At 47.3% G+C, this 72,089-nt stretch overlaps 1 protein-coding gene and 1 long non-coding RNA gene across 2 annotated transcripts; both read right to left on the bottom strand.

Moving 5' to 3' along the window:
* Positions 1-37,508: 37,508 nt before the first annotated feature.
* Positions 37,509-47,591, bottom strand: LOC122372712. The gene is made up of 3 exons (XR_006254917.1): positions 47,491-47,591; positions 45,355-45,565; positions 37,509-37,917 (listed from the first exon to the last, which is right to left on the bottom strand). It is a non-coding gene; the product is annotated as an uncharacterized LOC122372712 (long non-coding RNA).
* Positions 47,592-49,744: 2,153 nt separating this feature from the next.
* LOC122372713 lies at positions 49,745-63,216 on the bottom strand. Its single transcript, XM_043350239.1, has 2 exons — positions 63,088-63,216; positions 49,745-50,902 (listed from the first exon to the last, which is right to left on the bottom strand). The coding sequence occupies exons 1-2, from the start codon at positions 63,214-63,216 to the stop codon at positions 49,745-49,747; spliced, it is 1,287 nt and encodes a 428-aa protein (XP_043206174.1).
* Between the last annotated feature and the right edge of the window lie 8,873 nt (positions 63,217-72,089).

Here is a 72,089-nt window from a genome sequence, read left to right as displayed (position 1 = left end):
CTACTACCCCTACTACTACCTCTACTACTACCCCTACCACTACCCCTACCACTACCCTTACTACTACCCCTACCACTACCCCTACCACTACCCCTAATACTACCACTACCCCTACATATACTACTACCACTACATCTACCACTACCACTGGGTCCTATGGGGTCACAGACTATCAGATAATCTAATAAACTAAAAAAGAGTTCCTAGCCCTTCTCCCACTCGTGTCATTCCATTATTCTTAATTGTATTTGGTTGAAATGGCGCCTAGTGACAAATGTGGCGCACTGCGACAAAAGTGGTGCATTTGTAATTGTCCTTTTGCCATGCATCCTTCCACCGAATTGCAGCTTTATCGGACAATATTTGACAAAGCTGTGCAATTTGCGGCAAAAATGGCGCCTCTCGACAAATGTGGCGCACTACGGCAAACGCGGTGCATTCGGTTAAGCGCATTGAAAACTGTCTTTATTTACCGAAAATCAACACCTTCATTCGCCTCTGTTTATCAAAATAAATAACTTTGCCAATCTGCAAATGAGAGGCACCCGCCGCCGATCGTCATGCATTTTATTGTCAAAGGCGATTGAACCCGGCTGCCAACGCCTTGAAGCAAGCTTGAGAGCCGAGCAAAATTTGGAGAAAATGCACCTTTTTCCAGCGCGTGCCACGTGCGAACCATCCACCCCCCGGGACTCGAAACACGACACTGCACGTGCGCGTGACGTCATCAACACCCTGCGAAAATTTCAGCCCCCTCGACCGTACCGTTTGGCCTGCGCACGGCGTCAAAGCACCCCTCTGCACGGTGCAAACACACAGACAGAGTTTCATTTCACAAATAGTATAGTAGATGCCTTGAAGACCGAGCAAATTTGGAGAAAATGCACCTTTTTCCAGCGCGTGCCACGTGCGAATCATCCACCCCCCGGGACTCAAACCTCGACACTGCACGTGCCCGTGACGTCATCAACACCCTGCGAAAATTTCAGCCCAATCGACCGCACCGTTTGACCTGTGCACGGCGTCAAAGCACCCCTCTGCACGGTGCAAACAGAAACACATACATACAGAATTTCATTTCACAAATAGTATAGTAGATTTTGCACCGTTAACGAGTTAACGACCAAATAACATTTCAACGGGAAACGGCGGTGTCTTTCGATTTGGTTGAAAACCGGTATACAGGGCCTCCTCGATGCGCTGATTTCGAAAATGTGCCTCTTCGGGCTGGTATTTTGCACCGTTAACGAGTTAACGATCCGTTAACATTTCAGCAGCATATATCGATTTCAGCAGCAAATTTTCGGGGTCTTTTGATTTGGCTGAAAATCGGTATACAGGGCCTCCTCAATGCGCTGATTCCGAAAATGTACCTCCTTGGGTTGGTATTTTGGACCGTTAACGAGTTAACGGCCAATTAACATTTTAACGGGAAACGGCGGGGTCTTTCGATTTGGCTGAAAATCGGTGTACAGGGCCTTCTCGATGCGCTGATTCCGAAAATGTGCTTCTTTGGGGTGGTATTTTGCACCGTTAACGAGTTAACGACCAATTAACATTTTAACAGGAAACGGCGGGGTCTTTCGATTTGCCTGAAAATCGGTATACAGGGCCTCCTTGATGCGCTGATTCCGAAAATGTGTCTCTTTGGGGTGGTATTTTGCACCGTCAACGAGCTAACGACCAAATAACATTTTAACGGGAAACGGCGGGGTCTCTCGATTTGGCTGAAAACCGATATACAGGGCCTCCTCGATGTGCGGATTCCGAAAATGTACCTCTTTGGGGTGGTATTTTGCACCGTTACCGAGTTAACGACCAATTAACATTTTAATGGGAAACAGTGGGGTCTTTCGATTTAGCTGAAAATCGGTATACAGGGCCTCCTCGATGCGCTCATTCCGAAAATGTACCTCTTTGGGGTGGTATTTTGCACCGTTAACGAGTAAACAGCTAATCAACATGTTAACGGGAAACGACGGGGTATTTCGATTTGGCTGAAAATCGGTATACAGGGCCCCCTCCATGCTCTGATTCCGAAAATGTCCCTCTTTGGGGTGGTATTTTGCACCGTTAACGAGTTAACGACCAATTAACATTTTAACGGTAAACGGCGGGGTCTTTCGATTTGCCTGAAAATCGTTATACAGGGCCTCCTTGATGCGCTGATTCCGAAAATGTAACTCTTTGGGGTGGTATTTTGCACTGTTAACGACTTAACGACCAAATAACATTTTAACGGGAAACAGCGGGTTCTCTCGATTTGGCTGAAAACCGATATACAGGGCCTCCTCGATGCGCGGATTCCGATAGTGTACCTCTTTGGGGTGGTATTTTGCACCGTTAACGAGTTAACGGCCAGTTAACATTTTTAACGGGAAACAGCGGGTACTTTCGATTTGGCTGAAAATCGGTGAACAGGGCCTCCTCGATGTCCTGATTCCGTAAATATGCCTCTTTGGGGTGGTATTTTGCACCGTTAACGATTTAACGACCAATTAACATTTCAACGGGAAACGGCGGGGTCTTTCGATTTGCCTGAAAATCGGTATACAGGGCCTCCTCGATGCGCTAATTCCGAAAATGTACCTCTTTGGGATGGTATTTTGCACCGTTAACGAGGTAACGACCAATTAACATTTTAACGGGAACGGCGGGGTCTTTCAATTTGTCTGAAAATCGGTATACATGGCCTCCTCGATGCGCCGATTTCGAAAATGTACCTCTTTTGGGTGGTATTTTGCACCGTTAACGAGTTAACGGCCAATTAACATTTTAACGGGAGACGGCGGGGTCTTTCGATTTGGCTGAAAATCGGTGTACAGAGCCTCCTCGATGCACTGATTCCGAAAATGTACCCCTTTGGGGTGGTATTTTGCACCGTTAACGAGTTAACGGCCAATTAACATTTTAACGGGAAACGGCGGGGTCTTTCAATTTGGTTGAAAAACGGTGTACAGGGCCTTCTCGATGCACTGATTCCGAAAATGTACGTCTTTGGGGTGGTATTTTGCACCGTTAACGAGTTAACGGCCAATTAACATTTTAACGGGAAACGGCGGGGTCTTTCGATTTGGCTGAAAATCGCTGTACAGAGCCTCCTCGATGCGCTGATTCCAAAAATGTACCTCTTTGGGTGGTATTTTGCACCGTTAACGAGTTAACGGCCAATTAACATTTTAACGGGAATTGGCTGGGTCTTTCAATTTGGCTGAAAAACGGTGTACAGGGCCTTCTCAATGTGCGGATTCCGAAAATGTACCTCTTTGGGTTGGTATTTTGCACCGTTAACGAGTTAACGGCCAATTAACATTTTAACGGGAAACGGCGGGGTCTTTCGATTTGGCTGAAAATCGGTGTACAGGGCCTTCTCGATGCGCTGATTCCGAAAATGTGCTTCTTTGGGGTGGTGTTTTGCAGCGTTAACGAGTTAACGTTCCGTTAACATTTAAGCAGCATATATCGATTTAAGCAGCAAATTTTTGGGTCTCTCGATTTGGCTGAAAATCGGTATACAGGGCCTCCTCGTTGCGCTGATTCCGAAAATGTACCTCTTTGGGGTGGTATTTTGGACCGTTAACGAGTTAACGGCCAATGAACATTTTAACGGGAAACGGCGGGGTCTTTCGATTTGACTGAAAATCGGATGTCTCTATGACATGGGACACGGGCGTAGGAACGTCATGAAAAGTGGGTGGGCCACCCTGTCAAGGGGCCTCCTTTTCCAGGGGGCCTCCTATTTTCAGGGGCCTCCAACTTTCGCCTCGTCCTGCTGGCTGCTTTCAAGTATGACCTCCAAATCTAGCTTCTGAGATCGGGCAGATGTAGGTACCCAGGGGCGTAACCGCTTAAGCGAACAGTGCGGAAAGTCCGCACCATTTTTAACCCTCGCATGTGTGCGGCGTTTGCCAGCTTCTAATGTGTAGGGGGGGGTCGGTTGGACCCCCCCCCTTGCCGTTTGGCCCCTGATCGAGCTAGAGCTTCGCGGAAAAAACGAGCGTGTTGCCCGTGACGAGAGGAAGCTGATGATACCCAATTTTAAGGTCCTAGGTCATTGTTTGACCTTCCAGGTCAGGTCAATGACCCAAAGTCGGGAAAATCGGGACCTGTTAGGAAGTCGTATAGTGTGGCTGCTATGGGGTTTTTCGGGGTGCTGATCATGAATATCGTGTTAGTTTTGATCACAGATGATGTCTTTAAGCATTTAGACCAGGTCAGGTCAGGTCAGGTCAGGTCAACCAGTAGGCGTCGTGACGGGTATTCGTAGTACGTGTCAACCGCCTTTGACAGCTTCGTAACATGTTACGAAGGCACCAAAACTACTTCGTAAATGTTCAAATGGTTGCTAAATTCGAATTCAGCTCCAAAAACTAGCCTAGAAACATGTACAGCTCGAAAAAAATGAACCGAGGTCACCCGAGGTCACCAAAGGTCAATGACCTGACCTGACCTTCAGATGACCTTGACACCCACCCTAATGCATGGAAGCAACAGCAAATCACATGTTTGAACGTTTGAAACCACGAAAAGCTTGCAAACGCGCGGCTAATGCGAGCCGACATACGCAGAATCGCGATTCCGGCCAAACATGGTCTCGGAGAAGAGGTCACAGGTCAAAGGTCATTGGGGTCAGGGTCATGAAATTTTCAGGGTAGGTGTAAAATTGATCAATGTGAGCGTACTGAAAGTTTCGTCTTGATCGGCCGCTTTTTACGCGAGTTATTCGCGAAAAACCATGGGGGGAGGGTACATCCGACCCCCCCCCTACACATGCGAGGGTTAAAACTTATTCCCCTCCGATTTTTTTAAAGAATCTATATGCCGCAAACGGCGCATGACCCCTGAAAGCCCTTACACAAATGTCTTCCTCGTTTCCCAGGTGCCCCCATTAGCTTCATAGGCGCCCCCTTTGGCATATAAGCGCCCTATGTACATATAGTCATCAGAGACATCCCTATATGTCCCACAGTCGCCCCGTTGTCGTATACAATGTGCGCTTATTATAGGCGTCTCTCTTTCATGGACACTTGAAGGCGTCTCTCTTTACCATGCCGGCGCACCTGTTTCTTATGAATGCACCCCCATGGCATTGATCAATTGCAGTCTGCAGACCTCTATTGCATGTGGACGCCCATATATGTAGGCCGCAGAGGCGCCCCTCTTTCGCATTAAGGCGCCCCTATGGGCTTCATAGGCGCCCCTCTATTGCACGTAGGTGCCCTTCTGTCTCAGAACCGCTCCCCTTTGGCATGCAGACGCCCATCTTTAGTACGGAGGAGCCGCTGTGGTTCTTAGAGACGGCATGGTGCTCCCAGACGCAGATGGGGCTCTCGGAGTCGACAGTGTGGGACCTTCAGTCGCTGATGGGTGCCCGCCAGATGTGGACCCTCGGAGACGCCGGTATGGGGCCCTCAGAGATAACATAACATAACATGTATTCCATGTAACAGCAGGCCACTTGGGCCCAACGAGGTTACAGGTAGATGAACAACACTATGTAAAACACGGTACAATTACACCATTTCATCGAACACTAGCCACGCTGTTTATAATACAAGTCTAACTCATTTTTAAAATTACTTAAGGAGGAACTATTGATAACTCTAGGAGGTAAACCGTTCCAAGCTTCTATGACCCTACTGGTAAAAAAGGACTGTCTTAACTTGGTTGTGGAAAATTTCTTTACTAGTTTGCACCCATTTCCTCTCGTGGAATTTGTATTGAGTGTAAACATCTTCCCAAAATCTAACTTATCAATCCCTTTGTATATTTTAAAAAGTTCAATCAAATCCCCTCTTATCCTGCGGTAATGAAGTGAAAACATATTTAAGGAAGCCAGGCGTTCTCTGTAGCTCATTTCACCCAGCCCACGAACCATCTTTGTTGCCCTCCTCTGCACACGCTCCAAAAGTTTTACATCCTTTTTTAGAGACGAGTGGCATGCTTGTGCACAGTATTCAAGATGAGGCCGAACTAATGAACAATAAAGTCTTTTCATCACTTCTTTACTTTTATATGATACATTTTTATTTATAACCCCCAACATTTTTAAAGCCTTTTTTCGAGCTTGCACATAATGGCCACTGAACTTCAGATCATTTGTCACCAAAACACCCAAGTCCTTTTCTTCCCTCACAGTTGCCAACTTAGTTCCATTCAAATAATATGTATCGTTACTTTTTACTCCCAGATGAAGAACTTTGCATTTATCAGCAATAAATTCCATCTGCCATTCCTTGCTCCATTTTAAAATAGCATCTAAGTCTGCCTGTAGTGCTCTTCTATCGTCATCTGAAGTAATATTTTTAGCTATCTTGATATCATCCGCGAATTTCCATTTACTTGTTAAGTCAGAGTTTATAAGATCTACAAAAATAATGAAAAGCAATGGTGCTAAAACAGTTCCCTGAGGCACACCAGCCGGTATGTGACCCTTAGAGACACCGGTGTGGAACCCTCAGATACTTCAGTGTGAAGCCCTTACAATTGCTGGTGTGGAGCTATGAATGCGCTGGCTTAAATCCCTCAGAGGCCGGTACATGGACATTAGAGCTCAGTGAGAGCGTGTGTGGTGCCTTCAGTGGCCTTGTGGAGCCGTTAGACATCAACATGGTGCTCTCAGGAGCCGGTGAGTCCTCAGAGTCACCGGTGTGGGGCCTTCAGAGCTCCGAGATACTGGTGTGGGGCCCTCAGAGGTGTCGGTGTGAGTCCTTAAGATGTACCTACCTATAGAGCCTTGAGATGCACAGGTGTGGAGGCACACAGAGGCGCCGGTGTGGGGCCCCCAGAGCCACCGATATACCTATGTAGGGCCCTAAGAGACACTAGTATGACCCTCAAAGGCGCCGCTGTGCGGCGCTCATAAACACTAGTGTGGAGCCATCACAGGCGGATGGAGCCGTTAGAGGCCGGAAAGGGCCCTTAGATGCCTACAAGGAGCCTTCAAAGCCGGCGTGGCACCCTTATGGGAATAAGCGTGTCTACTTAGGAGCCTTTTTGGATTATTCTCTGGGATAATAATATATAACTCACAAGTCCATATATTTCGGATGATGTTGCTCACCCTTGGTCACTGGACAAAATAAAAACAATTACATATTTGAAAAACCACACACCAAAATTATTCCCTAGACGGGTTACATTTTTCAAAAATATATCACTTGCCAAAAAACTGACACGGTCTTTTAGCTTGCATGTTCCTCTACATAACAAGTAGTGCAACCAATCTTCTATATGGATACCTACTACCTATACTTGTGTCTACAGAGATACATCGGACACAATAGATCACTTTGCACAACCGGGTGTACATATGTTTAGTTCCTATGGATGACATCTTATGCTCATGTCGACCTATTTCTAAGGGTGAAATCCCATATTGGACTAAGGCCAAATTTTCCTACATCTCTGTTCATGTATGGATCTTTTTCTTTTATTTCTATTGCTTCGTGCACGATTCTCTTTTTCCAGTTATTCTCACATGCCAAAGTTTTGCCTTCCATGGGGTGCATGTTTCTACCGCACTGCCTAGTGTGCCGAGCGGGTGCCGACTTTTGTACCCGCCCGTGCTCGATGTCTTTAGCATGCTCGTTGAGCCTGACATCTTTTGGGCGCCCTGTTTCTCCAATGTAAATTTCGCCACATTCACATTGCATTTCATATATCGTACCCTTTTGCTTGGCCTTGGGAATCCTATCTTTCACGTTAACTAGTGACTTTTTTAGAGTTTTTGACGAATGCCCTACAATTACGTTGTGAGCGCGTAGAAAGCGGGAGATGGGCTCGCTTACTCCTTTCACATAAGGCATGGAGACATAACGAGGGCGGTTCGCTGGTCGCGGACGGCTGATCGGACCGGACGGCTGGTCCGACCCCGGCGGCGCTGGCTGACCGGTCCCGGACGGCTGGTCCGGCCCCGGCGGCGCTGGCTGACCGGTCCCGGATGGCTGGTCCGACCCCGGCGGCGCTCGCTGACTGGTCCCGGACGGCTGGTCCGACCCCGGCGGCGCTGGCTGACTGGTCCTGGACGGCTGGTCCGACCCCGGCGGCGCTGGCTGACTGGTCCCGGGCGGCTGGTTCGATCCCGGCGGCGCTGGCTGACCGTTCCCCGAGAAAAATCCCCTTCTTGGATGTCCTGGTGACCAGAAACGCATCCGGCGGGCTCGACACTGAAGTGTATAGAAAGGCCATCGCCAGCAATGCCTATATACCAGCCTCATCCAACCACGCACAATCCATCAAGCGCGGAATAATAAAAAACATGTACGATCGAGCCCGAAATGTCTGCAGCAATGCATCAGCTCGCCACAAAGAAGAAAAGACACTGCAGGATATATTCGCCTTGAACGGCTACCGAGGTGACTTCATTCGAAGATGTTCGGCTGATCAGCCAGCGCCGCCGGAGTCGGACCAGCCGTCTGGGACCGGTCAGCCAGCGCCACCGGGGTCGGACCAGCCGTCCGGGACCGGTCAGCCAGCGCCGCCGGGGTCGGACCAGCCGTCCAGGACCGGTCAGCCAGTGCCGCCGGGGTCGGACCAGCCGTCCGGGACCGGTCAGCCAGCGCCGCCGGGGTCGGACCAGCCGTCCAGGACCGGTCAGCCAGCGCCGCCGGGGCCGGACCAGCCGTCCAGGACCGGTCAGCCAGCGCCGCCGGGGTCGGACCAGCCGTCCGGGACCGGTCAGCCAGCGCCGCCGGGGACGGACCAGCCGTCCGGGAACGGTCAGCCAGCGCCGCCGGGATCGAACCAGCCGCCCGGGACCAGTCAGCCAGCGCCGCCGGGGTCGGACCAGCCGTCCAGGACCAGTCAGCCAGCGCCGCCGGGGTCGGACCAGCCGTCCGGGACCAGTCAGCGAGCGCCGCCGGGGTCGGACCAGCCATCCGGGACCGGTCAGCCAGCGCCGCCGGGGCCGGACCAGCCGTCCGGGACCGGTCAGCCAGCGCCGCCGGGGTCGGACCAGCCGTCCGGTCCGATCAGCCGTCCGCGACCAGCGAACCGCCCTCGTTATGTCTCCATGCCTTATGTGAAAGGAGTAAGCGAGCCCATCTCCCGCTTTCTACGCGCTCACAACGTAATTGTAGGGCATTCGTCAAAAACTCTAAAAAAGTCACTAGTTAACGTGAAAGATAGGATTCCCAAGGCCAAGCAAAAGGGTACGATATATGAAATGCAATGTGAATGTGGCGAAATTTACATTGGAGAAACAGGGCGCCCAAAAGATGTCAGGCTCAACGAGCATGCTAAAGACATCGAGCACGGGCGGGTACAAAAGTCGGCACCCGCTCGGCACACTAGGCAGTGCGGTAGAAACATGCACCCCATGGAAGGCAAAACTTTGGCATGTGAGAATAACTGGAAAAAGAGAATCGTGCGCGAAGCAATAGAAATAAAAGAAAAAGATCCATACATGAACAGAGATGTAGGAAAAAAAATTTGGCCTTAGTCCAATATGGGATTTCACCCTTAGAAATAGGTCGACATGAGCATAAGATGTCATCCATAGGAACTAAACATATGTACACCCGGTTGTGCAAAGTGATCTATTGTGTCCGATGTATCTCTGTAGACACAAGTATAGGTAGTAGGTATCCATATAGAAGATTGGTTGCACTACTTGTTATGTAGAGGAACATGCAAGCTAAAAGACCGTGTCAGTTTTTTGGCAAGTGATATATTTTTGAAAAATGTAACCCGTCTAGGGAATAATTTTGGTGTGTGGTTTTTCAAATATGTAATTGTTTTTATTTTGTCCAGTGACCAAGGGTGAGCAACATCATCCGAAATATATGGACTTGTGAGTTATATATTATTATCCCAGAGAATAATCCGAAAAGTGACTATACATAACTAATTTCCTGGGAAAAAATGACTTTAAAACAACATACTTAGGAGCCCTTGAGGTGCTCTCATGAGCTCTGTGGGGCCCTACCGAGCCGAAATATGGCCACGGCCAGTTGACGCCGCATGGCTCTTCGGACTATCATTCTCAGGGGCCTCATCTGCCTAGTTTGAATAGAAGGGCCTCTCAGACCATCAGTCTCATGGGCCTCCTCTGGCTAGTATAAATAGAAGGGCCTGTTAGACCATCAATCCTAGGGGCCTCCTCTGGTTAGTATAAATAGAAGAGCCTCTCAGACCATTAATCTTAGGGGTTTCCCGTGGACAGTATAAATAAAGGGCCTCTTAGACCATCAGTCTCGGGGGCCTCCCTAGAAAAGTGTAAATGTGGATAGAGGGCCCCCTCAGATTCATTAGGAGCGGACCTCTCTGACTATCAGTCTCAGGGGCCTCTTGTGGCCAGTATGAATATAAGAGCCTCTCAGACCATCGGTCTCAGGGGCCTCTTCTGACTAGTGTGGATAGAGGGCCCTCCCAGACCACCGGTTTCAGGGCCTCCAGTGGCCAGTTATATGAACAGAAGGGCCTCACAGCCATCAGCTTCGGGGGCCTCTTCTGACTGGTGTGAATATGAGGGCCTCTCATACCATCAGTCTCAGGGGCCTCCTCTGCCTAGTGTGAATATAAGGGCTTCCCAGGCCATCAGTCTCAGGGGACTCTTCTGACTGGTGCCGGATTGAGGGATCTCCCAGACCGAAAGTTTTGGGGGTCTCCTGTGGCCAGTATGAATAGAAGGTCCTCTCAGTCCATCAGTCTCATGGGCCTCTTCTGCCTGGTGTGATTATAAGGGCCTCTCAGGTCATCAGTCTCAGGGGCCTCCCCTGACTACAGTGTAGATGGATAGGCCTCCCAGACCATCAGTCTCAGGGACCTCTTCTGACTATTGAGGATAGAGGGGCCTCCTCTGATTAGTGAGGGTAGGGGCCTCGGCTAGACCGCCAGTGTCAGGGGCCTATTCTGACTAGTGTGGATGGAGGGGCCTCCCAGACCACCAGTCTCAGACCTCTGACTAGTGTGGATAGAGGGGCCTCCCAGACCGCCAGTGTCAGGGGCCTCCCCAGACCAGTGTGGATATTAGGGCCTCCTCAGATCCACTAGGGCCTCTAAGGCCATCAGTCTCAGGGGCTTCGACTGACAAGTATGAACAGAGGGCCTCCTTGGATCCATCACGGCCCCTTGGAGTCAGTGCGTGGGGATTCGTGGAACTTATTTTTACCGAGTTTGTTTATTCTGGAAGGTGACGACGTCCTCTCAAATCGAGACGAGGGGCCTCGAGTAAAAAGTGGGTGGGCCAAAACACATGGTGGCCCCCCCCCCCACCTCAAAAAGTGGGTGGGCACTTGCCCACCTGGCCCCCCCTGTTCCTACGCCTATGCCATGGGAGGCTGTCTTAGGTTTTTGTAGATTATCCGCTCTGCATCTTCTTTTGACCTGACCCTTGTGAGTTTATCATCACACCCAATGGCATCTAGTAGCTCGCCGCCATTCGTTAGAGCTGCAGCTGCATTCGTTAGATTGAGCTGCTGCTGAGAGCTGCATTCGTTAGATTTTCCGCTCTTTTCGCAGCTCTTACAGGAAGTTCATAGCCTCCTGCTGGGCTGGAGCTATACAGCTTTCATGTAGGTATGTATGTAAATTTTCTGCCCACGCAGTTTTTACTTTGATTTAAACATCTGGTCCCTTAAGGATCCGCGTTCATCTCTAGCAAACCTGATGTGGAGAAGGAAATCATGCCTCCCACTCCCGATGGAGGCCCCAAATGTCGGACCCCCTTTTTGTATCTGTCTGGGTGTCTGGGGCGCATAGCGACACGGGACCGCCGGCTCGCTGGCCGGCTGCCCGTCCGGTCACGTGCTTGCGTCCCGACACCCACCATAAAACCATGTTCTTCGGAAATACACTCTCGCACTTCTCCTCTACCGACTGTGACGCCAACACCATCCGCGGACCCCGGCTCCGACGAGGGCGGCCGAAATGGCCGGCCCACAATTGGTGCCAGCGGTGGTGGTTGGTTGTCGGTGGAGGATTTTTGGCTTCAGGTGAGTTCTCTTAAAATTAATTTCATTTGCTATTTGTAATGTTTGAAACTTGAGATTTATATTCAGTTCTATTCATTTTTATATGTGATTTTTGTCATTATTTGTTTGGCTAACTATGGAAGATGCTACCAGAAATTTTAGTATTGAGTACAATACCCAGATGAACGATATTTTAAGGCGAATTGCTCATTTAGAATTAGCTGTAGCAGAAGAGCTTATTGCTCAACAAAATCAAAATCCATCAAAATCTCAGAGCCGAGGACGTGATCAACAATATCGTCAGCAAAAATACCGTTATCGAACTGTTCGCTCTAAATCATTTCACTCTTCGTATCATTGTTGTAAAGAGAGGAGTCATTTTCGTTCATACTCTTGTCATTACTCGTATGAACAAACAAAATGTTTTTCGACAAGTTGTCACCGGAACTTTTCATCGCGTCGAAACTATCGTTCTCTGAGCCCAAACGGGTTCCGCTCACTGCACTAGGGGATGAGTGCGTGAGCGTCGCTTCAGATGACAGGGACCGTTCAGCACATCCCCCGGTTTTACGTGACGTCAAAATTTCGGGTCAAACTTGTTCAGCTCTTTATGATAGTGGAAGTAGTGTCTCTTTAGTTTCAGAAAAATATCTGCAAAAATCTGGTTTAAAAGTAGCTTACGAACCTCCCAGTGTCTCTATTCTTGATGTTACTGGAAATCCTATTGACGTTGTAGGTGAAGTCAATCTGGACATTAGCATTCTGGGTCAAACGGTTCAACACCAATTTTTCATTTCAGCAAAAAGTTTGCCATTCAAATGCGATATCATTTTCGGAATCGATTTTATCATTGCTCACAAATTGATTTACAATCCATCGAGTCGTACGGTGAACTTTCTAAAACCAATTCTTTCTTCCAATGTAGTCGAAAGACGCTCAAAACGTCTGAGTCCCAAAAGACGTAAAAGAGTACGTTTTCTTTTATCAACAAAGGACAATGAAAAGTCTGTCGATCAAATCGTTTATCCTGATAAAACGGTAGACATGTTCACAACTGCAGAAAAACATGCATTAACTATTGATGACGAAAAGTCATATCCATTATTCGTAAAACAAACAGTAGAAATTTCTGGTTACAGCGAAAAATTTGTACGTGTTGAATTACCACGTTTTCTACAACCAAATGATGTTCCATACCTAATTCAAACGCATTGTGATCAAAGTATTCGAGACATTCAGGTTGCCCGTTCTATCAATTTCTTAGAAAATTCAGGCACGCTTGTACGCGTGATTAATGCTTCAAGTAACCCAATCATTTTGAGAAAAAAATCAGAGAATCGCACAAGCCCATCTGACAAAAAGTACCCCTTCAGTCAGGTCACAGACCGACCCCATCCCACCAGACAGAACGCTGACCTTGCTCAGTACCATGGGTCAGTCAGTGCCAACTGTCAAACAGCGCCGTCTGTTCCCATTTCCGCCAGCGTCTCGCCAGAACAAAAAACGGTCGCTAAGCCGGACTTGGCTGCGTCAGACAGCGGACGCATGACAGACACAAACAGGCTGACGACCTCTATCCCGAGGACGTCAGGGCACAGGTCTGTCAGTGACATTGATTTGAAACACATCCCAATACATTTTCGTTTTAAACTCCGTGAACTCTTAGACAAACATCGACATGTCTTTGGAAATGATATTTCTGACATACAACAGACAGATGTTTACAAAAATCACAATGGATTCACAGACCACACTGCGGCTGATCAACGAACATCTATATTACTATTTGAGGAGGGTGCGTCTGTCCGTTACCGAGGTCCCGACTTGGTGGTGCTTTGCGTGGACTACAGGCCAGACCGTTGCACCTAGCACGCTGAAATTTGCACAACTTATAGATCAAGGATGCGCGACATGTCTTTGAGGGGTCTCAGCTCGATCGGATTGATAGGGAGCGCGTGGCGCGTGCTCAAAAAGTGCAAATTCGCGTCATAGACTTTACATGATAAATCGGCGTGCGAAATCGGGCGAAAACGGCTAATTTTGGCCGACACGGGTCCAGTTCCCGTGCAATATCTTGGTGACCAGGGGTCCGACCGGCACGAGGAAAACAGCATCGTGTACAGAATTGAACGGGCTATCGAATGGTGTGCGGTGCAGGGGATGGCACGCGCCACGTGCACCGTGGAGGGCACTTTTGTTGAAAAAAATGCGGTTTTTGAAGGATTTTGGAATTGATTTTATTTTTAGGTGACCGTTAAATAGAGCGAGTTGAAACAACGCCTATTTGCAAGAGAAATGTACCGCCTCTCATATAAAAATTGTGAAAAGCTGATCGATTCAAATCAAGGTGGTGCAAATCACAGGAGAAAATGGTGTTTGCCAATGATGTGCCACTTTATTAATTACACGGGCTTTGCTGCATAACCTGATACCTTTGGGAATTGAGTATGGTACCATTGGAAAGAGCATTCAATTCTGTCCAATATTCACTCTTCATTTTTCCATGATGAGCAACAGTACCTATTCTTAAAAATGCAAATGTTTCGAACCAGTACATAGTCATTTTTACCGAAATTCATCGATGGTCTTCAAAAGACTTCACGCCAGGGCCCAATCTCACCAAGTGCAGTAAACTCGTTTGGGGTAGCGGTAAGTTACCGCACCGAAATAACCCCAAGCAAATAATCCAGTCTCACCAACCCAAACGACCCCATGCTGTAATTTACCGCAGTTTTTGCAAATCCTGCAAAAGAACCCCATTTGTCGACGCTTCGGATTGGTGGAAAAGCTGCTGATCACGCCGGCGCGATATAAAGAACGCAATTGTTTTGTCGCCATGGCAACGATAGCGTGTTTCTTCTTTCCAAGCGGCACCTCAGTTTCCAAGACTCACGGGCGACATCTACATGCTGTTTTGGGTACTGCAAATAGGAAGCATAGGTGGCGCAGGCTGCAACAAAAAATAATCTTAAAAAAGAAACTTATTTCTTTTCTTTCTTATAAAGTTCTTATTACATCTTTAACCCGCGCCCTGGTGGGGGGGGGGGCTATTTTTTGCCCCCCCCCTCCTGACTTTTCGATATATCTCCAGAACCGCTGCGCCGATCGCCACCAAACTTTCAGTACCCTCCCGGACATCAATTTTACACATTGTGACCAAACAATTTTCCAAAGGCTATGATAGGTTGGCCGGAAATGACGTCAGAGTGACGTCATGTTCTGCCGTTTTCGACCCAAAAAAGGGTTTCGCGGGAAGAGCTGCCAGGCCTATAGCTTTGCAAATACAGAAAAATGATAAAGACATAAAAGCTGTAGATTGGACAGGGCTACAAAACTGCTATCTCGTGTTTTTGAAATTTTTGGATTTTGACCCCCAAAAATCAAAAAATAGATTTTTTGGATATAATAAACGAAAAATCCAAAAAGTTTTTTGAATTTCGCAAAAACCGGAATATATGTGATAGTCCTTACCGCCTTCCATCCACATACCAAATTTGAGATTGATACCTCTTTTTTTGGCGAAGTTATAGCGAAAAAAACTGTTCAAAATTGATGACGTCAAATTTTCAAACTCATTTTTTAGCAATTCTAGACCCCGTAGCGCAAAACAAAGACCACCATTAGACTCCCCGTGACGAGCTGCATCGAATCAATACCCATTTTATGCAAAACTATCAACTTTAAAATTTGACCTTTTTTGGCCTGACCTTGACCTGACCTTGACCTGAACTTCACCAGAAACTGACCTAAGCCGTACCTGATAGTCTTATAACCAACACCATTGAGTTGGAAATGAAAAATTGGCCATAAAACATGTATCACACAACCTTAGTAAAGTTGGGCTCATGTGACCTGACCTGTGACCCTTGGTAACCTGACCTGTGACCTGACCTGGTATTGCCAGTGACCTCTAATAGCAACATATCTACTAGGCAACTGACGCCCTACCGCTGATTCTCGACAAAATGCGTTTTCCTCGGTGTTATAGCGCATTCCCTAGAAGCCCCGTGAACGGTGAAACATTTCATCTTTGACCTGACCTGTGACGTCATCGGTGACCCCGAGGTCAATGAAATTTGGTTTCCTTCGACAAATTTGACAGGCCTTTCGAACGCCGTTTGAATTTTGCAGATCCGTCCAGTATTTTCGGAGATACGAGGGGGGGCAAAAAATAGCCCCCCCCCCCACCAGGTCGCGTTATAAACAGACCCCACCAGGGCGCGGGTTAATAGGGTTGGGACCTATCTGCATGCTCTGTATGTTTTGGTAAAATAAAAAAGCTCAGAATTTTTAATGATTTAATTTAAAATCACTTTGTTAAAAAAATGCCTAGTTAGTTCAGAAATTAATTATTTGTGGCTGAAAACAACTTGCTTCTGATTGGTCGGGCTAATCATGACGTCACATGTAGGTATATAACTGTCTGTATATTTGGCGCAGTTGAGACATACATTTTCTATGTATTTTCCTATGGTAAATCGGAGTGATTGGTCGTGTTTTCAGTGTCTCTTTATTTTGCGCTGGTATTGCGTGGCTAAGAAGTTTTATCAAGAATGGCATATACTAAAATGTTCCTTTAATAATGGAGCTTCAATATCTGTGAGTTTTATTGGCAAGCGAAAACTGATTTAGCTGTTATTTTATCCACAGTGTATATAAATACAGTGGCGGCAAATGCGCTTGGTCACGTGACCAAATCTGCACGTGCGGTTGTGGCGAGGGCACTTCCCGAAACTCTGGTGCCAACGGCCTCGCGGCGCCCATAGAGAATACATGGGACCTTTTCTTTTCAGACCTATCGTGTCTAAACCAAGCCATTTAGTGCAAGGATACGACTGGTTTGAGATTCAGTAGTCTTTTGGCTACAAGTTGGCATAAGAAACGTATTTTTATTGGCAAAATTCGCAAAGTACCAGGTGGTTTTCCGATACCCTGCACGCCTCCTTACCCCCGGCGGCCGACCGGAGGAGTCAGTAGCGCTCCACTCACGACTTTTGGCGATAGCTCAAAACACCTTACAGCTAGAGGGCTGCTATTTGGCACACCTTATCTTTGCTTCCATACGCATCTTTGGAAACCAATTGCATTTCCGTCTCAGGTCAGGTCACTGACTTATGACGTCACACGTGAACCTCTGCAATAGTCCCAAAATACCGAAACTTCGCAATGCCCTCGGTGCCAGAGGAGCTGTCACAGCGAGATGATACTTACAGGACCTAGTATCCTCTAGGAGTTTCAAAACTTGTATGTCTCAGATTTCTCCTAGAGGTCACATGAGGTCAGGCCGATCGCGCGACGTCACCATTACAAGTCAATGGGGAAAATATGAAACTGTAATTTTGACGCCGAGAATGATCTAAACCTAGCTCAAGCACATGGAATCGCAATTTCATGCAATTCTTGCAATGTCCAATGCTTCACTTTTGCATCTTTAACCTCGCGTGACGTCATTCATGACGTCACAAATGTCACAAGTTTTTTCGTCAATAACTCCTGATAAAATTGAGCTGGCAAGTCGGAAAAGTCGCCAATAGACTCGGGAAGACCTACCGAATCGAATGATATGCGATATAACCTCTTCCGACCAAGTTCGTGACCTGAGTGCCTCTGACCTGGCTTTGATCTGATGTGAACACCTTATGTTGACCCCACCCAAACAAAAGTGTACCATTTTGACGCACCGGAGCATGACAAACATGATGGTACTAAAATAGCGACTATGCGCCGTTTTTTTGACAAAGTTATTTTTCAAAACCCGAAATCGTATTTTGGCCCTCGGGGCACTTGACCTGACCCTCAGAGGGCATCAGTTGACCTGAGACTTTTAAACCGTGCATCAATCGCTGCGTCCCCGGTCCCGTCACGTTACACATGCTCGTTTTGACACCTTTTGACACCTTGATTTCGGCCTTTTTTGCCAGTCTTACCTCCCAACTATCATGGAACATGTTGTTCGACGATGTACAGATGTCAAGGTCAAGGTCAAGGTCAACCTAGGTCATTTAAGATAATTGCGTTTTAGGTAAGCGGAAATTACTTTTTGTGAAGTTTTTTGACTGCATTTTTGGTAAAAGCTTCTCAGATCATGATTTCATGTAATATGGACATAAAAACAATCGGTGCACACATCAGTACACACACAGACACACACAGACATACAAACACATATAATTGACCTTGACCTAACTTGACCTGACATGACCTCAGCAGCAAAAATCTGGTCGGGTAGTGTGACAAAGAGGTTCTAGCTGGCTTGGCACCAGAAAACAGCATCGTCATCGGTATATGGTAAGCGGCGCACTTGATATCCAACGGTGACCCAAAATAGCAACATTTTTTAGTTTGACCTGACCTGGAAGGTCAATGACTGACCTGAGAAGGTAAAACTGGGTATCATTGGATTTGTCTCTTCCCAAAGAATCTTTTTTGTCTTTACCGCTAAGCTCTATCTCCAACAGGAACGAAATGGCGCGGGGGGTGGCAACCACCCCCCCCCCCATGTGCGTTCTAGGATGGGAAAATGGCATGTGCGGGCGAGGGTTAAGAGTTATAGAACCATAGGCGGCGGAACGGGGAGGGCACCGGGGCACCGTGCCCCCTATAATTTTGGCATTTTAACATTAGCCCTATGGGCGTTGCATGGAAAGAATCGGACCGAAAGTCGGCAGTGCCCCCCCCCCTTAATTGAAGCCTGAAGGTGTTCCGCCGCTACTGTATAGAACAACTGTAAGCTGCAAGCTCAGCTTTTCAGTTTCTACCTATGCCTGCAAACACAATAAAATCAATGGAAGAGTAATAATAGATTAATTGCATTTTATTGATGCTATTCAAGTATCAATGGTAACTATGTCACCGATGATTCAATATTATTTGCACGGTATCATTTACCACCACACGCCTAAATATTTAGTATCTAAAATAATGCAGTAAAATAAGCTGCGCCACGTCTGTCGACAAAATCTGGTGCCAACTCAAGGTCACACGGAAAATGTGGTCACGTGACCAATGTCCGGCAGCTGATTTTATCTGGAAATTACTCATTTTTTAAGGTCAATATTCAAAATATTTTACCAGAACAAGTTGGCACTTTTCTTGATTTTTGCACTCAAATCGCGTGCGATTCAACTGTATTGGAACTTGCAAAGAAGCTTGGTGATTAATTAACTGTGTTGTTATGGCACTGTTTGCAAAGCATGGATAATGAAACTCTGCCAAAGACTTAGCTACATAGCAATGCCTCAAGTAATACGCAGGAGGAACAGAATTCAGAGTCCGATCGAGAAGAATCGGTGCAAATGCTACGAAGACCAGGCATCTCTGATACAATAGCTAGTCGTCTCACTACTCTCACTCCATTAGACCAGCTGATTCCTGACAGCACCGACTCGGATGCAAAGATGGAGCTCATCTTCCAAGCCAGAAACCAGTTCTTTGATGGAAGATGTGATGCTGCCTCTGTCTCTGCTTTGTTGGCCACTTTGGACGGGGCGGAGCTCCGCTCCTTGCGTGAGCGGTTATTCGCCTGTCATCCTATGTATCCTATGTATCCTATGTACATGTTTGTATGTCCTATGTATGTTTGTTTTAAAAACGTTGCAGCGGCGCTGGGAACTGCAGTCTTAGATCTGGGTATGTTTGGCATCTGCAACTCTTCATATACACATTAACCCTATTTCGGACGGGGAGACCTTTCAGGATTTTCTTGTACAATTGCCAAACGCCGCGAGACATTCAGCTCATATTTGGTGACTTTTCCTAAATGCTCATTGCGCACATCTCAGCAAAAAAAAGCCGGGTCAGGTCAGGTCAGGTCAGGTAACCAGAGCGGGTTTGTTGACCCCACCTCAGAAAAGTTTGCAAACACGTCAGAGCTTGAGTTTTTCACGAAGTTATTTCCTCTCATCATGTCTTCAAAACAGTACCTGCAGTATGTGTCGTTTGTATATCTCAGAATTTTTGATCTGTGACCTGAGGTTAGGTCAGAGTCGTGACCTTTACATTGCAAGCCTATGGAAAAAAGTATTGAAATGCGACCTGCACCTCGAGTAAACGAGTCAAAACTACCCAATTCTTTAAGAATTATGACAAATTATCTTATCTGTAATGATCCAGGTGCCATTTACTGACAGGGACACCGGAGAGGGTTATCTGAGCCGAGATCATGTGAGGTGATATCTACCATACATCAATGCTCACAATACTTACAATATTGACAATGCTTTTGCTTACAACACTTACAATACTTACGATGAGACCAGCAAGCACTCTGCCGTTACAGTTCTAACTTCTGCTTCGAAAAACGACGTTACACACATTCGCTGCCAGCATAACATGTATTGTTTGACAGTAACAAAATACAATTGACATCTGAACCCCAAACGGACCGCCATCCACTCAAATTTTATAACCCTGACCGGTCAGGTCAGGGGGCGAATGGAGGTCATTTCCTGGGCATTACACTCAGCCCTTGCACAAAATATCTCACCTCACAGTGATCATTACAACAATAGCACCGACTTGATAGTGGATTTCAAAGTACTTGCATCAGCTCTTCCTGCTATTGCAGACGATCATCTCCTCAGGGTAATGTTGTTCGGGACATGAACGAAGATCGTTTTCGGAGTTTCATAAGTGCTACTGCAACAGCCTGGCACAAAACAGGACTTGTACGCTCTTCTCTGCACTTTGCCCTTCAGTATATCACAAAAGAATTGTTTAGAATCCATCTTACGCTTCTTTCACAGTCTCCCTTGCCACCGTAGGGCGTAGATAGATTGCTGTTGCTGGTAAGTTAAGGCACGGTAGATAGAAATTACCTCGGTTCTCAACGCCTTAAGTTATTTTCATAAAAAAGAACAAATAAATGATCAATAAGATGACAGGAATGTAAACATTTTAATCGTAAAGTAGTCCAAATATTGGAATGAGCTTTTGCTTTTCAGCATCCTCCGATTCATCATCTTTATCATTTGAAAATTCGAGGTACATAAAATGTTTATCACGCGCTCATGTTAAGTGGGAATATAGTACACGGCAGACACATCAATTTTTGACACTGAACATTTCATCCGTAAATGTTTTAGCATAATTTAAAGTTAAAAACAGCGTGAATGGCAGAGTGAAGCAAACAACATCTTTCACCCATTGATATAACACGTAATCTGTGGTGCGCCAGATGCGCCATTATTTGTCAACCGCAGAAGGTGACATGTGACGTAACAGCATCAAGAGCATCTTTTTTCAAGAACTTTTCAAAACAAGTTTCCTATCTTTCTTCCCCCATTTCTCTCAGCTTATTGATTTTATGAGGCAATGGTATGCACCATAAATTCTGTGAAAATAGTTTGATCATTTTCATGCATTCTTAAAAAATCGAGTTCCCAACCCCATTGTTGATCCTTGCTCACAATTGGTATAAAATTTAGATATTACGGCACAAATGTCTGCGGTAATTTTGGTCCGACATTTGGGGGCAATCAGCTGATTGTTTGGTTTGTTTACTTGCTTTCGGGCCGTGAGCAGCTGCGCACATGAAGAATTTGCGGTAAAACCGAAGCTATCCCATGGGGTTATTTCGATGCGGTAACTTCAAAAATTACGGCAGTGGTGAGATTCGTTTTGGGGTAGTTTACCGCAAAATGAGTTTACCGCACTTGGTGAGATTGGGCCCAGTTTCCGAATCATTCTTAAGTAGAACGCATGATAATACGACACGGGCACCTCGATGCGATGTATCTTTTTTGTTTTATTACAAAATGCTTGGCCGTCGAAAAGCAATCGAACGAAATGGATGCCAACCAAATCGACACAGACCAACTCAATACCCACGGGTCAAAAATAATCCTTCTTCGCGTTGCGGAGCACGCGGGTAACCCTAGTGTCTCCCATTTGCTCATCGGGAGATAACTAAGGAAAATATAAAACCCATGGTAACAGCCAAAGTTATCAAACCATTAGTTTCACCATATAACTCTCCAATCATTCTTATCAAGAAATCAAATGGTGATTATCGCCTCGTTTCAGATTTGCGACTTCTCAACTCCAAAATCAAGAATGACAAGTTTTCTCGTTCATTTACATCACAGGTCAAAGATCAACTTTCTGACTGTGAAGTTTTCTCTACCCTGGATTTGCTTAGTACATTCCACCAAATTTCTTTGAATGAATCTTCAAATCATTCTACGGATTTTGCAAATCATGACGATAAATATCATATGAACGATAAACCAATGGGTCTTCGTTCAAGTTCCTCCGTTCTCAACAGAGGGTTGCAAATTGCACTCAGTAGTCTACAAGGCATAGATGCATTTTTATATGTTGACAATATTCTTATCGCTAGCAAAACGTACGACGAGCATTTAGAAAAACTCGACAACATATGTTCTCGTTTAGAAGAAATTCATCTTGTGATCAACCCCGAAAAGTGTGAATTTATGAAATATCAGGTGAAGTAACTGGGTTTCATACTTGACAAACATGGAATTCGTCCAGATGTATCCAAATTACAAGCGGTGCAAGATTTTCCTGTACCAGAAACAGCGAAAGATGTTCGTATTTTTCTTCGGTTTGCGAACTATTATCGCAGACACATTCCAAAATTGGCTGAGCTTACTGCTCCGTTAATTCATTTGACAAAGAAAAATGTTGATTTTATTTGTTCAAAAGAGTGCGAAAAAGCATTCTCATCAATAAAAAGGTCACTACGAAAATGCGCTTTATTAAAATTTCCAAATTTCGAAAAAGACTTCTACCTATTTACACATACAAGTGATTTCGCCATTAGTGGCGTACTTGAACAGAAATATGGTGATGAATTTCACCCAATTGCTTTTATTAGTTGACAGCTTAGCAAAGCTGAAAGAAATTATCCCGCGCCCTGCTGGGGGGGGGGGGGGGTGTTTGAACACCCCCCCTTGTGGTTTTTCGCGAATTTTCTCCGCGCCGCCGTTTTTGGTACACCTTATTATCATACATCAATTCTACACATGTTGTGAAAATTTCAGACCAAGGTCATTCAAGGTCAGGTCACCAGGTCACTTGAAGTGACCTCACCTCATAAAAACTTTCAATGTCTGTCATAGCTACACCGAGTGACCGATCGCTTTGAAACTTTCAGCGATTGCTAAGAGCAATAGCATGTACAAAATGTATATCTCAGAATTTTGATATCGATTACCTAAGGTCAGGTCAATTTTGCGACCTGCGCATTATAAGTCAATGGGAGAAAATTGAAATGCGCCTCTTTTGGATGAAAGACATTATAAACACTCCCAAACACCGAATTACAAGTGGTTTAGACACACTGAACTTGAAAATGGTGTCCGTGACCCTTGTTTATGCCCTGAGGTCATCTTAGGTCACGAATGGTATCTAACAGTTTTTCGCAAATAACTTTTGATAGAGGCATGCTAGAGCGATGAAAACGCCTTAGATGTGTTCAGCTCGACGATACGAATCGACTGATATGCAACATGACCCTTCCCGGTCAGGTCATGACCTTGACCTGAGGTCAAATTTTCAAGTTGACCTTTCAAGGTTAAGTTATTGTTCATTCGATGCGTCTTGACGAGAGGAACACGATGCCGGTAAAAGTAAGCTCCTACAAGGCTTGGGTCAAAAGTTATTGCAGAAAAACTGTTTTCGAAAAAATCGGCTATTTTTGCAGTTTTTGCCCCCTGCAGGCAAAATCGTTGACGTTAGGTCAAATCTGAGAGAATTACTCAGAAAGGGCGTTAATAGGGCTATCGATTGCGCTTTTCTGCGGCGCTGTAGCTCTATTGGTTCCCGAGTTATGCGTTGGCTTCTTGGAAATTTTCGACATTCGACCTGGAAATCGGCGAAATTTTGCCTTCAATGACCTCTGGTGACCTGACCTTTGACCTGACCATAAAATTGACCGAAGTGATTTCGTCATTATTTTTTACGCTCTTTCGAACGCCGCCTTCCGCGTATCGCTACGTGGCCCAGGAGCCGAGTTACAAGGGGGGTGTTCAAACACCCCCCCCCCCCAGCAGGGCGTGGAAATCCAGGACCCCCAGCAGGGCGCGGGTTATTCTACTTCAGAAAAGAAATGCCTTGCAATTTCATGGTCTTTTGATCATTTGCGATCTTATCTTTTAGGTCATGACACTCATGTCATGACAGATCATTCACCATTAAAATGTATTTTTAAGTCAACTCATCTTAGCGGTCGTTTAAAGAAATGGTTAGTGAAACTATCAGAGTATGATTTTGATGTCACTTATCTACCAGGTATTTTGAATGTTACAACTGATCATTCGTCTACTGCCGAATTAGATACACAAAACAAAGCAGACTTTCTTGGCCATGTCTCTGCGGAAACCGCAGGATGTACAAAAGAGAAAATCAAAGCTGAACAGCGAAAAGACCCAGATTTGATGCCAATCATTGATCGCCTCGTGAAACCGAAAGCTATAGGCCCTGATCTGAAGCTGAGTGAATCTCTTTCCAAATTTTTCTTAGGTACAGATGGCCTACTTTACCATGTAGCCAAACAAAATTCCAAGATTCGTCAGTTTATGAATCAACTTGTAGTTCCAAATTCAATGAAAAAACTGATGCTTGAGAAAGTCCATGACACTTTTTCGTCAGGACAAAAGTTATTCAGAAACATTCTTTCCAAAATTAGCATTCAATTTTACTGGAGGAACATATACTCCTATATCAAAAAGTACGTAGACTCCTGTCGTTTTCACATAAACCAAAGTGCTCACATATTTTGGAAAGAGCACCCTAAAATCGATCGTCTTCAAAACTTGGAAGACGATCCAATCAACACCTGCGTCGACACACAGTCTCTCAGCAATGACTCTACCATTCGTTCCGTGCGCAATGCCTCACAGAGCACTGAGCAGCCACAACGGTGCGCGCCCGCCCGTTACACTGCCGGCAAAGCCAGGGACGTTGGAGGCTCCTTCTGAAGAGAACGTGTTCGACCAGTGTGACATTGCCCGGCTGGAGGAGGACTGGCGTATTTATCAAGCAGACCGCCGTCAGGTTCCCCAGGCGCATCACCTGCGGTATAACCTCAGGCCTCGCACAAATATACGCCCTCCAGACCGCTATGGCAATCGAGAAGCCAACTGAAGGCTACATGGTGACTGAGATCCCATGAAAGTTGTTGCGCTACGAAGGTTGATTATATATCCCTCGCGCCTCTATAACAGCGAAATGCTGAAGGTTACATGGAGACATGAGATCCCATGATAAGTTGTTGCGCTAAGAAGGTTGATTGTATATCCCTCGCGCCTATATACCAGCGAAATGCTGAAGGCTACATGGAGACTGAGATCTAATGAAAGTTGCTGCGCTAAGAAGGTTGATAATGATATCCATCGCGCCTATATATCCAGCGAAACGCTGAAGGTGTACTGGAGTACACAAGCAATTGCCCTTTCATATCTAGTAGCGCTACATCTGCATTGTATATACAAGCATCCACTGTACACAGGGCCTCCTCTAAGGATTTTTCACTGGGTGGGCAAAATTTTTCGCCACTCCCCTGCCCAAGGGCAGATCCAGTCACTTGTTTTGGGGTGCAACCATTTTCACCTGCGACTGGGGGGGGGGGGGGCGGGTTAAGGCCTATGTCACTTTCACAGTCAACCAACTGTGCCATTTATAGTTTAACGTTTGTCGTGTGTGATATGGTATTTCGTGTGTATTTCACCTTATAGGTATGCCTATTGTTTACATTAGTGATATCAATAACGGAAAATCAGGATACCGATACCAAACCAAATGCCAACCAAAACCATGAAAAATACCGAAACCAAACCAACTTGGGAACATGAGGGAAATACCAACTTTTTACCGAATTCGTATCCTCTTATACATTAGCCGGATTCGTAATACCAACAAAGTACCAACAACATTAGGATCAAAATACCAAATACCAAGTTGGTATCAGTTTGGTATCGGTATACCAAAAAGTTGGTATCCGATTGACATCTCTAGTCTACATACATTTAAAATTTTAAGAAGACTGCAAAAGTGCAGAGTTAAACTTACTATGATTGCTCCTTGAACCAGAAATCAAATAGGTAGGTGATGCTCGCTGCCTCTTTTCAGGAGGCAAGGTCAGCTTACTCTTGGCGCGTCCTCTTGATCTAAATACGGCTTTTATTGACCTTAATCTACTTGTAATACATCCTTGGCCTTGTAGCGCGCTACCCTGCTGGCCCATGCCGGTCTTTGAGGGTCCCACACTGACCTCTGAGGCCCCATGCTGGCCTGTAAAGGCCCATATTAGCCTCTGAGGGCCCCGCACTGGATTCTGAAGACCCGATGCCGGCCTTTAACCATCCCCTGTATTGGTGTTTTTCCAGCCGCGAACGTAGGTACTCGTATAGGGGGGGGGGGGCGTTGGACCTCCCTTGCCGTTTCGCCCCTGATCGAGCTAGAGCTTCGCGGAAAAAAACAAGCGTGCTGCCCGTGACGAGAGGAAGCCGATGATACCCAATAGGTCCTAGGTCATCGGGTGACCTTCCAGGTCAGGTCAATGACCCGAAAACCGGGAAAATCGGGACCTGTTAGAAAGTCGTAAAGTGTGGCTGCTATGTGGTTTTCCGGGGTGCTGATCACGAATATCGTGTTAGTTTTGATCAGAGATGATGTTTTAAGCATTTAGACCAGGTCGGGTCAGGTCAGGTCAGGTCAACCGGTAGGGGTTGTGACGGGTATTCGTATTACGTGTCAACCGCCTCTGACAGCTTCGTAACATGTTACGAAGGCACCAAACCTACTTCGTAAATGTTCAAATGGTTGCTAAATTCGAATTCAGCTAAAAAACTAGCCTAGAACATGAAAAACTCCAAAAAGTGAACCGAGGCCACCCGAGGTCACCAAAGGTCAATGACGTGACCTGACCTTCAGGTGACCTTGACACCCACCCTTATGTATGGGAGCAACATCAAATCACATGTTTGAACATTTGAAATCACGAAAAGCTTTCAAACGCGCGGCTAATGCGAGCCGACATACGCCGAATCGCGATTTCGGCCAAACATGGTCACGGAAAAGAGGTCACAGGTCGCGAGTTATTCGCAAAAAATCGAGGGGGGTCCGTTCGACTCCCCCTATACGGGCGAGGGTTACCCCCGAGTTGAAGGGGGGGCGTTAAACGCCCCCACTTTTTTCGCAGGGCCATAGCAAAAAAAAAAAAAAACGGCGCGCCGCAGGCACGCCAAATTTTGGGTGCCTCTAGGGAATTGTTTGACGTTTATTGTGACAAAATTTCAAAAAAAAAATCGGCTGGAAAATTTTTGAGATATCGAGGTTTCAGTGACTTCATGATTTCTTGGTTTTCGACCAAACACGTTATATGTTCAAAAAATCATATAAAATCACAGAATAGACATACAGACATGCCGTAAACGCCATTAGACTGCCAATACCATGAACAATCAAATGGCTATCTTCGATTATTGATTATCGTTCGCATTTTCCAAAATCTTGAACTGAATCTTGGCAATTTCTCATGACTACTTCACGACCATGATACATGCATTTCTTAATTTGAACTTTTTGACCCAAACACGTACACATATGATAAAATGAATGTCACCATCGTGTTCTACGCCCCAAATTACCCATAAAGCATGTGTCACAGGCTGCGAATATCAGTTTTGATTTTCGGGGATATGTGTCTACCCGGTTGACTTGACCTTGACCCTGACCTATGCTTGACTGCCCCCTACATGGAGCTGACACTCTTGTAGGCCTTATATGATGGATTGTGCACCGTTTTGACAGAGTTTATGACGGGAGGCGCCCATTGTGAAGTCCTGAAGTCCATGCTACTGAAAGTCCGATTTCAGGTGTTTGACGTGACCTTGACCCGACCTGTGACCTCAAAATTCAACTTTAAAGTACTCATCTGAAGCGTCTCGTCGCGTTCTTTCGTTTGCCGCCTCGTTCGTTTCGCTGTGCCTATTGGTTCTCGAGTTATCGGCTGAGGGCGTTTAACGCCCCCCCCCCCCCCCCCAGCAAACGGTGGGTGGCGAAATACCCCAGCAACTGCCGGGTTAAGGACCTGCATCGGCTCTGAGGGCTCAACTTGGCCTTTTCTGGACTCTGGGGTCCAACACCAGCCCAAGCCTGTCTTTTAGGTTGCCACACTGACCCCTGAGGGTCCCATCCTTGCCTCAAGGACCCGCATTAGCCTTTGAGAGCCTAAGTCGGCCTCTGATGGCCTCAAACTGCCATTTTCAGGCCCTGTACTCACTGATGGCTCCAAATTGAGGCCCCATTTAGTCCCCAATCAGTCTATAAGGTCTCTGATGTCCCTATTTTGTTGTCTGGCTGGGGACCCATGGCTTACACCTTTAGGCGTCACGCACTGGCCTCTGAGAGCCCACATCGGCCTCTGGGGTTCCATACTGGCCTTTGAGGCCGCTATGGCCATGGGCCCCTGTAAGCTAGCACCACCCCCCCCCTCCGAGAGTTGGCAAAGTTGCCAAGTTGCCCCCACCCCCAAACGCCAAGTCTGCTACCGCCCCTGCATTCAGATGCATCCATTGTAAAAAATAACTTGCACTGCAGTGATTGGGGGCTGGGGCACTGGCTGCTAGCAAGTTTTTTTTTCCCGGGAAACCGAAGTGGTAGTTCCTACCGGACGTCTGACCGGACCTTTATTTTTGCATTTGCTTCTGGGTGGGCAAATCGACGCCACTGGGTGGGCAATTGTGGTGACTGGGTAGGCATTTGCCCACCCAGTGGGTATGTTAGAGGAGGCCCTGACTGTACATAGTATGTCAGATGAATGAATCTCAATTCGTATATGTATATTACCAAACAATATGTTGTTGCTTGCTGTTGCCATTATTCATTTCTTTGCATATGTTGCGACGTCACAAATGTCTTTATACTGACACATTAGCCTTGTTTCTTTTTCAGGTTCGTGATTCTGATCAAGAACTGATCAAGATTCCAACAAAAGTCAAAGTTTCAATTATATCCAAATAAATATGCGCACAGATTTCAAATTTGACATAGTAAACATCGCAAATAAAATCACGCGGGTAAATGACATGGAACTTTCAAATTGCGCACATCGTGAACTAAACTTCACGATACACTCCCCCACCCGCTCATGAGTCGGCCTCGATCAGTAGAACGAGACGATGCACGGACCTCTTGATAACTATATCCGGTTGCCCTGTGTAAGTGCGTCCCTCAGTCTGGGTCTTGTAGCGTAGAGTGACGTCTCGAACGTTGCCGTCACTGCTCGGCTCGACGTCCACAACTTCGGCCAATTTCCACTTGCCGCGTAGGGGCTTGTTCTCTTGGACAAGCACTATATTTCCCGGTCGAAGATTGCGCAGTTTCTTATGCCACTTCTGCCGAGTTATCAATGTGCTGAAATAGTCACGATACCATTTTTCCCAAAACGAAGAGACAATTCGCTGAAGAAATAGGAATCGTTCAGCTAGTCGCGAATTGTCGGCCCACCTTCCCTGTGGCGGGGCGATTTGAGTTCGTCCGAGCAGCTAGTCGTTGGGGGATAGGTAGACGCCGGCTGTGGGGTCAGCGCCGGGCTTTCTGCCGATCGGTCGTTCGTTCAATAAATTTGCTGCTTCAAACAGAATCGTCTGTAATTCACCGAAGGTCAAAACGCTGTCTCCAATAGCGATGGTGATGGCCCGCTTGATCAGACGTATGAGAGATTCGCTACAGCCATTCTGCCACGGCGCATCCGAAGATTTTGTGAAAGTCCACTTGAGGCCATGATTCGCTCCTGCATTGGACAAATCGTCTAAATCCCACTTGTGTATCATGTCGCGTAGCTCTTTGCTGGCGGCCACTAGTTGAGACCCAGCGTCCGAGTATAATGTAGCTGGATAGCCGCGAAGAGTGACGAACCGACGGAACGTCAGTAGAAAATCCTGCGTGCTATATCCTGAAACCAAGTCTATGTATACTGCTCTGGAAGCCAGGCAGGTAAATAATAGGGGAGAGTGGGGTAAGATGCCCAGGGTGGGAAAGACGCCCCACCCCCTCTAGCGGGGAAACAAAGAATCGGACCTGGAAATTAATGTTATTAGCGTAAAGCGGAAGCCTGCCTTGTTAACTGCACAAAAATTTGCGAAGCTCAGTTGGGCAACGGCTGGCTGGTGATTGCATGTTTTTTATTTGCTGTTTTCAAAAAATATTTTGGCGTCAAAACATTGTAAATATCAAAGAAGGTAGATGATTTTTGCGTCCCTTGCTATAGTCGTGATACATTAACATGCGTGTACTGTGTCCCAAACAGTTGGTTTCAGGGTGTAGTTTTATGGCTAACAAATTGTGCTGAGTTAATGTTACTTCGGTACCTTGGGGTAAGATGCCCCCTGTCCTGATGGGGAAAGACGCCCCCCTAAATCAGTAGGCTGTCCTTCAAGCAGCCCGTCAAATCATTTATTACATACTTGTGATGAGAGACAAAAGCCGATCTGGGACTATTGAGAGTCCGGTACGGTCGAGTGCTCCCCATGCCGGTCTCTCGGCCCACACAGCGACTTTTTGGGCGGCATCTGACTCTGAGAGCCCTCACGACGGCCTCTGTGGGCCCCATTATTGGTTCCAGGGCCCCTCACGACATCCTTTGAGGGCTCCCACGTTGGCTCCACGGGCCGCGCTGGAATCTGAGGTCCCCACGATGGGCTCGAGGGCCCTCAAGCATCTTGAAGACCTATAAGGGCCCCACAGTGGTCTCCGAACGCCACCACGGAGGCTTGTTTGGCCACGCTGGACTATGATGGCCCTAACGATGACCTCTGAAGCCCCTTACGACTACTTTTGAGGGCCCTTACGATGACGTTTGGTGTCTACTGCAGGCTCGAAGGGACTACTGATTCGTTCAGGCGATTCACGTGCCTATTTATGTCACTTATAGTGCAGGGGGGCATCTTACCCAACGCCAGGGGGCGTCTTTTCCACCCTGTGGGGTAAGATGCCCCCTTTCACTTCTTCAGGAAAATGCTGAATAGCAAAAAAAGTTATAATATTTCAGGCACGAAAGTGTGATATTATTGGAGAAAAATGATGTCGGCTTCCGTTGAAACTCCAAGTTTTGGCTTTCCGATCGTCATTTTCGAATAATATATGACATAGTCAAACCCTGGGCATCTTTCCCCACTCTCCCCTACGCCACAGACTTTTGCCTTTGTTCGACGCTTGATCGTGTCTCTGATAAGAAATGGTCCGAACATGTCCAAGGCTGTGTTGTAGAATGGAGGAGACGGCTGCAGCCTTTCAGGAGTAAGTTGACCCATTACCGGACCATGGGTTTGACCAAGTAACTTTCTGCAGATGACGCATTGTTTTTTAATCTTCTTGATGATTCGTCGGGCTCCGGGCACCCAGAATTTTGTCTGTAGGCGAGCGAAAGTAGTTTCAACACCACCGTGATTTTGTTTGTGTAGCTTCTGTATCAATAAGGTTGTGAAGGGGTGGTTGTTCGGTAGAAGTACAAAACAGTCTTGGTTCCAGTTCTGCTTCAGCCACTTGGAAATGCGTTTCCCGACTGTAAGTATGCCTTGATCAGTGATACTCGGTCCTAATCTTTTGAACCGTATTTCCCAGTTTCGAGAAAATTCCTGTTGGACGAGTTTGATCCAAAATGTTTCGGCCTTTTCGATTTGATCTGCTTCTGGGGGTAGACCAATGACGCTAAGTGTCCTTTCTTCTGTAGCCCTTAGAAGTCTGGCCGTAACTCTAAGAAGTTTGTCGTAATTACTGAAGTCGTCAATCCGCAAGTCATTACAAATGTCACGACTGGAATAGTTTGCCAGGAGAGTCATATTGACTGCTACGCGATCTGGAAGGTCGTCCTCGTAGGGTTTCTGACTTATTGGCCACGTTTCTTTAACGCCTTCTAAAAAGGAAGGCCCGTTTTGCCAAATAGTTCCTGTATCCAATTCTTCTGGTCTTGCAGGTCTCGTCACCATATCTGCGGGATTATTGCTGCCGTTTGTCCACCACCATTGAGACGGAGACGTTTTCTCTTGGATCTCAGCTATCCGGGTAGCTACAAATGTCCCAAAACCGTACGATTCCTTCTGTATTTGGGATCTAACAATGATTGAATCTACAATATATACAGTTTCGGCGAATTGATAAGTCATCTCCTTTTGTATTGTTTCGCAAAGCCGGCAGCCCAAAACGGCGGCGCATAGTTCGAGGCGGGGAATGCTCAATTGACGCGTTGGAGCGATCTTGTTCTTGGCAGATACGAGAAAGGATTTGCAGTCACCGGGGTTCCCCGTTTCTATTTCCCAATGAACGTATGCGCAAGCTCCGTACGCTCGAGAGCTAGCGTCCGAAAAAATGACTAACGTCGGTTGTCCGATGGCATGAGGAGGTTTAATGCATCTAGGAAAGCGCAAAAGCTCCAGCTTGAATATGTCAATTAGAAATGGGATCCAGTCTTCTCTGCAGCTTTCCGAGACAGGCTCGTCCCAGGTGCTCTGTCCTTGTCCTCCATGTTCCGGCGAAGCATTGAATGTGACCAGCTCTCTCATGAGTAATTTTCCTTTCAGTGTAAATGGGACAATGAGGCCAATTGGATCATAAATCATTGCGACTTGTCTGAGTAAAAGCTTTCTTGTCAAAGTTTCAGGGATTTTCAGTTCCGAATCACTTTTCATCACGTTTTGTGCAAAGTCCATTTTGTCTCGTTTCTGGGAAAAGTTTAGCCTCATTTCGAATACGAAGTTATCATCTTGCGTTTCCCAAAACATTCCTAGGATTTTCACACGTTTTGTTTTCATGATCAATACATTTTGGCTTGCGTTTTCTTCTTTGTCGCCCGAGAAAACCCAATGCTTTATGTTGAAGTTTCCCTTAGCAAGGATGTTTTGGACGTCGGAGGCTAAAGCCAATGCATCGCTGCTATTTGTGACCGATTGTAGTAAGTCATCGACATAACTATTTTCTTTGATCATTCTCGCTGCTTCTGGATATTGCTTCATGTTCATGTCGGCTATTGTGTGAATTGCCACCATAGCGATCGTGCCACTAGGACGGTCTCCAAAAGGCACGGCGGTAAGAGCGTAATGGTGGGGTTCTTGGTCAGTTTGCAGATCACGCCAGAGATAACGATGAACGTGCTGATCTCTTGATGACAGTCGAATCGAGTTATACATCTTTGAAATGTCCGTAGCTATCGCCAGTGGGTATTCTCTAAATCTGATCAGGATACCATAGAGGCTGTTGACAAAATCGGGTCCTTTTGCCCAATAATCGTTTAACGCATGCCCCATATATGATGCTGAAGAATTGAACACGATTCTAACTGGAGTTGTTGACGAGTCGCCTTTTATTATTTCATGATGATGAAGATAATGGACAGGCCCTGTGTAACAGTGGACCTCCTCTTGTGATAATTTCCTTGCCACCTTTCTACGCTCCATATCCTTCATTTGCTCTCTGTATGCTCGCTGTCGTTCGGTATCCAGTTTATTGAGTCGTGATTCGGTCGATCGTAGTTTCGCTTTCGCTGCTCTTATGTTGTTGGGAAGATTTTCTGGTCCTTTTATCCACGGATCGGATAGGCAATTTCGAATATTTGTTCTTCTTCGTTATATTTAAGACCGGCCTTAATCAAAGCTAATTCCCTTTCTTCCTTCAAAGTATATCCTTTCATGCCCATGGAACAATTTCCACACCGACATCCTCCGCATTGTGGGTGACAACTGATGCCTAAATTTTCACACTTGAAGAACTTCTCGATAGCGTTCTCGGTCGGGGAACTCGTTTGGATGTCGTCTGTGCGTATGAGCAATGTATTCGCGCGTATTTCTGTGCGCGTATCTTGTTCGGATCTTTCGTTCGCTCCTGGGAAAGTGCCCCTTATACAATATCCAAACTGATTTCTTAGAAGTTGCGCGTTATCAACCGTTCTTACGACATTTGGCATTATAGCGCAACAGTCAACACCAATAAGGATGTCAACTTTTCCCGTTGGTCTTCGATAGTCAATGATATTAATTTCGGGAGAATACTTGGTAATGTATTTTTCATCAATGTTTTGCAGGTCAGTCGTAATTTCGTCCATTCCGTATACGTCAATATTCCAGACATTTTTGTCCAAGTCGATTAGAGGAACAGTGTACTTTTTGCTACTGAGTATGGCAGGTTGATTTCCTACTTTAACGATGGATAAGTCCGTGTTACTTCCAAGTAGATTTAACCGTTTTGCTGCAGAATGTGTAATTAGCGAAATATTATCCGGAGTCCCACAGCACTGTAACCAGTTGATCGTTACAGAGAATAGTACTTATGGCCAGAAGTGCAGGATTATCATTCATTTGAGCGTTGTGGATTGCGATCCGCTTGTTTTCTGTGTTGCTCTGTCGATGTACAAGGGGGTGATGCCGTTTTCCGCACACCTTTCCCGACGAGATTGCTGTGCATCTAGGATTTTCTGTGCAATCTTTAGCTATATGTCCGGTTTGTAGGCAGTTGAAACATGCTCCTACTTTTCGCATGGCCGATAATTTTTCGTCATGTGCCATCTTTGCAAAATGATCACATGAAGCGATGGCGTGTCCAGAGGTTTTATGTACCCAACACCATTGGTTTGGTTCCAAGCGGGTTTCATTTTGAGTAGGAAAATTCTTTGAAATATTAGCGACTTGAGCAAGATGTTCCAAACGGTTGGACACTCGCTCGATTTCGTCCCATATTCGACGTTCAGGTGTACAATTCGCTTCTTCTAGACATAATCCCTTGGTGAATTCAGTATTGTTAGAGGAGTTACCCACGGTTTGATTCACGTAGCGATGTTTGCCAGAAATGCGCACGTCGTGCTCCATGTAGGGTAAGGTGCCTAATTAGCGACCCCCTTAATTTGAACCGTCATTGCTCACGCTCTGTGGGTGCCACTGTATTACTGGCTTGATTTTCGGGGAGATCGTTCATTTTTCTATTAAAATATAGTCATTTTCTGCCCCAATATTCACTAACTTATTTGTAGTGAGCATTTTGGCAAACCATTGCAAAAAAACGCTAATAGGGAACTCTTCCCGATTAGCGACCGGGGAGGGTCGCTAATAAGTCTATGGATTTCCCCATATTAAAAATGACAAAAAATGCGACGCCTGAAAAGATGAAATATGATCTCAAAAAGGTAACCTATACGCAAAGCACTCAATCACTCGAACAGGAACGTTTATCCAGCACATTTACGTAAGTAAAAACTGATCACGTGATGCACCGAAGGCGAAAAGAAGGCGGAAACCCAAATTTTGCGGGCTATCTCGTATGATATTCGAGGTCCGCGCTGAATTCGGCACCCCTTCAGTCGGTGACAACATTTGACATCCCCTGCCTCACATTGCAAGCTTCAGCAACACCTCATTTTCATTTCTCACTTTTCCCCTTTCTTTCTCTTCTTGAGCTATTTGCGACCATGTCAGGCGCAATTAGGAAATATGAGTTGCGACACATTTTTAACCGCCATGCTGTGCACAGTTAAGCGATTCACTATGGGAAAACGGCAATCAATTGAAAAAGGAATGTCGATTCAGAATAAAAAAGGTGCATCATTCTAATGTGCATCGCTTTTCATCAGAGAGGGCCCAAACACACACGTTTTGGAAAAGAAACTCGTCATTTTTATTTAAACTCACCTGAAACGTCCTACCAGAAACATCGACAACCGTAAAATAATTTAATTTGATAACCAAAGTATGGCTGACCTTTTGACGATGTTTTTACCCCGTTTTCTCCTGCCAGTTTTTCTGTAAGGGGTTAGGTCGCAAATCGGAAAGGGTCGCTAATTAGGCACCTTACCCTACTCAATGACGCGTTTTTCTTGGAGAAGATATTGCAAAAGATTTTCAAATATTGTTTCCTTGGAAGTAAAATCCTTTGAATCTGTTTTCAAAATCCATTCTCGTTTTTGTGTAGGAGGTAGTAATCTTTCTATCATGCTTACGATTGTCACCGTGTTCATTTCATTTGATAATCCCATCCTCTTTAGATCTAACCAGGACCGTTCAATGACATTCACCATGGATATAAACTGTTTGGTATCTCCTTCTGCGATGGGTTTCAATATTTTAAGGTCTTGTACAACAGTGTCAACAAATTTTCTGGGGTCTCCGAAGGCCTTGTCCAAACGGTAAAGCATCTTGTCAAAATTGTCCTCAACTCCTTTAACCGTGTCCAGAGCAGAACCAAATAGGCAGGAACGTAATGCGTAGGCATCCTTGCCATATTTACTGGCCATTAACCTTCGCCCCAGTGGGGGGGGCATATGTTACCACCCTGTCGCGTTTTTCGCGTGTAAATAAAAAAGCGCGGCGCGTAGCGCCGCGCCGCTTGGGGTAGCTTTTTGTACATCAATTTTGGACAATGTGTGAAATTTTTGACCCCAGGTCATGTCAGGTCAGGTCACCAGGTCAAGTTAACTGACCAAGCCTAAAAAAAAGTTTGCAATCATGTCCAGCCTGCAGTGTTTGTCAGAAAGGTTTCAAACTTGGTGGATTGCATGATGTTATGGGCGCCTACAATTTGTATATCTCGGATTTTTCATATCCGTGACCTAAGGTCAGGTCAGTGGCGTGACCTTACCATTATAAGGCAATGGAGAAAAATGAAAATGCCTTTAGATCCGTGTGTACGCATGGGAACAGTCCAAATATTTCAGAATCACAATGATTTAGTCCACTCGTGATGACCAAGGTGTCATTTTTGCTGATAGCCTCTAGACAGGTCATCTGAGGTCACTTGAGGCTACAAACAGTTTTTTGCCAATAACTCGCGATTGGAAAGAGATAGAACGCTGGGGATGGTCTCATTGTGTTTGTCTTGTTGAGACGCATCGACTGATATGCAACATGACCTTTTCCGGTCAGGTCATGACCTTGACCTGAGGTCAAATTTTCAAGTTGACCTTTCAAGGTCAAATTATAGTTCATTCGACGCGTCTCGGCGAGGGGAACACGATTCTGGCAATAGAAATGCCGTGGCTTTTTGTAGTCAAAAGTTATTGTCGAAAAACACTTTTCGTAAAAACAGCTATTTTTGGAGTTTTTGTCCTCTGGAGGCTAAACCGTTGACCTGAGGTCAATATTGATAATGACCTTTTCAAAAGAAGAGCTAAAAAGCTATCGTTTGCTGTTCCATGCGTTTTTCTAGCTACCATAGTTCCTGAGATAGGGGCATGTTTTCTGAAAAATATAATGACAATTGGCAAATTTTGACCTTTGATGACCTCTGGTGACCCCAATATTGCTCAAAGGTGAAAAATGACCGAAATACTTTCAAACGTACGCATTGAGAGCTATCGACTGCTTTTTACCGCGTCTTTCTATCCCTCTTAGTTTTTGAGTTAGAGGTGGGTGGTAACATATGCCCCCCCCCCCCCCACTAGGGCGAAGTTGGCCGAGACCGCCACTGGGGCGCGGGTTAAACGAAGAAAGTCATGACGAAAGCTAGAGTATTCGCGAAGGTTGCCTGAGAATCGTGGGGAGTCTGGGGGTTTTACTTGGATTTCCGAAGATCGATGACTCCCGTTTTCTGGTAATTGCTCGGCATATATGCTTCTCATTTGATCTAACACAGAGTCAATTTCTGTCATATATGCGTCGGCCTCATCCAGAAGATTGTTCATTGTACCGTGCGAAGCAGTTCTATTTATAACATGCAATAGTCGATCATTACACTTATCAATTTCTTTATATATCTCTCGAATATCTTCAAATTTCTCCTTTATCACCAAAATATGTTCCTTATTGTGACTTAGTTCCTGAAACGCGTTACATTTTCGTGTAAACTTACGCTTTGCGTTCGCTCGTTGTCGTTTGATCGATTCGTAATTTTCTTCCTCTTCCAGGTTCATTTTCTTAGTTCTTGTGTCCATTTGATTCTTAGTTCTTACAAAAACAGCAAAGGTGCATCAAATTACGTTATGCTTGTAGATGAAATGTAGTGCTAATTCAACAAAACAAGACTTCGCACTGAGACATATAATTTGTAATAAAATTTCATCCTGAAACAGAAATAACAATCAATGCATGTCCAGCTTCACAGGTCGTACAGTTTAGATTACTAAGAGGTAGGGGAGAGAGGTCATATTGCGCCACCTTAAGGATATCGGCCTATTGCGGCTAAAGTTGACCAGCTGTCATGCTTGATGATATCTCAAATTGTACCTCAGTTATTTTGGCATCAAATTACAACTCCTAATTTGTATCACACCCATAAAAATTAACAAGAGAAAAGTTTTCCGACACACCTGCAAATGGCGCATTTACGGACTACCCCATCAAAAAGCGCCCATGCCTCTCATGTAAAAGCGCCCTATTAAAAACAACGGTTTGCCACCTAACTAAGTAGCCTATTTGAACGTGTCAGCCCATTAACCATTTATGCTGTGAAGGCTAAGGTAATGGTAAGGTGAGCGCTCTAATAATCAAAGTGTTCAATGAAATGTGTCCCAACCACCAGATGCTGTTTCTCTGGGTTGAAAAATAGGGCGCAAATAGGATGGGCGCAATTACGAATGGAACACATTTTTCATGAGCTTCAAATATGGCGAGGACAGCGAAGCCACGGTGGTGATAAACTTTCAAAACTACCATTAAACGAGCAATTAACAATGATTTTAAGTTGAATCACTATCTCTAAGATAAACCATGACACTAGCAAAGGTCGAAATAGACTGTTTCGCGTAAGAAAATAGAGGAAATCACAAAAAAAATGGTCTGCGAGAAAGCTGAGACACCTCACCTGCCCCCGTGGACCGGAATAAGAGCGAGTTATTGGTGGTGAAGTAAATGCACACGTTCGAGCATTCATTCGAATCGAATTTTGGACAGGAGGAAGGTGTGGCGCATTTAAGAACATGGCGCAATATGACCTCTCTTCCCTATACAATAAATTTCACATACATTTGAAGATCGTACTTACTACAGTGCGCCGAAAGTCTATAGATGCAATTTGCTCTTCAATGAAATAAATAAAACAAACAAAGAACTGATCAAGATTCCAACAAAAGTCAAAGTTTCAATTATATCCAAATAAATATGCGCACAGATTTCAAATTTGACATAGTAAACATCGCAAATAAAATCACGCGGGTAAATGACATGGAACTTTCAAATTGCGCACATCGTGAACTAAACTTCACGATACAATACCCAAGGACAGCATGCATTTCGATACTCCAGACCGGCATATCCTATCATACTAACTACCGGTATATATTTTGCCTCCTAACACGACCAAAAAGTCATTTTATAACATTAAAGGTAGTGTGCCACCTTCCAATGATTTCCCATTTTATTTTTCCTAGGATAAGAAACTTCTGTTTTTACCAAATATCGCAAAAAAATCAAAAATGGGCCTAGAATAGTGCTTTTTTCGCCTAAAAGTTTATCGGTTTTTCGATATATATAACAACTGTAGTGGGCTGACCTGCAAACAGGCGTCGGCAACAATCGCGAATGCGGCGCACATGTGACAATAAGCAAAGGTCATTATAGAGTTACGACGTACGGGAATGAGTTATCAGCTGTCTAATCGTAGACAACACAATGTCGATTTTAAACTGTAAGCCTGTATTGGTATTGTTTCTTTAATTTGGCTGTCGAACATTAATTTATGGTTTGAAATATTATTTTATGTAAAATAATTGATATGAAACAGCCGTCTCTAAAGTTATGACCCCATCTCACTACATGAAAGTGGCAGAAATGACAATGATCAGCTGACGCATTTTTCTTGGCCGAAGTCAGAGCCACCTGCGGTAGACCGCACCCAAAGCCAGGGCCCCGGTAACGTGAGGTAGCCGAGTCGGGGCAGCGTGCGCTGACCCAAGCCGGGGCCGCGGCTTTGGGAGCGGTCTACAGCATCCCCGGGCAGCCCCGGCACATTGCTCCAACAGACGGTAAATAACTTTTGAAAATACCTATCTCCAATTTTAGTGTTTTCTGAACCAAAATTTTGCGAGGAATCCGATGGTGTGGTCCCTGAAATCTGAAAAATTTCCATTTTGGAGATAGCATAGCACCTATTTTTTGAAAATCAGAATCAGAATCAGAATATATTTCATAACGAATCCATCGAATATGGTTTTTCATCGTCACACGTCAAAGGTTGAAAACATACGAGGTAAAATACATTCAGGCCAATACAATACACCGCGATACTTGATCAGGTCAGCCATACAGTTCTCTGAGTAGGTAGCGTCTCAGGGTGGATTTGAAGTGGCGAGTGTTTGTGTCGAATGGCAGCTGGTTGTACTGCTGGACAGCACCGTAGCTGAGACGCCTGCGACCCGACTCAGAGTGTATCCTCGGTAGCGTGCGCTGAGAGGAGCCTCTCGTCTGATACACGTGGTCTCTACTGGGGCCGATGCACATAGCGATGCATTCGGGACTACCGGTCGTGATGGCAGCATGGGTGAGACACAGTCGGTGATACGTGACAAGGCCACGCGCGTGTAACCAGTTCAGGTCACGGAGAACGTCCGCTACATGGTCGTGCTTAAGCCGGCCGCTAACCACTCTGGCACCAAAGTTTAGGAGCTTCTGTTCTCTATGTAGCTGCGTTGCATTACATGTACCGTAAACCGAGATGCAGTATCTAATGATTGATGTCACAAGAGCCCGCACGATCGTCACGACAGCACTTTTCGGAACTACATGTTTGGCATGCATCATACCAAGAAGAATGCCCGTGCACTTTGATGTTACATGGTCCACATGCGACTGGAAGCTCAGATAATTGTCCATGATGACACCCAAGTTCTTCACTACTCTAGAGTCGGGTATGGTGGTTCCTAGGAAGTCTAGTGCCACTGGCGGTAAACCTCTCAGGATAGCAGGTGTACCGAGCACAAGTGCCTGGGTTTTGGACGCGTTTAGTTTCATCCCGTTTGAACAAAACCAGTCGTACACACTGACAAGGGCCTGCTCCATGCGGACAATTAAAGCAGGCAGCTCACTTTTCTTGCCGCTGACAAGCAACTGTGTGTCGTCCGCGTATTGTACCACTCGGACCCCGTCGGGCACAAACAAACTGAGCTCGTTCGTGAAGATGGTGTACAAGACACAGCTGAGCGAGCCGCCCTGGAAGACCCCGATGGAGTTGGGCTTAGCAGCGGAACACATGGGAGTGCCGTCACCACCGATCACTTGCACTTGCTGAGTGTGGCCGCGTCAATAGTCTCTGAATCACTCTGTGTCTACGCCATACAGCGCCAGCTTATCGAGTAGTCTGGCGTGCGGTACCATATCGAAGCACTTCGATAGGTCAAGTAGCACGAGCACAGATATCTCGCGACAGTCCATAGCGCAGAGGACGTGTTCGGTGATGACGCTGAGAGCGGTCTCCGTGCTGTGACCCTTCCGGTATCCGTGCTGGGCGCTGGAGAGCAGCTTGTTGGTCTCCAGATACTGAGTGAGCTGGAGCTGCACTACTCTTTCAGTAATCTTCATCACTCCCGGCAGAATCGAGATTGGGCGGGTGTTGGCTGGAGCTGAAGGTCCTTTCCCCTTCGGGATTGGCGTGACAAGCGCGTGTTTCCACGCCGCCGGCACCTGACAGGTCACCAGGCTCGTGTTGATCATGTCGAGCAGAATCTGTCCAGTACCCCAGAAGTATCTCCTGAACATGTCGACACTGAACCCGTCAAGTCCGGTTGCTCTAGACGGCTTCATGGACCACAGGACCAGACACAGCGTGTCAAGATCGATGGGCTGTGGCCGGAACCCACTTGTCGTCACTCGTGGCAGGCGGACGGGCACCGGTGCAGCAGGTCTCGGGACGCTGGCGGCAGTGGCAGGGCCAATGCTGACATAATAGTCGTTGAGTGCATCAGGGGTAGCACTGGGCACGGCAGTTTCCTTCTTACTGCCAATGATAGGCCGCAGCACGCGCCAGACGCTGCCCGGCCCCGCCTTGTCCAGTTCGCGCTGATAGTGGGCAGTCTGGTCTCGCCGTATCGCTCCGCGGCACTGGCGGTTCAGCTCCTTGTAGCGGTCGCGCTGTCCGCCTGCCTGGAACGCCTGTCTCCGCTCGGCTAGCAGCTGGCGGGTGTCAGCCGTCAGGGGCGGCGCGCCGGGTGGCGACAGCCGCACTCGGGTGACCGGGGCCACCCCGTCGAGCTGCGAGAGGAATATCGCGCGAAATTCCTCCCACTTGTCGGCAGGTCGCTCGCGCAAGAGCACAGGACTCCAGTCCGCTTCGGAGAGCTGCAGATTAAACTGCTCAGAGTCGACTTTCTGCAGGCATCTCCGCTGGACAGTCGGTCGGGACGGTCGCCCCGCTCCACCGCAGCGCAGCACCAGCCGTGTGAAGTCGTGCGGGGTGCCGTACTGGCAGCGGGTCACCCCAGCACGTGTCACCAGCTGTCGGGCCGGCTGGTTGCGATGACGTCAAGTAGTGAGTTGGCTGGTCGGTAAGTCGGGTGCTCCGTGTTGGCGATCCGCAGGCCGTACGTGGTCAGCAGGCGAGTCAGCCGGTGGCCGGGCGAGTCAGCAGCAGGCTTCAGCAGGCAGCAGTTCAGGTCACCGGCTAACACCAGTGTAGCGCCGGGGTGACTCGCAACCATATGCTGCACCTGACCTTCTAAGTCCTCTAGGTCTGACGTCACTTGGGCTGCTGAATTCCGCGGCACACGGTACACGCTGGCGAACAAAATACCACGGTGGTTTCCTACGAACACTTTGGCCCACAGTATCTCGATATAAGAGTTCGGCTTAGAGTTAGGCTTAGAGTTTTTAGAAAAGTAAATATTCGTCATGCACAAAAGTAAAATAAATTGAAAATATAATGCGTGAATATTTATACTAACACTAGAATGTATCGAACATGAAATAGTGATATATTTTAGCCGAGATGATACTATATCTGCTCATACATGTACATGAATTAGTACATTAACCCTCGTCGGCCGAGAAGGGGTGGGGCGGATGCCGCCTCATAGGGTTTTTTCGCGATAGCTCAAAACACGCTGAGGGAAAACAGCTGAAACTTGGCATACCTAATATTTTATTCAAGCTGGATCTTTTGACGCCAACTGCGTTTTCAGGTCAGGTCAGGTCACTGACCTATGACGTCATAAATGAACCTCTGCACGGTCCTCAGAGAATAGTACTTATGGCCAGAAGTGCCGGATTATCATTCATTTGAGCGTTGTGGATTGCGATCCGCTTGTTTTCTGTGTTGCTCTGTCGATGTACAAGGGGGTGATGCCGTTTTCCGCACACCTTTCCCGACGAGATTGCTGTGCATCTAGGATTTTCTGTGCAATCTTTAGCTATGTGTCCGGTTTGTAGGCAGTTGAAACATGCTCCTACTTTTCGCATGGCCGATAATTTTTCGTCATGTGCCATCTTTGCAAAATGATCACATGAAGCGATGGCGTGTCCAGAGGTTTTATGTACCCAACACCATTGGTTTGGTTCCAAGCGGGTTTCATTTTGAGTAGGAAAATTCTTTGAAATATTAGCGACTTGAGCAAGATGTTCCAAACGGTTGGACACTCGCTCGATTTCGTCCCATATTCGACGTTCAGGTGTACAATTCGCTTCTTCTAGACATAATCCCTTGGTGAATTCAGTATTGTTAGAGGAGTTACCCACGGTTTGATTCACGTAGCGATGTTTGCCAGAAATGCGCACGTCGTGCTCCATGTAGGGTAAGGTGCCTAATTAGCGACCCCCTTAATTTGAACCGTCATTGCTCACGCTCTGTGGGTGCCACTGTATTACTGGCTTGATTTTCGGGGAGATCGTTCATTTTTCTATTAAAATATAGTCATTTTCTGCCCCAATATTCACTAACTTATTTGTAGTGAGCATTTTGGCAAACCATTGCAAAAAACGCTAATAGGGAACTCTTCCCGATTAGCGACCGGGGAGGGTCGCTAATAAGTCTATGGATTTCCCCATATTAAAAATGACAAAAAATGCGACGCCTGAAAAGATGAAATATGATCTCAAAAAGGTAACCTATACGCAAAGCACTCAATCACTCGAACAGGAACGTTTATCCAGCACATTTACGTAAGTAAAAACTGATCACGTGATGCACCGAAGGCGAAAAGAAGGCGGAAACCCAAATTTTGCGGGCTATCTCGTATGATATTCGAGGTCCGCGCTGAATTCGGCACCCCTTCAGTCGGTGACAACATTTGACATCCCCTGCCTCACATTGCAAGCTTCAGCAACACCTCATTTTCATTTCTCACTTTTCCCCTTTCTTTCTCTTCTTGAGCTATTTGCGACCATGTCAGGCGCAATTAGGAAATATGAGTTGCGACACATTTTTAACCGCCATGCTGTGCACAGTTAAGCGATTCACTATGGGAAAACGGCAATCAATTGAAAAAGGAATGTCGATTCAGAATAAAAAGGTGCATCATTCTAATGTGCATCGCTTTTCATCAGAGAGGGCCCAAACACACACGTTTTGGAAAAGAAACTCGTCATTTTTATTTAAACTCACCTGAAACGTCCTACCAGAAACATCGACAACCGTAAAATAATTTAATTTGATAACCAAAGTATGGCTGACCTTTTGACGATGTTTTTACCCCGTTTTCTCCTGCCAGTTTTTCTGTAAGGGGTTAGGTCGCAAATCGGAAAGGGTCGCTAATTAGGCACCTTACCCTACTCAATGACGCGTTTTTCTTGGAGAAGATATTGCAAAAGATTTTCAAATATTGTTTCCTTGGAAGTAAAATCCTTTGAATCTGTTTTCAAAATCCATTCTCGTTTTTGTGTAGGAGGTAGTAATCTTTCTATCATGCTTACGATTGTCACCGTGTTCATTTCATTTGATAATCCCATCCTCTTTAGATCTAACCAGGACCGTTCAATGACATTCACCATGGATATAAACTGTTTGGTATCTCCCTCTGCGATGGGTTTCAATATTTTAAGGTCTTGTACAACAGTGTCAACAAATTTTCTGGGGTCTCCGAAGGCCTTGTCCAAACGGTAAAGCATCTTGTCAAAATTGTCCTCAACTCCTTTAACCGTGTCCAGAGCAGAACCAAATAGGCAGGAACGTAATGCGTAGGCATCCTTGCCATATTTACTGGCCATTAAACGAAGAAAGTCATGACGAAAGCTAGAGTATTCGCGAAGGTTGCCTGAGAATCGTGGGGAGTCTGGGGGTTTTACTTGGATTTCCGAAGATCGATGACTCCCGTTTTCTGGTAATTGCTCGGCATATATGCTTCTCATTTGATCTAACACAGAGTCAATTTCTGTCATATATGCGTCGGCCTCATCCAGAAGATTGTTCATTGTACCGTGCGAAGCAGTTCTATTTATAACATGCAATAGTCGATCATTACACTTATCAATTTCTTTATATATCTCTCGAATATCTTCAAATTTCTCCTTTATCACCAAAATATGTTCCTTATTGTGACTTAGTTCCTGAAACGCGTTACATTTTCGTGTAAACTTACGCTTTGCGTTCGCTCGTTGTCGTTTGATCGATTCGTAATTTTCTTCCTCTTCCAGGTTCATTTTCTTAGTTCTTGTGTCCATTTGATTCTTAGTTCTTACAAAAACAGCAAAGGTGCATCAAATTACGTTATGCTTGTAGATGAAATGTAGTGCTAATTCAACAAAACAAGACTTCGCACTGAGACATATAATTTGTAATAAAATTTCATCCTGAAACAGAAATAACAATCAATGCATGTCCAGCTTCACAGGTCGTACAGTTTAGATTACTAAGAGGTAGGGGAGAGAGGTCATATTGCGCCACCTTAAAGGGACAGTATCACCATTTTGATGAAATTTGACATTGCATAGGCCCCACCTTTCTGGTCCGGGAACTGAAGACCGATCCTCGAAGCTCCACACCGTTATCCCGCTATCGCCGCTCAAAGTACGAAAGGTGTACCACACTTTGAATCGTGCTGAATCGTGCTTCACTATCTTCACTTTTTAAATGTTTGCGCCGTTTTGAATTGACCGCCAGTAATAAAACTTTTACCCTGGTCATTTCATCAAATTTTATAAAGCCAAAACGTTTTTCGCACTTATTCATCACCGTTAAATTCATTAAATAGTCGTAGGCAATTTCCGCTGTTTCCTTCGGATTCTAGCGGCTCAACAAAGGAATTCCTCCAGCTTGAATCACAATCTCCCTCCAATGTATGACGTTTATCACGTGATTGTCACGTGATATTTTCTCCCATTGTCAATTGTCACGTCCAATTGTCACTCCCTCCAATTGTCACGTGATATTTTTATAGGCAATATGTAGGCGTTCAACTAGTGTTAAGAGTAAGAACTGCAACTTTCGGTGTTCGATCGTAGAGGGCGGGCCTATCTGCCTGCCGGCGGAGGTCGCTGACCGGTCGCAGGGCAGTGTGTGATCGGAGCCGAGCGCAGAGAGTGCGGCACCTGTACTGAAGTGTTATCTTGATCGGGAAGCAAATACAAGTGAGTGCGACACGCTACAAATACCTAAGGCTACCTCTCCGTAAGGACAACTCAATCAGAAGAACGACCGCGTAAGCGTAGCGTCAATAATGTATTATCTGCGCCAGTTCTGTAGTAATTTTGCATGCTTCCAAACTGGCGGCCATGCTTGTATAGTGGTGGTTCGCTCATGAAAATGAATCATGAAAATGAAATGTGGTTGCAATATTTTTCACCGAGTTCGGTCCTCAAACTATGTTTTTCTGATTCAGAAAAACAAGAAATGCTAGTAAAAAAAAAATCAGCTCCATACATTGATTTTTTTTTCGATGATACTGTCCCTTTAAGGATATCGGCCTATTGCGGCTAAAGTTGACCAGCTGTCATGCTTGATGATATCTCAAATTGTACCTCAGTTATTTTGGCATCAAATTACAACTCCTAATTTGTATCACACCCATAAAAATTAACAAGAGAAAAGTTTTCCGACACACCTGCAAATGGCGCATTTACGGACTACCCCATCAAAAAGCGCCCATGCCTCTCATGTAAAAGCGCCCTATTAAAAACAACGGTTTGCCACCTAACTAAGTAGCCTATTTGAACGTGTCAGCCCATTAACCATTTATGCTGTGAAGGCTAAGGTAATGGTAAGGTGAGCGCTCTAATAATCAAAGTGTTCAATGAAATGTGTCCCAACCACCAGATGCTGTTTCTCTGGGTTGAAAAATAGGGCGCAAATAGGATGGGCGCAATTACGAATGGAACACATTTTTCATGAGCTTCAAATATGGCGAGGACAGCGAAGCCACGGTGGTGATAAACTTTCAAAACTACCATTAAACGAGCAATTAACAATGATTTTAAGTTGAATCACTATCTCTAAGATAAACCATGACACTAGCAAAGGTCGAAATAGACTGTTTCGCGTAAGAAAATAGAGGAAATCACAAAAAAAAATGGTCTGCGAGAAAGCTGAGACACCTCACCTGCCCCCGTGGACCGGAATAAGAGCGAGTTATTGGTGGTGAAGTAAATGCACACGTTCGAGCATTCATTCGAATCGAATTTTGGACAGGAGGAAGGTGTGGCGCATTTAAGAACATGGCGCAATATGACCTCTCTTCCCTATACAATAAATTTCACATACATTTGAAGATCGTACTTACTACAGTGCGCCGAAAGTCTATAGATGCAATTTGCTCTTCAATGAAATAAATAAAACAAACAAAGAACTGATCAAGATTCCAACAAAAGTCAAAGTTTCAATTATATCCAAATAAATATGCGCACAGATTTCAAATTTGACATAGTAAACATCGCAAATAAAATCACGCGGGTAAATGACATGGAACTTTCAAATTGCGCACATCGTGAACTAAACTTCACGATACAATACCCAAGGACAGCATGCATTTCGATACTCCAGACCGGCATATCCTATCATACTAACTACCGGTATATATTTTGCCTCCTAACACGACCAAAAAGTCATTTTATAACATTAAAGGTAGTGTGCAACCTTCCAATGATTTCCCATTTTATTTTTCCTAGGATAAGAAACTTCTGTTTTTACCAAATATCGCAAAAAAATCAAAAATGGGCCTAGAATAGTGCTTTTTTCGCCTAAAAGTTTATCGGTTTTTCGATATATATATAACAACTGTAGTGGGCTGACCTGCAAACAGGCGTCGGCAACAATCGCGAATGCGGCGCACATGTGACAATAAGCAAAGGTCATTATAGAGTTACGACGTACGGGAATGAGTTATCAGCTGTCTAATCGTAGACAACACAATGTCGATTTTAAACTGTAAGCCTGTATTGGTATTGTTTCTTTAATTTGGCTGTCGAACATTAATTTATGGTTTGAAATATTATTTTATGTAAAATAATTGATATGAAACAGCCGTCTCTAAAGTTATGACCCCATCTCACTACATGAAAGTGGCAGAAATGACAATGATCAGCTGACGCATTTTTCTTGGCCGAAGTCAGAGCCACCTGCGGTAGACCGCACCCAAAGCCAGGGCCCCGGTAACGTGAGGTAGCCGAGTCGGGGCAGCGTGCGCTGACCCAAGCCGGGGCCGCGGCTTTGGGAGCGGTCTACAGCATCCCCGGGCAGCCCCGGCACATTGCTCCAACAGACGGTAAATAACTTTTGAAAATACCTATCTCCAATTTTAGTGTTTTCTGAACCAAAATTTTGCGAGGAATCCGATGGTGTGGTCCCTGAAATCTGAAAAATTTCCATTTTGGAGATAGCATAGCACCTATTTTTTGAAAATCAGAATCAGAATCAGAATATATTTCATAACGAATCCATCGAATATGGTTTTTCATCGTCACACGTCAAAGGTTGAAAACATACGAGGTAAAATACATTCAGGCCAATACAATACACCGCGATACTTGATCAGGTCAGCCATACAGTTCTCTGAGTAGGTAGCGTCTCAGGGTGGATTTGAAGTGGCGAGTGTTTGTGTCGAATGGCAGCTGGTTGTACTGCTGGACAGCACCGTAGCTGAGACGCCTGCGACCCGACTCAGAGTGTATCCTCGGTAGCGTGCGCTGAGAGGAGCCTCTCGTCTGATACACGTGGTCTCTACTGGGGCCGATGCACATAGCGATGCATTCGGGACTACCGGTCGTGATGGCAGCATGGGTGAGACACAGTCGGTGATACGTGACAAGGCCACGCGCGTGTAACCAGTTCAGGTCACGGAGAACGTCCGCTACATGGTCGTGCTTAAGCCGGCCGCTAACCACTCTGGCACCAAAGTTTAGGAGCTTCTGTTCTCTATGTAGCTGCGTTGCATTACATGTACCGTAAACCGAGATGCAGTATCTAATGATTGATGTCACAAGAGCCCGCACGATCGTCACGACAGCACTTTTCGGAACTACATGTTTGGCATGCATCATACCAAGAAGAATGCCCGTGCACTTTGATGTTACATGGTCCACATGCGACTGGAAGCTCAGATAATTGTCCATGATGACACCCAAGTTCTTCACTACTCTAGAGTCGGGTATGGTGGTTCCTAGGAAGTCTAGTGCCACTGGCGGTAAACCTCTCAGGATAGCAGGTGTACCGAGCACAAGTGCCTGGGTTTTGGACGCGTTTAGTTTCATCCCGTTTGAACAAAACCAGTCGTACACACTGACAAGGGCCTGCTCCATGCGGACAATTAAAGCAGGCAGCTCACTTTTCTTGCCGCTGACAAGCAACTGTGTGTCGTCCGCGTATTGTACCACTCGGACCCCGTCGGGCACAAACAAACTGAGCTCGTTCGTGAAGATGGTGTACAAGACACAGCTGAGCGAGCCGCCCTGGAAGACCCCGATGGAGTTGGGCTTAGCAGCGGAACACATGGGAGTGCCGTCACCACCGATCACTTGCACTTGCTGAGTGTGGCCGCGTCAATAGTCTCTGAACCACTCTGTGTCTACGCCATACAGCGCCAGCTTATCGAGTAGTCTGGCGTGCGGTACCATATCGAAGCACTTCGATAGGTCAAGTAGCACGAGCACAGATATCTCGCGACAGTCCATAGCGCAGAGGACGTGTTCGGTGATGACGCTGAGAGCGGTCTCCGTGCTGTGACCCTTCCGGTATCCGTGCTGGGCGCTGGAGAGCAGCTTGTTGGTCTCCAGATACTGAGTGAGCTGGAGCTGCACTACTCTTTCAGTAATCTTCATCACTCCCGGCAGAATCGAGATTGGGCGGGTGTTGGCTGGAGCTGAAGGTCCTTTCCCCTTCGGGATTGGCGTGACAAGCGCGTGTTTCCACGCCGCCGGCACCTGACAGGTCACCAGGCTCGTGTTGATCATGTCGAGCAGAATCTGTCCAGTACCCCAGAAGTATCTCCTGAACATGTCGACACTGAACCCGTCAAGTCCGGTTGCTCTAGACGGCTTCATGGACCACAGGACCAGACACAGCGTGTCAAGATCGATGGGCTGTGGCCGGAACCCACTTGTCGTCACTCGTGGCAGGCGGACGGGCACCGGTGCAGCAGGTCTCGGGACGCTGGCGGCAGTGGCAGGGCCAATGCTGACATAATAGTCGTTGAGTGCATCAGGGGTAGCACTGGGCACGGCAGTTTCCTTCTTACTGCCAATGATAGGCCGCAGCACGCGCCAGACGCTGCCCGGCCCCGCCTTGTCCAGTTCGCGCTGATAGTGGGCAGTCTGGTCTCGCCGTATCGCTCCGCGGCACTGGCGGTTCAGCTCCTTGTAGCGGTCGCGCTGTCCGCCTGCCTGGAGCGCCTGTCTCCGCTCGGCTAGCAGCTGGCGGGTGTCAGCCGTCAGGGGCGGCGCGCCGGGTGGCGACAGCCGCACTCTGGTGACCGGGGCCACCCCGTCGAGCTGCGAGAGGAATATCGCGCGAAATTCCTCCCACTTGTCGGCAGGTCGCTCGCGCAAGAGCACAGGACTCCAGTCCGCTTCGGAGAGCTGCAGATTAAACTGCTCAGAGTCGACTTTCTGCAGGCATCTCCGCTGGACAGTCGGTCGGGACGGTCGCCCCGCTCCACCGCAGCGCAGCACCAGCCGTGTGAAGTCGTGCGGGGTGCCGTACTGGCAGCGGGTCACCCCAGCACGTGTCACCAGCTGTCGGGCCGGCTGGTTGCGATGACGTCAAGTAGTGAGTTGGCTGGTCGGTAAGTCGGGTGCTCCGTGTTGGTGATCCGCAGGCCGTACGTGGTCAGCAGGCGAGTCAGCCGGTGGCCGGGCGAGTCAGCAGCAGGCTTCAGCAGGCAGCAGTTCAGGTCACCGGCTAACACCAGTGTAGCGCCGGGGTGACTCGCAACCATATGCTGCACCTGACCTTCTAAGTCCTCTAGGTCTGACGTCACTTGGGCTGCTGAATTCCGCGGCACACGGTACACGCTGGCGAACAAAATACCACGGTGGTTTCCTACGAACACTTTGGCCCACAGTATCTCGATATAAGAGTTCGGCTTAGAGTTAGGCTTAGAGTTTTTAGAAAAGTAAATATTCGTCATGCACAAAAGTAAAATAAATTGAAAATATAATGCGTGAATATTTATACTAACACTAGAATGTATCGAACATGAAATAGTGATATATTTTAGCCGAGATGATACTATATCTGCTCATACATGTACATGAATTAGTACATTAACCCTCGTCGGCCGAGAAGGGGTGGGGCGGATGCCGCCTCATAGGGTTTTTTCGCGATAGCTCAAAACACGCTGAGGGAAAACAGCTGAAACTTGGCATACCTAATATTTTATTCAAGCTGGATCTTTTGACGCCAACTGCGTTTTCAGGTCAGGTCAGGTCACTGACCTATGACGTCATAAATGAACCTCTGCACGGTCCTCAGAGGACCGGGCGTTGCAACTTTGCAACGCCCTCAGTGCCAGAGGAACTTTCACAGGAAGATGAAACTTACAGGACGTAGTATCCTTTAGAGGTCTCACAAATTGTATATCTCAGATTTTTCCCAAATGTCACATGAGGTCAGTTCGGTCACGTGACCTCACCATAATAAGTCAACGGAGGGAAATATGAAAACTGTTATTTTGACGCCGGAAACTGTCCCAAGCACATGAAATCGTGGTTTCATGCACTCTTTGTAAGGTCCGATCATGAAACCACGATTTCATGTGCTTAGGATAGTTTTAGATCATTTCCGGCGCCAAAATAACAGTTTCAATATTTCCCCCATTGACTTATAATGGTGAGGTCACGTGACCGACCTGACCTCATGTGACATTTACGTTAAATCCGAGATAAACAAGTTGTGAGACCTCAGAAGGATACTACGTCCTGTAACTTCCATCTTCCTGTGAAAGTTCCTCTGGCACTGAGGGCGTTGCAAAGTTGCAACATCTGAGGAATTCGCAGAGGTTTATTTATGACGTCATAGGTCAGTGACCTGACCTGACCTGAAAACGCAGTTGAGGTCAAAAGATCCAGTTTGAATAAAAGATTAGGTATACCAAGTTTCAGCTGTCTACCCTAAGCGAGTTTTAAGCTATCGCGAAAAGCCCTATGAGGCGGCACCCGCCCCACCCCTTCTCGGCCGACGAGGGTTGATGTACTAGTTCATGTACATGTATGCGCAGATATAGTATCATCTAAGCTAAAATATATCTCTAATTCATGTTCGACACATTCTAGTGTTGTTACAAAAATTAACTCATGATATTTTCAATTTATTTGACTATTATGCCTGACGAATATTTATTTTTCAAAAAAATAGGTGCTATCTCCGAAATGGAAATTTTTCGGATCTCGGGGACCACACCATCGGATTCCTTGCAAAATTCTGGTCCAGAAAACACTAAAATTGGAGATAGGTATTTTCAAAAGTTATTTACCGTCTTTTGGGGCAATGTGCCGGGCTATCACATGACACCGGGAGGACGCGCGGCCCGGCTTGGGTTAGCGCACGCTGCCCCGACTCGGCTACCTCACGTTACCGAGGCCCTGGCTTTGGGCGCGGTCTACCGCACCACCTAACAGGCGTGTTCGAAACCGCAGGAGATGATGATGAACGGGTTTATCGAAACTTGATTGAATGAGCCTATCGGTAATAGCGATTTCAGTGTGTGCATTTATTGTTCATAGTGGTGTGAAATGTGGTTGGGGTACAACCGACAACCCGTCGGGGCGAATCTCGCACTGGGGTACTCAAAATTTGAAGAATTTAAGACGTTTCCGTGAGTTTTGAAGGTATGGATAAGTTCTAAAAATCCGGTTCTCCTTATCTGGGCCATTAACTCCATACGGTCCAGGAAAGCTGGCACACTACCTAGCTCTTAGTAAATCCCTACCCTAGCTCTTAGTAAATCTATACATTTACATCAGTTAAGATGATGAACTAGGTACAATATTAAAAAGTTATTCGTAGTCGCATGCACCTATTCGATAGATTAAAAAGTCAGCTATTATTTTGTTGCGCACCATCCATACACAAGTTCATGGGTATGACGCCATTAGGTGCACTCGTTCGCAAGACGCCACTCTTCAATGAATATATATATATATATATATATATATATATATATATATATATATATATATATATATATATATATATATATATATATATATATATATATATATATATATATATAGATATATATATATATATATTCTTTGTGGCAGATGTCATTAAACAGCAAGGCAACTTTCGCTTTTGATAGTTTTTTTTTGTTGAGTTTTGTGTGAGTTTTGTGTGAAGCACTCACGCACCATTGTGTGAGTGCGTGAGTGCTTCATGAAACATGCACGTTTGTAGTATGTGTGTACGATCATCGATCAATGTAAATAGTTGACTGTCGTATTTGCGCCAGCTTAGTGAAAGTGTTATGATTATGCCGTCACATGTTTTTGTTGCATAGCTATTTTCCTAAACGACGAATGAGAAGTAGCATATCCCGACGGACCCTGTTGATTTTGTACTCAGTCTTGAAAATGATTGTTTGATAATACAATCGAAACGCGTCGACAAAATGAAAAACTTTAATGAATATAACTGAAACATTAAACTCGCTACCTGAAACAATCAAGAAAACATTCAATTCACTGTAAAAAAAATGTCACGAGCCAATTCTATGACAAGGAGTGGGTTACACGGTCGTCCATTGTTACGGAGCGAGCGAAGCGAGCGTAGTCTTTCCTTAGATTAACGGAAATTTCTGAGTATGAGCGGCCGGCCGGCCGGCCGGCCGGCCGGCCGGCCGGCCGTGGTCACGCTTTTGCGAGGCTTATATCTCAGCAACCACTTGACCGATTTACATGCGGTAATTTTTGTAGGGTAGCTTCATTCCTTCTACCAAGTATTGGACTATTCCCGATGCATGTGGGTGACCCCTTATGCACGTGCCACGTGCAAATCGAAGAGGTGTCACTTTTGTAATAGTTGCAATATCTCGGTAACTACTGGGCCGATTGCGCTGAAAGTTGGCATGTAGGTAGGCACCCACTAGGCAATGCATATCCATGTGCCAAAGTTTGGGTGCTGCTGCACGTGCGCACGTGTAGGGGTCGATTCCAGATCTCGAGAACGGCTGGACCGATGGCGCTCAAATTTGGTACATGGCTAGGGACCAGTTAGTAGGGTGCCGTGCACAAGTCAGTTGGGACCCATTTTGCACGTGCGCACGTGCAGGGTGCCGCTCCCAGATCTCGAGAACGGCTGGGCCGATTGTGCTCAAATTTGGCACATCGCTAGAAACCGGTCAGTAGGGTGCCGTGCACCAGTCAGTTGAAGGTACCCCCTCGAAATTTCGCACGTGCAAGACTCACCCCCTCGCTCGCTCCGTTAGTCGCCCCAAAAGGCGTTATACTGGTACCTACCTTGCTGTTATATATAGGGACATTATCAGCCTGAGCGTTGTTAGTTAAAGAGTGGCCTCGTGAAACAATTGGTTACAAACGGTAACCTAATAACTTAAATGCTTCCCTAACACCCCTTCCTGCTTATCAACAGATTTCGCGCTGTGTCGGAAAACTACGCATAGTCTCATAATTAAATCCGCCAGAAGCTTGTTGCATGCTAGTTACATGCGTGTTTCATTATCGTGTCATATTATTATTATGTCGGCTAATGAGGCACCGCCCTGCACGTGCTTTAAATATAATCCTGCGCACACGCCACCTAGTCGGAAACTCATCATCGGACTAGTCCTGGTAGGGTTTCCGTGTTGCCGAATGAGGCGAAACGACTTTATTCGGTAGTGCCTCATAAATCCCTGCTACGGTGAGCAGCGACGAGTCTGAGACTGCTTCTAAAACGCGTCCTTCACTTCCGGCGCGGGGCCGTCATTTCCGGCCGCCATTGTTCAGTTCTGCGGCTGCCGGCGGTTGGTGCGGTTGTGTTGTGGCACGGTGCGTTGTGAAGTTCTCGGGCTGGGATATTTCGAAGGTACGTTATATTGTATGATATTTACATGGCAATGGGGGACATTTTATTTATTTTGTAATATTCTGAACACATGTTGCGTCATAGAATTTATCCCTTGACCGTTGTGGGCCACTGTTTCGTTTGAATTCCGACTGTTGGAAGACGGACTTTCTTTCAGTCGCTGTCTAGCCTTTTTTCCAAATGTGTAAGCTACACATATTGCCTCACATTGATTTATCTTATACAAAAGTCAGTTGATGTAGATAATAAAGCCATCCTCACTGATATTTTAAAATCAGCAGTTAATTTTCTTTTCTGTTTGCAGAGTTGCTTAAAGTTGTGGGAGACTGAGGCATGAAGGTATACCGGAAGCCAGCGATATTTCTGTTGGTAAGCCTCGCCCAGAAAAAAAAAACTTGCTTGAATCTGCAAAGTATGGCAAATATTTGATGGACTGCACAGTGCACAATGTACCTGACATGGCAGGATCAACTTGCTCACTCGCCTGTTGTAAGTGCCGTTGCGTCAAACCCCGTGGAAGTGCCCGATCGTGTCTCATGCAACCGTATTATTTTGTGAATGTTATTGGTGGTGACTCGAATCAGCTTTTGCACCACTCCGCTATGATATTGTAATATGTATATATTTATATATTTTGTATCGTATGCTAATAAGTAATAAACGTTATTTTTGTGTATGTTTTTTGTAACGTGGCTGGCACGCTGTCGTGGCTGTCGTTGGCCGGGTCGTCCACAGTCGGAGGGGCGGCTGGGGAGAAGGAGGGGGGGGGGGGGGGGTGACGCAATTGAGCTAGTATTACTACTGGGCAGCAATAGCAGGCGCTAGCTGGTTGGGTTACCAGGCGAGTCCTGCTAAGGAGCCTAATCGGCGTACCGATCTGCTGGTTTTGCCCTCGTTTTCAAACGAGGTACCGAATAACGAAACGAGGGGCTGACACGGGGGTGCTCGGTTTATGAGGCGTGGGCTTGTCATTTACTAACGAAACAAGCTTGTATCCTCTTACTAGCTAAATATGAGGCGATTTTTACACGTCGCTGCATGCTCATTTTTGCGCCAGCGGTTTTCCTACAAGGGGCTTGTAAGATTTTTTTACAGTGAACCAAGCAGCGGCGCCGCCACGCTTTTATGAGCACTACGTACACCCGCATGCAGGTTAGTGGTAGGCTCAGGCACGACACCCAGGGTGGGATGAAAATTTTCCCAAGTTGCCTATTTATAACATCACCAAAACCTGAAAACTCTCCGGATTCGTCCCACTGATTGTCCAGAAGTCAACATTTTCATTAAAAATAATACAAAATGAGTAAAACGAATGATCTAATAAAAACCCAGCTGACCAAGGGAAAGACGGCTTTCCTGCCGTCCCTCCCTTGGCTTCGAACCGATTGCAGTCTGCAGAATGATGTATGTAGTTACAGTTGCACTTACACTATGGGGGCCTGGGGCAGAAGCATGCCTTTCCAGCCGGCGAGTTTGTGATGGTGAAAATTTTATTCGGGACCACCTTCATAAATAACAATTTCGACTGTTATTTGAAAACATTTGTACAGCTATTCTGTAGTCAGATTAATCCGAAGTCCTACTTTATCCTTTTGTCTGTTTAGTCGAAATGGCTTGAATACAATAAACAAAACAAAGCAACTCAGATTCAGACTCTGTATTTTCATGTTACCTATACACTGCCTTTCTGAAGTTGTAAGACTCCTAATGGATACTAGGTCCTGCAAGGTTCATTTCCCTGTGAAAGCTCCTGTGGGAGTGAGGGCGTTGCGAAGTTGCGACATCTGAAGACCGTGCAGAGGTTCACTTTTGACTTCATAGGTCAGTGACCTGATCTGACCCGAAAATGCGGTTGGTGTCAACAGATCCGGCTTGATTCAAAGGTCAGGTATGCCTAGCTTCAGTTCTCTATCACCGGCGTGTTCGGAGCTATCGCGAAAAAAAAAAACTATGGAGGGGCGGCACCCGCCTCCCCCCTCGGCCGGCGAGGGTTAAGGCTCTCAGAGACCAGTACAGGGCCTGCAAAGGGCAGTTTGAGACGTTTAGATGCCGACTTGGGCCATCAGAGGCTAATGTGGGTCCTTACAGGCCAGCATGGGCCCTCAGAGGTCAGTGTGGGACCCTAAAATACCTGCATGGGCTTACCGGCATGGGAAAATACCTACCGGCACGGGATCTGAGGGCCCGCAGTGCGGGGCCCTCAGATCCCATGCCTCAGATCCCATGCTCAGAGGCACCTAAAGGTTAGTCTTGGGACCCCAGAGACAGAAATGATGTCACCAGAGGCCGGAGTAAGGCCCTCAGACGCCGGCTGGGCCCTTGAGGCCGGTTTAGGGGCCCTCAAATGCCAGTGGAGGGCCCTCAGAGGTCAATGTGGGTTCTCATTCCTCAATGTGGGCGCTTGACCGCCACTGAAGGGCCCTCCGAGATCAGTGTAGGACCCTCAAAGACTGGTATGGGAGCTGTTAATAGCTGGCGTGGGTTTCTTGAGCCTCGTGACAATCGAATAAGGGCCAGAGCCTCATACACCCATGGGGGCCCTGCCCATTGGTTGTTTGGGGGGGCAAATGATATGATGGCCCCCTGATTAGCCTTTGGAGGGGGGAAGGGCATGGTCCTGATCCCCCCTCTGCGACCGCCACTGCACTGAAAGTGCGGAGGGGGAGGGGCAGATACCCACAGACATTGCTGGCCCCCAGCCTGTTTGAACCGAGGCAGGGGGCACGGTCACCCTGGCCCCAACTACTACGCCTGTGACGAACTATGCCGACTCCAAGCAGATCCGGTCAAGCGTTGGTCGTTTGTATACGCATTCTCCTGCACCTTACTAGTATTGTCTTATTCCTTTTCAGTGCCCGCTCATGTCCCGCGTCTCGTATTCAACAAAATGCTGCCACCAGGACTCACAGTTTTGTCTCTGATATGGTTTCCTTCTTTGAGTGAAGGAAATTCCCAGTAAACATGCCGACGTCGGCCCGACGTCGGCCGACGTCGGGGTGACGTCGGCAACTCGGCATCGGCATGCCGACGTCGGCCCGACGTCGGTCCAACCTCGGCACGACGTACGTCGGCTGAATGTCGGATATGCCCACATGTAGGTACCGACGTCCAGCCGAGGTCCAGCCGACGTCGGGCCGACGTCGGACAGAGATTAACCCGGCAGTTGCTGGGGTATTTCGCCACCCACCGTTTGCTGGGGGGGGGCGTTAAACGCCCCCAGCCGATAACTCGAGAACCAATAGGCGCAGCGAAACGCACGAGGCGGCAAACGAAAGAACGCGACGAGACGCTTCAGATGAGTACTTTAAAGTTGAATTTTGAGGTCACAGGTCGGGTCAAGGTCAGGTCAAACACCTGAAATCGGGCTTTCAGTAGCATGGACTTCAGGACCTCGCAATGGGCGCCTCTCGCCATAAACTCTGTCAAAACGGTGCACAATCCATCTTATAAGGCCTACAAGAGTGTTAGCTTCATGTAGGGGTCAGTCAAGCATAGGTCAGGGTCAAGGTCAGGTCAACCGGGTAGGCACATATCCCCGAAAATCAAAACTGATATTCGCAGCCTGAGACACATGTTTTATAGGTAAATTTGGGGCGTAAAACACGATGGTGACATTCATTTTATCATATGTGTACGTGTTTGGCTCAAAAAGTTCAATTTAAGAAATTCATGTATCATGGTCGTGAAGTAGTCACGAAAAATTGCCAAGATTCAGTTCAAGATTATGGAAAATGCGGAATGATAATTAATAATCGAAGATAGCCATTTGATTGACCATGGTATTGGCAGTCTAATGGCGTTTACGGTATGTCTGTATGTCTATTCTGTGATTTTATATGATTTTTTGAACATATGCCGTTTTTGGTCGAAAACTCAGAAATCATGACGTCACTAAAACCTCGATATCTCAAAAATTTTCCGACCGATTTTTTTGAAACTTTGTCACAATAAACTTCAATCAATTCCCTACAGGTACCCAAAATTTGGCGCGCCTGCGGCGCGCCGTTTTTATGCTATGGCCCGGCGAAAAAAGTGGGGGCGTTTAACGCCCCCCCCCAGCAACTCGCGGGTTAATTGCTGAGGTCCAGCCGACGTCGGGCCGACGTCGGACCGACATCGGCCGCTGTTTTGACCGTTAAAATAATATAAAAAAACATGTTTCATTTTTCATAAAGAGCTTCTGTATTCAAAATATCCTCAGGAAACTCAAATCTTCCTCCACGCCGCAACCCCCTGATCCGCACTGGACGGGAAACTTTATCCCATTTGGGATTGCCCGTAAGCCGAGCTCGCCCGTAGCCAGTGCGGTGAGTGCTTGGGGGCTGCTCGGCCTATCCTTTGGTCAGGCTCAGCCCCGGCAACTCACCAGGGCCGGGCCCAGTTCATATAGAAAGGCCAGTCGGCAAGTGTCACTTTGCCAAAGTGCCACTTATCAAAGGGACACTTTGGGAAACGTTGGTGCAGGTGTGTAAGAGTGGCTATATGAATCCATTGTGGGGTCGCCCTTTCCAATAAGTGTCACGTAACAGCAATGGGACCAGGGACTCTATATGAACTGGACCCAGGGTGCTCGCCAAGAAGACCAATGTCTCCATCCTATCATCCTTCCGGCTCTGAAATGGTCTTGTCAGACCGAAAGGGCATAACCCAACAAAACAAACTAAATTCGCTATCTGGCTGCGTGGTGTAGTAGTTAGCGCACTAACCTCGCGTTCAAATGACACAGGGTTCGAATCCCATCGCCGGCTGATGCTTTTGGCGTGTTGTCCGCAGTAAACATGCCGACGTCGGCGACTGGGGGCTCGAATCCCGCCGCCGGTTGATATTTTTGGCGCGTTGTCCCAATAAACATGCCGACGTCGACCCCGTCGGTCCAACGACAAACGATCTCGTCAATCTCGGCAAACGACCTCGGCCCGACGTCGGCTGGACTTCGGCTGGACGTCGGAACATGCGGGCATATCCGACGTCCAGCCGATGTCGGGCCGAGGTTGAACCGACGTTGGGCCGACGTCGGCATGTTCACTGGGTTGCGGTCAATAACGCTGTAGAAACAAAAGGGAGTCTTCATTAAAGGGCAGGTTGAATAGTCGTCAAGTTCTGGTGTTTAGGGTACCGGGTGGTAGGTGCTTGCAGACAGACACTAAAGTCAGCAAAAAGTGGGGGGGGCAGTTAAAATTGCTGCCCCCCACCTTCGAAAGTGGGGGGCCATGGCCCCCCCCCCTGTTCCTACGCCTATGGTCAACGGACGCGTCGAAATAAACAACTTCTAGCACTCCACTCTTCTACTCTGCAGATCTGAGATCACTACCACCTGCTGACCTTGCTACCACCCAAGCCCTATATCATTATGAGCAACCAATCACTCACAAAAGGCCTCTACACCAAGGCCCTAAAACTCTACACCACGCTCGGCGCTTGCTCGGCGCGGTTCATTCCCAAGGTCGAGCCCAAGTTGAGCCCTTTAGACTCTTTAGTGCCCTGGTTGAGCGAGCCAAGCCGCCAAGCTTCCTAGTTGTTATGGCAACAAGAGCGTACCTTATTTTTTAGCAGTTCAAAATGACAAATGTAATTTTGGTATGTCAAAACTGGTCAAAACAAACTGAAGTTTGGTGACTTTTTCAATTAAAAAACTTTTTTCAAAAAAAAAAACGTAATTAAAAACTTTTTTTTAAATAAATTAACTATTTTTCACATTTTGAGCAGTACGTACTGTACGTAGTGGATTTCCAAGTCAAAAATTGCACTACGTACAGTGTACGTACTGTACGTAGTGGTGGCGGCGCCCCTGCAACCAAGCCCAAAAACTCAACAAAAAACTATCAAAAGCGAAAGCTGCCTTGCTGTTTAATGACATCTGCCTCAAAGAAAATATCTTGCTCAAATACACCAATATATATATATATATATATATATATATATATATATATATATATATATATATATATATATATATATATATATATATATATATATATATCAGTAAACTTCGGCAACAGGTCGTTAGATATACAGTTGAGATGGAACACAACAGCGTTTTTAGCAGTGATTAACTTCTTCTGTGTCTTCTCGATATTTCGTACTGTGTTCCTGGTAGTATCATTGGTTTTTGATAATAATTCACCAATTAATGTCATTTAAATTCATTATAATGCGACCGGTTTCGATTTATTCACAAATCGTTTTCAAGCATAATGAAAGACGATACACAGATACTAAGTAAACATAATGACAGTTTGAAAATGAATGTCCCTCAGGACCGAATTGATGAAAATGATCACATAAAAATACACTACAGCTCGTTCATTTGAAATCCGGAATCCTTTCAATTCCAAGGACAGTGGGAGCTTACAGTGGTGGCGTTCAAACACCACCGTAAGTATGGGTGCTGCAGAGCAGCACCCATACTTATATATCAAAATTCATACAATCAGCACGCGGCAATGCTTACAGTCATCTTCATATGTAGGTACACATACATACAAGTAAACAGCACAAGTAGATCACAGGCCTATCTATCAGATTGACCTATCTATTAGCTGCCCCTCCTCCTCCCCAGAGGGCCAGTGTAACTGCCGATGATGCGATCTGTTTGTTGATTGTTGGGGCTTTGTCTTTGATGTGGAGCGCTTCGAGAATGTGTAAACGTGTTTGACAGTCAGCCGAATCAATAATAATTGTGTTGTCCACTAACTGTGCCCTTGTGAGAGTTGTGTTGTGGTGTCTGTGCATGTGTTCTTTCGGTGAACCTTCCCGTAGATGCATCGTGAGGCGACGTGATAGTGTAGTGGTCGTGACCCCAATGTAGCTTACTGAATGAAGCCTACAATCTTCATATGGACAGTAAAACTGGTAAACTACATTGGAGCGTTTCAGTGCGTTGCCTTTATCATATGGATTGTTTTTCACAAGAAGTTGTTGAGTTTTTCTGTTGCGATAATAGATTATATATATATATATATATATATATATATATATATATATATATATATATATATATATATATATATTCGAATAGTTCGGAAGCAGGTTCTCTTTTATGCAAGTTTTGTTAAACACAACAGCATAATGGGCACTTATCTTCTTCTTATTAAGACTTTCGAGGCGGCGAATGCACTGTCGAGGTTCGGGTTCGTGAGAATGTAAAATATTACCAAAAGATGTCATAAATACAAAATATCATAGCTATATTGTTGTTCGACGTTTCGATCTATCAGAGATCATTTTCAAGAAAATTACAGTCACACAGTTTTAGAAGTCATACTTTGAGATAAATGGGTTCAATTACATTTTTGGAACAAATATTACGGATATGATACTAAAACTATTCAGTCGATGAGTCACAGCATTCAAAACAAAATAACACACTTTTGTTTTCGTACATGAGCTATAACCCTAAACACATTCGTTCATCCTCCGCGAAGGAAGGTCACATCAAAAACACCATAGCGAGATACGTACGCGCATATGACAGATAACTAAGTCAACCCGCCGCGAGTACTTTGTCGTACAGTGATAGAGATGTGTTCTGCTTTGTCTGAATGTTGATGATTGGCTTTTTGTCGCGAATGTACACTGTTTCAAGTGTGACGAGCCGTCTACGATCCTGACAGTGTGCTAGGATGGATGTGTTGGTCACGAGATCGTCACGTGTGAGTGCGGTGTTGTGATGTTCTGTGTAGTGTTTCTTGGGGGCTCCGTCCTGCAGGTGCATTGTGAGACGTCTGCTCAGAGACGTTGTGGTGTGACCAATGTAGTATACTTCGCGGGTCGCGCAGTCCCCGGCTGTACATTTAAACTGGTATACTACATTGGTCTGCTTGAGTGTTGCCGTGCTGCGTGTGGGATTGTTTTGCATCACCAGTGAGGATGTCTTGGGGCTAGTGTAGTAGACCTGAACTACCAGTCGCAGTTCCCCATCTGTAGGTTGGCAGTTACGGCGAACAATACCGCGGATCACCTGCTCATCCGTCTTCCATGTTGGAGACATCGTGCTGCGGTAGTACACTTTTAGCTCGTCTTTCTATATATATATATATATATATATATATATATATATATATATATATATATATATATATATATATATATATATATATATATATATATATATTTTACCGAACAACTGATAAGTTCTAACACAATAGTTAGATATTCCAATAATACTTAACAAACTAACCTATTGGCCTCTTCAATTAATTCGTTAAAGTAAGTCACTTGGCAGTACTAGTAAAAACCGGTCTTTTGCTAGTCATTGGCTCATTAGCCCAATTTTTATTTCTCTTTGCTTCTCAATTTGCTCATAATTAACGATCTCTTGATCGAATGGCCGGAGGTACTGCCCGTTTAAAACAATTATAAAATGTTTTGCCATCCGCTGTGTCAAATTAAATGCATTATGTTTTGCACAATCCACATCAATCTTCCGTCTTCACCAACACAACATGCTGTCAGATGACTGTAACGATAAGCAACTGAAATGAATGGCACAGCGATAGCACAACATTAACAACAAAAACTACATGTGTGTGGATGTGGATGTATAATGATTTATGAGATTTGTTACAACACGGATACTCATTCCGTAAGCTATAGACGGACCCGAATGTTTCTGACCACGACAGTTTCTGACTACGGTCCGTAACACGCCTGGGCGAACAAAACGACAGAGCTGTCGTACAGAGAGCAATCTCTTTCGCTCTTCTTCTGTCGCCCAGTGCTATATACGTGTCCTTGTAACTGTCTTGTATACTCGTATACTCGATGCATGAGTGACTTGTATGATGTATGCTTGTTTGGGGCAATGTTTTGGCACACTTTTATCCGGCTATTTTTTCTTTCACAGACCTTGCGTTTCTGTTACCCATCTGGGAGTGGCCACTATCTGACTCCCCGAGCATCGACTACGGAGAAACGCCGATACGCATCACGGTCTGCAAAAGCTGGCTGATGATAGTCATGATGGGATTGGACGCTCATCGCCGACACGTCTGGCTGTCTCAGTCGCTCTGCATCTGGTCCACGAATCACACACTGCAACTGCGGACGCCATCACCGACTGCAACGGCTGCAACTGCAACCAGCAGGTGGCCTAGGCCCAAAGCCAACACCTGGCTGACCCACATGGCCGCCTGCCGTCGCCGCTACCCCGTCTGCGCTTCGTGCTTCGCTGCTCTGTCAAATCGTCTTGTCAAGGTCGTCACCAGTGCCATCCGCCATCAACATGGATGTGCACACCATCGTCGTCACCAACGTTGTCGATCAACATCAAGGAGACCAGCACCCCGCAACCGGTTCATCTTCTTCCGGTATGTTGAAGCCCTCTGGTATCGATGCAGTGCGGCGGCAGCCGTTGCTCAACGACGATTGAGGCCTCATCGTCACGGCACCCACGGCCGCTGCCCCTCACGATCAAGTCGGACGTCAGCATCCAACCCGCAGAGTTGTCTGGTTCCACGAATCGACAACGAATCAACAACGCGGCGACGATGACGACGACGACGACAAGGACGAGACCAACAACTCGGACAGCAGCAGCAGCAGCGACAACAGCAGCAGCAGCGACAACAGCAGTTGCACCAGTAGCAGCAGCAGCGGCAGTCGTACCCGGCGTTCCATGCGCGGTGTCCAACGTGGATCTATGCAGTTCAGGATCGTGATTGTTTATTGGTCGCCTCCTTTTGTCGGCTTGTTGGGGGAGGAAAGATATGTGGAGAAGGAAATCATGCCTCCCACTCCCGATGGAGGCCCCAAAAGTCGGACCCCACTTTTTGTATCTGTCTGGGTGTCTGGGGCGCATAGCGACACGGGACCGCCGGCTCGCTGGCCGGTTGCCCGTCCGGTCACGTGCTTGCGTCCCGACACCCACCATAAAACCATGTTCTTCGGAAATACACTCTCGCACTTCTCCTCTACCGACTGTGACGCCAACACCATCCGCGGACCCCGGCTCCGACGAGGGCGGCCGAAATGGCCGGCCCACACTGACTACCAAGCAGTTCCTTAAAATGTGTTAGGTACACAGATGTGGCCTGGGTAACCTCCAGTACCAAAGCTCGATTTATCAGGGCCTCCATGGGTGGCTGAAGAGCCAAGTCGCTGTTCGGGATGTGCAGATCGTTTCCAGCAAAGATCAGCGAAAATTGTCTCCCCGGCTCAGCGGAGGCCCCACCAGAACACGGGCCTGCTGCCGCCCCTGCGCGATTCACCGAGGGTCGCAGACACAGCCCTGCGGCGAAGGCCCTAAATACACCTGCGGCTAGACGCCGATAGAGTGGTCTCGCTCTGTGTGGGACAGAGCGTGGGAGTCCCAGTTCTGCCCCGCAACCAGCCGCCAGCGCCGGCGAGGGTAGGGAGACTGAGGTTGGTTGTAACAGATTTGAGAACAAATTGAGAACAACTTTGAGATTGATGCCTCTTTTTTGGCCAAGTTATAGCGAAAACACTGTTCAAAAATGATGAAGTCAAATTTTCAAACTCAATTATTAGCAATTTTCGACCACGTAGCGATTTTCAGCCAAATAAAAAGACCCCGAAAATTTGCTGCTGAAATCGATATATGCTGCCGAAATATTAACGGATCGTTAACTCGTTAACGGTGCAAAAGACCACCCCAAATAGGCACATTTTCGAAATTAGCGCATCGAGGAGGCCCTGTATACGGGTTTTCAGCCAAATCGAAAGACCCCGCCGTTTCCCGTTAAAATGTTAATTGGTCGTTAACTCGTTAACGGTCCAAAATACCACCCCAAAGAGATACCTTTTCGGAATCAGCGCATCGAGGAGGCCCTGTATACCGATTTTCAGCCAAATCAAAAGACCCCGAAAAAATATGCTGCTGAAATCGATATATGCTTCTGAAATGTTAACGGATCGTTAACTCGTTAACGGTGCAAAAGACCAGCCCAAAGAGGCACATTTTCGAAATTAGCGCATCGAGGAGGCCCTGTAAACCGGTTTCAGCCAAATCGAAAGACCCCGCGCCGTTTCCCGTTAAAATGTTATTTGGTCGTTAACTCGTTAACGGTACAAAATACCACCCCAAATAGGTACATTTTCGGAATCAGCGCATCGAGGAGGCCCTGTTTACCGATTTTCAGCTAAAACGAAAGACCCCGCTGTTTCCCGTTAAAATGTTAATTGGTCGTTGACTCGTTAACGGTGCGAAATACCACCGCAAAAGAGGTACATTTTCGGAATCAGCGCATCGAGGAGGCCCTGTACACCGATTTTCAGCCAAATCGAAAGAACCCGCTGTTTCCCGTTAAAAATGTTAACTGGCCGTTAACTCGTTAACGGTGCAAAATACCACCCCAAAGAGGCACATTTTCTAAATCGGCGCATCGAGGAGGCCATAGGCGTCGCCAGAGGTTTTCGGTTGGGGGGCAAAATCAACTTTTGTGTTAAAACTTGCCTTTCCCCAGTCTTTATTCACTCGTTTTACATATCATTCGACGCGCAATGGTGCGAGGAATCCGATGGTGGCAAAGGTTTTCTTCTAGCTATGACATGTAACTTTTTATATAAAAATTCGAAATTTTGAAATTCAATGACAAAAACGACTGGTAGAATTATAGTATATAGTGGCTGCGAATTGCGATTGCCGACGCACTGCAGAGGGCCCCTGTGTAGACGCTCGACGCTCATGATCATTACCCAGAAAAAGGTGAAAAACGCTCCATTTATAATCGGATCACCCTGCTAAAACCTCCATTCACGCATGCATGCAGAGGTTTTACGTGAAATGCATAGGACTTATCCCAGCCACCGATCGTAGCTAAGTTGGGCATTCGGCGAAGAGTGAATGTCGGAACTCGGAAGTGTGAATCGGAAGTAATTCATCTTTGCTCAAGTGAGAGGAAGTGTTTTGTCCACTCGAGTGTGAGCAAAAGTTTCTCGTTTTTCGTGTGAAGGGAAGCGCTGCAAACGCGAACAAAGACTGTTAAACGGAACCAAAAGTTACGCATGGCATAGCGGCAAGGGATCCCTTAGAGATAGGTTTGGAATTCCAGGCCATTTCAGGCCACTCAGGGTCAGTGCTGACTCTCAGAAGCATGCTTAGGATCCCGGAGATCGGCGTGGGTCACCTCAAATATTTACGTGTACGTGGTGCTTTAGGGCTTTCCGAGCCCAAGGTGGGGCCCTCAGAAGCCAGTGTGGGCGTCGGGCGCCAAGAGACTAGACCCAGGGTGAGCCTGGAGCCCTCGGATAACAGTGTGAACCCTCGGGGTCTGTGTCGAATCCCTAAGGACTGTAGCCATGTACTTCTGCCGGCCACCGCTAGCCCCTGCATGTACCGCCGGTCACCGCTCTACTGGCTACACCAGCCAGATTGGTGACCCCGCGTTCTACGCACTACGGGATCGCTATCCCCTCGTGTTCCCAGTCACACCGACACTGGCCTGCACCCTGAGCTATCTCCTCCAGCTCTCTTTGTGTAGGAAGGAAGTGGCGGATGGTGTGTCTCCACGAGGATCCTTCTTTTGTGCTGTGTGGAACTGGATAACGCCGACTACTACTGCTGCACTACGATCCAGCTACTTCATCGGCTCATCGGCTTCATCGACTACCGTCCGGCTACCTCTGCAGCTGCACCGCAGCACCTGGCGATCGCCGTGTCGCCGTCGCCGCCACCGATCTTCCCGACCATTGCTCTCGGCAGCCATGGACCAGAAGACCCAGCCTGCCGGTGCCGGTGCAGCCGCCGCCGCCGCCTCGGATGCCGCTGCCGCTGCCTCCGGTGCCGCTGCTGCTGCTGCCGCTGCCGCCCAACCGGACTACCTCCGCATGGCGACCGCGCCACGCAGCCACGTCGCGCCGCCGCGCTTCTTCGAGGAGGACCCCGTGATCTGGCTCGTCCAGCTCGACCTCTTCTTCTCTCAGGCAGCTGTGGACGATGAGCTCAGCCGCTTCCGGATCGCCGCTACTCTCCTTCCTGGCCACCTCCTGCGCGACTTCACCGACATCCTCCGCAACCCTCCTCAAGACCGACCTTACACCATCCTTTCCGACGCCATCCGTCAGCGGTTCGGCAAATCAGTCGAACAGCGTCTTCGCTGCCTGCTCTCTGGCCAACAACTCGGCGACAGGCGTCCTTCCCAATTCCTTCGGCATCTCCTGGACCTTGCTGAAGCTGAAGGCTCACAAGATTCCCCGCTCATCCGCCAGATCTTCCTCAATGCTCTTCCGCCTCGGACTCAGCCCTTCCTCCAGTGCCTGCCGCCTGGGACGGACCTTGCGACCATCGCTAGCACTGCCGACCGACTCCTGGAGCTTCCGCAGCAGTTGGACGTCGCTGCACCTACCTCAGGCCTTCTCGCCGCGGTATCGACTTCTGCGCCTGCTGCAGCCTCACCTGCTGCTCCTGCAGGACCCTTCCACCTCCAAGACCTGATGAGCCAGCTGCTGACTGGTATCACGGCCCTCACAACATCAGTCGCCACACTGGTGGACGAGACGCGCCGCCGAGAGAGGTCTGCATCCCGTGCCCCCGGCCGCGCTCGCCACCGTCCACCACGCGACCTGTCTGCTGCTGCCCGGTCACCCAGCCCTGCAACCAACACATCTACCGGCGCTGGTGCTTCCTTCTGCTGGTACCACCACAAGTTCGGTACCAACGCGCGCTCATGTCAGTCACCGTGCTCGTGGTCTGCAACCGCAACTCCGACCTCGGGAAACCAGCAGTAGGACAGATGACACAGACGTCTGCACCTGCCCTGCTCAACCCTGACGTCCCTCCAGCAAGCGGCCTTCTGAGACTCAAGGACAACAACACTGGCATCACCTTCCTCATCGACACTGGAGCCGAGTACAGTGTTCTTCCAGCGACACCCACCGATCGTGCTCGCGGAACCAACGGACTGGATCTGCAAGCAGCCAACAACAGCAGCATCCAGACCTATGGTCAGCGCATGCTCACGCTTTCTCTCGGCCTCAGAAGAGATTTCAACTGGATCTTCATCATCGCGGACGTCTCCCATCCTCTCCTAGGAGCTGACTTCCTCTCCTCGTATTATCTCCTCGTCGACACCAAGAGAGGCCGTCTCATCGACCACCTAACTGAGTTGTCCTCACCTGCTTCCCACTCCTCAGTGCCATCCACCGGACTGACAGCCGTCGTCGGAACCGACAACCCAGCATTCCTTAACCTCCTTCGAGAATTCCCCAGCCTCACCCAGCCGTCACATCATCCGGAGCCACAGCACTCAGTCCGACATCACATCGAGACTACCGGCCCTCCGGTCTTCTGCCGCCCACGCCGTCTGGATCCAGCTCGACTCGCCACTGCCAAGGCAGAGTTCCAGCGCCTTCTCAGCCTCGGAGTCATCCGACCCAGCAGCAGTCGGTATGCATCACCGCTTCACATGGTGCCCAAGTCGTCTGGAGATTGGAGACCCTGTGGAGATTACCGTGCACTGAACCGCATCACAGTGCCTGACCGGTACCCACTACCACATCTCCACGACTTCACTGCCTGCCTCGCTGGGACATCAATCTACTCTCGGCTCGACCTCGTCAGGGCCTTCAACCAGATACCGATGGCCCCGGAAGACATCGCCAAGACAGCGATCACAACGCCCTTCGGCGCCTTCGAGTTCCTCCGTATGCCGTACGGTCTCCGGAACTGCGCCCAGACCTTCCAAAGGTTCATGGATCACATCCACCGTGGCCTGGACTTCGCCTTCGTCTATGTAGACGACATCCTCATCGCCAGCAGCAGCATCTCGGAACATCTCACACACCTCCGAGAGGTCTTCAGCCGTCTTTCCCGCAACGGTGTGCTCCTCAACCCATCGAAGTGCGCCTTCGGCATGGAAAGCATCTCCTACCTCGGCCACCAGATCTCCAGCGGAGGCATCACTCCTCTCGACGATCGAGTCAGCGCGATCAAGAACTTCGACCGTCCAGAGTCAAAGAAGAGCCTCAAGAAGTTCCTGGGGATGATCAACTTCTATCACCGCTTCATCCCACACGCTGCTGCTCTTCTGGCACCTCTCCACGGCCTGACTGCCTCAGACGACCGAGCTGCTTCAGTCACGTGGACCTCAGAGGCAGACGCCGCCTTCTCTGCAGCCAAAGCCGCCCTCGCTGACGTCACCCAGCTCGCTCATCCCGTCAAAGATGCAGCTCTGAGCCTCAGCACTGACGCCAACAGCACGGCAGCCGGCGCCGCGCTCCACCAGCGAGTTGGTGGTTCTCTTCAGCCTCTCGCCTTCTTCTCGCGCAAGTTCACGCCCACCCAACGCCGCTACAGCACCTTTGGACGGGAATTGCTCGCCATGTACCTCGCCGTGCGACATTTCCTGCCCTATCTGGAAGGACGCGACTTCGAGATCCTCACGGACCACAAGCCGCTCGTCTTTGCTCTCAAGGCCAACGGCAACGCCAACCATTCTCTCCGTGAACAACGTCACATGGACCTGATTCTGCAGCACACCAGCAAAATCGGACATGTTCCTGGACATCTCAACCCGGTAGCTGACGCCATCTCACGGATCAGCTCAGTGTCTGCGCCAGCTTCTGCCGCAGCTACACCCTCATCCGGCCTTCTGAGCTTGGCCGACATCGCCCTACACCAAGCCAACGATCCTGACCTGCCGAAGCTGCAACAATCCTCATCTCTAGTCATCCGTGACTTCCCAGTCCCTGATCATCCGCATCTACGTCTCTGGTGCGACACCTCAACGGCCACACCTAGACCTGTAGTCCCAGCCAGACTCCGCCCTTCCATCATCAAGAGCTTCCACGACCTGTCTCATCCTGGCATCAACGCTACGCGTCATCTCATCTCATCGAGGTTCATCTGGCCCCACATCAACGCGGACATCCGTGCCTTCGTCCGGAGCTGCCAGCACTGCCAGCGTGCCAAGATCCAGCGCCACACGAAGCCACCCATGGGCAGCTTCCAGCCACCTGACTCTCGCTTCCTGCACATCCACATCGACCTTGTCGGACCACTTCCTCCGTCCCATGGCAACTCCTATCTCCTGACTGTCGTCGACCGCTTCACCCGATGGCCCGAGGCAATTCCTCTGCCCACCATGGACGCCGTCACGGTGGCTCGGCATCTCATCAGCGGCTGGATCGCCCGCTTCGGAGTACCCGAACTCATCACCACCGACAGAGGATCCCAGTTCGAGTCCCGCCTCTGGACAGAAGTCTCCAAGCTTCTCGGCACCTCTCGGATCCGGACCTGCGCCTACCACCCAGAAGCAAACGGGATGGTAGAGCGCTTCCACCGCCAACTGAAGTCAGCTCTGCGGACCGATGACGACGCTGTCTCCTGGTCGGACCGACTTCCTCTGGTTCTACTCGGAGTGCGCACGACCCTCAAGGAGGATCTTGGATGCACCGCTGCAGACCTAGTCTATGGTTGCAGTCTCCGACTTCCTGGTGACTTCTTCTCCCCCATGTCGTCGGACACTTCTTCTGATCCGGCTTCCCTAGCCTCTCGTCTCCGTGCCGCCATGTCGGAGCTCCGTCCAACTCCTCCTCGTCCTGGCTCCCGCCAAATCTTCATCTCTCAAGACATGCAAACCTGCTCCCACGTCTTCATCCGACGCGATTCGCATCGCTCTCCTTTCCAATACGTCTAAGACGGTCCTTATCGTGTCCTATCCCGCGACCAGCACACCGTCACCATCGACCGTCTCGGGCGACGCGACACCGTCACCCTGGCTCGGTGTAAACCGGCCTTCACGGACCACACGCCTGCCGCAACGCCGCCTCCTGCGCCGGACGTCCTGGTGATCGACACGCCTCCTACGGCGCCAGACAGCTCGGTGGACCGCCCGCCTACTGCACCCAGCCGCTCGGGAGCCCCCGGCGGCTCTGGCCCGTCTCGCCGCGTGCCGCCGGGCCCGC

Source organism: Amphibalanus amphitrite, unplaced genomic scaffold (genome assembly GCF_019059575.1).
Source record: "Amphibalanus amphitrite isolate SeventyFive unplaced genomic scaffold, NRLGWU_Aamphi_draft 001390F_arrow, whole genome shotgun sequence".
Taxonomy (NCBI): domain Eukaryota; kingdom Metazoa; phylum Arthropoda; class Thecostraca; order Balanomorpha; family Balanidae; genus Amphibalanus; species Amphibalanus amphitrite.
This window is presented reverse-complemented; position numbering and strand designations above follow the sequence as displayed.

Excerpts from the sequence above, each read along its gene's own strand:
- LOC122372713 (XM_043350239.1), bottom strand. The coding sequence starts at position 63,216 with ATGTCTCCAACATGGAAGACGGATGAGCAGGTGATCCGCGGTATTGTT. Across the intron at positions 50,903-63,087 it reads GCCCCAAGACATCCTCACTG|TACGGCACCCCGCACGACTT; the intron begins GTGATGCAAAAC and ends ACCCGCTGCCAG.